Source organism: Salvia hispanica, chromosome 6, assembly GCF_023119035.1.
Source record: "Salvia hispanica cultivar TCC Black 2014 chromosome 6, UniMelb_Shisp_WGS_1.0, whole genome shotgun sequence".
NCBI classification, from domain to species: domain Eukaryota; kingdom Viridiplantae; phylum Streptophyta; class Magnoliopsida; order Lamiales; family Lamiaceae; genus Salvia; species Salvia hispanica.
Window position 1 is genome coordinate 46,301,470 of NC_062970.1, and position 63,544 is coordinate 46,365,013.

The 63,544-nt window shown below is 36.5% G+C and overlaps 10 protein-coding genes, 2 long non-coding RNA genes and 1 pseudogene across 14 annotated transcripts; 10 read left to right on the forward strand and 3 right to left on the reverse strand.

Moving 5' to 3' along the window:
- Positions 1-1,709: 1,709 nt before the first annotated feature.
- On the forward strand, positions 1,710-3,005 carry LOC125195557 (receptor-like protein EIX1). Its single transcript, XM_048093696.1, has one exon. The coding sequence runs from the start codon at positions 1,710-1,712 to the stop codon at positions 3,003-3,005; it is 1,296 nt and encodes a 431-aa protein (XP_047949653.1).
- Positions 3,006-3,989: 984 nt separating this feature from the next.
- Positions 3,990-6,456, forward strand: LOC125195558 (receptor-like protein EIX1). Its single transcript, XM_048093697.1, has 2 exons — positions 3,990-5,134; positions 5,295-6,456. Exons 1-2 carry the CDS (start codon positions 3,990-3,992, stop codon positions 6,454-6,456), a joined length of 2,307 nt encoding a protein of 768 aa, XP_047949654.1.
- Positions 6,457-8,181: 1,725 nt separating this feature from the next.
- Positions 8,182-15,800, forward strand: LOC125195559 (annotated as a pseudogene).
- A 7-nt stretch (positions 15,801-15,807) lies between these two features.
- Positions 15,808-16,387, forward strand: LOC125193793. The gene is made up of 2 exons (XR_007171631.1): positions 15,808-16,023; positions 16,192-16,387. It is a non-coding gene; the product is annotated as an uncharacterized LOC125193793 (long non-coding RNA).
- A 1,527-nt stretch (positions 16,388-17,914) lies between these two features.
- LOC125193521 (receptor-like protein EIX2) lies at positions 17,915-24,255 on the forward strand. 2 transcript variants are annotated; one of them, XM_048091336.1, is made up of 2 exons: positions 17,915-20,271; positions 24,053-24,255. In XM_048091336.1, the coding sequence occupies exon 1, from the start codon at positions 17,938-17,940 to the stop codon at positions 20,254-20,256; it is 2,319 nt and encodes a 772-aa protein (XP_047947293.1). In that variant the 5' UTR covers positions 17,915-17,937; the 3' UTR covers positions 20,257-20,271; positions 24,053-24,255. The 2 variants fall into 2 exon arrangements, with proteins under 2 accessions (XP_047947293.1, XP_047947292.1); XM_048091335.1 differs by lacking the exon at positions 24,053-24,255 and adding an exon at positions 20,468-20,670.
- Positions 20,950-26,986, forward strand: LOC125195560 (receptor-like protein EIX2). The gene is made up of 5 exons (XM_048093698.1): positions 20,950-21,043; positions 21,719-22,685; positions 23,127-23,800; positions 24,956-25,144; positions 25,356-26,986. Exons 1-5 carry the CDS (start codon positions 20,950-20,952, stop codon positions 26,984-26,986), a joined length of 3,555 nt encoding a protein of 1,184 aa, XP_047949655.1.
- Positions 26,987-27,374: 388 nt separating this feature from the next.
- Positions 27,375-29,210, forward strand: LOC125195561 (clathrin coat assembly protein AP180-like). Its single transcript, XM_048093699.1, has 2 exons — positions 27,375-28,974; positions 29,140-29,210. Exons 1-2 carry the CDS (start codon positions 27,375-27,377, stop codon positions 29,208-29,210), a joined length of 1,671 nt encoding a protein of 556 aa, XP_047949656.1.
- Positions 29,211-29,265: 55 nt separating this feature from the next.
- Positions 29,266-33,687, forward strand: LOC125195562. Its single transcript, XM_048093700.1, has 12 exons — positions 29,266-29,362; positions 29,453-29,541; positions 29,664-29,686; positions 30,093-30,234; positions 30,336-30,632; positions 30,725-30,872; positions 31,193-32,158; positions 32,246-32,475; positions 32,579-32,652; positions 33,276-33,357; positions 33,458-33,546; positions 33,621-33,687. The coding sequence occupies exons 1-12, from the start codon at positions 29,266-29,268 to the stop codon at positions 33,685-33,687; spliced, it is 2,304 nt and encodes a 767-aa protein (XP_047949657.1).
- On the reverse strand, positions 33,680-35,956 carry LOC125192664 (probable tyrosine-protein phosphatase DSP4). The gene is made up of 6 exons (XM_048090285.1): positions 35,584-35,956; positions 35,042-35,135; positions 34,818-34,875; positions 34,675-34,718; positions 34,398-34,579; positions 33,680-33,932 (listed from the first exon to the last, which is right to left on the reverse strand). The coding sequence occupies exons 1-6, from the start codon at positions 35,820-35,822 to the stop codon at positions 33,911-33,913; spliced, it is 639 nt and encodes a 212-aa protein (XP_047946242.1). The 5' UTR covers positions 35,823-35,956; the 3' UTR covers positions 33,680-33,910.
- Positions 33,928-34,717, forward strand: LOC125192665. The gene is made up of 2 exons (XR_007171445.1): positions 33,928-33,998; positions 34,383-34,717. It is a non-coding gene; the product is annotated as an uncharacterized LOC125192665 (long non-coding RNA).
- A 3,323-nt stretch (positions 35,957-39,279) lies between the features above and the next one.
- LOC125192975 (centromere/kinetochore protein zw10 homolog) lies at positions 39,280-43,617 on the reverse strand. Of its 2 annotated transcripts, XM_048090662.1 has the most exons (14): positions 43,048-43,617; positions 42,568-42,699; positions 42,299-42,475; positions 42,011-42,172; positions 41,644-41,877; positions 41,428-41,568; positions 41,186-41,278; positions 40,941-41,036; positions 40,596-40,724; positions 40,416-40,493; positions 40,181-40,339; positions 39,941-40,088; positions 39,765-39,847; positions 39,280-39,669 (listed from the first exon to the last, which is right to left on the reverse strand). In XM_048090662.1, exons 1-14 carry the CDS (start codon positions 43,612-43,614, stop codon positions 39,583-39,585), a joined length of 2,286 nt encoding a protein of 761 aa, XP_047946619.1. In that variant the 5' UTR covers positions 43,615-43,617; the 3' UTR covers positions 39,280-39,582. The 2 variants fall into 2 exon arrangements, with proteins under 2 accessions (XP_047946619.1, XP_047946618.1); XM_048090661.1 differs by having other exon boundaries at positions 39,765-40,088.
- A 1,821-nt stretch (positions 43,618-45,438) lies between these two features.
- On the reverse strand, positions 45,439-48,029 carry LOC125192241 (GDSL esterase/lipase At2g04570-like). Its single transcript, XM_048089755.1, has 3 exons — positions 47,636-48,029; positions 46,471-46,966; positions 45,439-45,842 (listed from the first exon to the last, which is right to left on the reverse strand). Exons 1-3 carry the CDS (start codon positions 47,993-47,995, stop codon positions 45,649-45,651), a joined length of 1,050 nt encoding a protein of 349 aa, XP_047945712.1. The 5' UTR covers positions 47,996-48,029; the 3' UTR covers positions 45,439-45,648.
- Positions 48,030-58,094: 10,065 nt separating this feature from the next.
- LOC125195564 (protein FAR1-RELATED SEQUENCE 5-like) lies at positions 58,095-60,730 on the forward strand. Its single transcript, XM_048093701.1, has 3 exons — positions 58,095-58,104; positions 58,415-59,177; positions 59,296-60,730. The coding sequence occupies exons 1-3, from the start codon at positions 58,095-58,097 to the stop codon at positions 60,728-60,730; spliced, it is 2,208 nt and encodes a 735-aa protein (XP_047949658.1).
- The last annotated feature ends 2,814 nt before the right edge of the window (positions 60,731-63,544 follow it).

Sequence of the window (63,544 nt, forward strand, 5' to 3'; positions counted from 1 at the left end):
TCCCATGGAAGTGATGCCAGAATTTACATAGATGGAGCAACTCCCACACTATCTTATAGTGATGATATGAAGGCGTCCTTTTGTGGAGATGCCAAATGGAGCCGAGCATCCCTTCAGTTTGGTGCAAACAACGGCATTCTTATATTTGATCCGGGAGCTTTTGTGCCAAATGATAGTCGTAATCCGGCGTCATCCAATTTCTTAGTGATAATTTGTCATAGCTTGACACAGGAATTAACTCTGGAGGAGGTGGTCGATGTTTCAATATTACCTCGAGCAAGGATTTTCAGTGAGTACGCCAACCGGCCTTTCAACCACAACTCTGCTGACCACCATTTCGGCAGCGCCCCAGCCCGTCGTAGATTCTATGACAACCTACCAGCTGTTCGGCACCATTTCCATGCAGGAATGCGAATCCCCGCACAGCAGATCAGCAAGCTGCCGGTTAGGCCTCAGAAGAGATGGTCTCGCCCCTCTTTTAAGGGGCATACAGAGAAGAAGCAGTTCTCCATCACTCAAGATCTCGAACCCGGCAACGTAGGCAATGAAGATGATTACTCACCGGAGACCACGGATGATAAAGTAGGAACGGAGATGAGAATGGTTGTTGATTTGGCCACCACTCTTGTACGTGTAGAGAACAAAAAGGTTATCACTTCTCTAAGCCTTCTTGGTAATCATATTGTTTTTTATTCTACTAGTTTCCTGGAGTTGACAGAAGATAGTAGAGAAGAGTTCTTGGGTAGAAATTGCAGAGTAATGCAAGGTCCGGCAACTGATCCGTCAAGAGTTCGAATGGCGAGAGAATCCTTTGAGAACAACCATTGGAACTCATTTAATCTACATCCTACGTGTGATCTAATTGGGAGAAATGCTTTGGAAAGTGTGTCTGTTATTGGCTGTCTTGAAGACATAATGTGGACCGGGTACTGCAAATTTTGAAGGAAAGAAAGATCTTCTCCTGCTACATTGAATCTACGAAGGCAGGATACGAGTTTGGTTGTTCTTATTTTGCCTTCCACCTTGAGGGCAAGGTGGTTTTCAACGGTGGGAGAGTTGATAGGGCCCTCGATCTAGCAAATCTCGCTAAAGATCTTCCTCAATATTCCTTTCTTTATTTTAGCATATCTCTTATTTTAGTTATTTATCTTTAGTTATTTTGCATATCTTCTGTAATCTTTTATTTTAATTATCTTGCTTGATTAGCAAGATAGGTTTAGGATTTAGAATTCTATAAATAATAGAATTCTATAGTATTTTGCTCTATTGAGAATTAAGAAATAAAATACTTCTTTTCTCATTCTTGTTCCAAAACCCTAGAACTTCAACTAGGGATTATCTCTTTTGCTCCGTTAAATCTTCGTGTGCTCTACAAATCTCTTGATAGGGAACTTAAACCCTATCACCTTACCAACCTGTGCTCACTTGATCTCTCGTATAACTCTTTGAAAACTGAGAATCTTGATTGGCTTTCAAGTCTCTCTTTGTTGTCTTCACTTGATCTCAGTCAAATCAATTTGAGTCATACCAACTGGTTACACCAAATCCTAAATCTTCAATTCCTGCATGAATTGCATTTGGTATCATGTAACATAAGTGTTGGCAAGCCTTCTCTTAACTCTTCTTCTTCTACATCTCTTTCCATACTTGGTTCTGTATTGGAATCACTCGAAATACTAAACTTGTCTTCTAATCAACTCAATGGATCGATGCCAGACCTGAGAGCATTTTCTTCATTGACACAACTGAACCTTTCGGCTAACAACTTTACAGGTTCCATTCCTGTAAGTGTTGGCCAACTCGCCAAGCTTCAACTTCTAGATCTTTCTCATAATTCTTTGGAAGGTTTAGTCTCAGAATCCCACTTCATCAAGCATGATAAGTTAAACACACTTGACTTATCCTTCAATTCATTGATCTTCGATATTCCCCTTGATTGGAGCCATCTTTACCAGTTGAAAACACTATACTTAGCTAGGTGCAATGTGGGTCCATATTTTCCGAAATGGATCCGGTTTCAAAGGAATTTGTCATTTCTTGATCTTAGTGGTGCCAATATAGCAGATGAAGCCCCAGAGTGGTTTTGGAATTCGTTCTCTTTATTACAGAACTTATATCTCTACGACAATCAAATATGGGGTACAATTCCGAATCTATCGTTCACCTCCATCGAGTTCATGGATCTTAGTGTCAATCATTTTTCAGGTTCCATACTATTATTTCCTGCCAATGCAGATCGTATTTACTTGAGTGGAAATATGGTCAGTGGTTCAATTTCATCTATTTGCAAAACTCACCTCATCTCAGATAATCAGTTGTCAGGATTTCTTCCCAACTGCAGGAGCATATTCCCAACTTGCACACTCCCCATTTGGTTAACAACAGTTTTTTCGGGTGAAATTCCCGCCTCTTTTGGCAATTTACGAAACTTCGTTTCACTGCATATGCATGGCAATAATTTATCTGGTGAGTTGCCTTACAATTTGAGACATTGCCAGGAATTGAGATTCATTGATCTTGGAGGGAACAATTTGAATGGAGAGATCCCGACTTGGATTGGCCGGTTGTATAACATGCAATATCTAATCCTTCGTGGAAATAAATTGCATGGTAGTATTCCTATTGAGATATGTCATCTTACTAATATTCATGTTTTGGATTTATCCCTAAACAACCTGTCTTCGATAATACCTGGTTGCTTCAACAATTTCACTACATTGGCTAGTAAGAATGCTTCAAATCTCGATATACCTTGTTTTGGTTCGATATACTTTGGAAATTTATCCTTTCATTGGAAAGGTCGTGATTTAGAATACAAGGGAAATCTTGGGTTTCTTAAACTCATTGATTTTTCAAGCAATGGATTGATAGGCAACATTCCAAAATCATTTGCCCACTTGAGGGGATTAAAATCCTTGAATCTATCAAGAAATAGTTTGTCTGAATATATAATTCCTAATATTGGTAAAATGGAGATGCTAGATTCTCTTGAACTGTCATCATAAATCCGGGGGTAAACATGAATGAAAAAGAAGGCAACAACTTCTCATTTATAGAGGAAGTTGGTATATCAATGGGCTTTGGTTTTATCTTTGGATTTTGGGGAGTTGTTGGTTTATTCATATTGAAGAAATCATGGAGAATTGCATTCTTCAATTTTTTTTGATGCGGTTGGAGATTGGCTCTACGTTAAGATTGTTGTGTTTGTATCCATATGGAGACGAAGCTAAAATAAAGGTAATTGTAATTACATTTCATGCTTAAATACATATGTACGTTAATTGTTGCAATTGAGATGTTGTTTTTTGAATTATAACATTCCCATTTTCTCTCAGTGGTGAAACTACGCGTTTCAACGTTGAATCAAGATGAAGAAACTCATGGATATGTATATTTATAAGTTATTGTAATTTGGATTGGTTTCTTTTTTCTTTGCTCAATTTGGATTGGTTTCTTTTTCTTTGCTCAATTTTGTGAATAGGGCATATGTATTCCATTTTTATATAATTAAACATATACTATTAGTTAACGTAGAAAAAAATATTTATATTTATATATAGAAGATTTTATCCCTACATATTGGAACCCACAAACCACATGATTGATTACCAACGAAGCTGATTAGTCATATTCAAGCACTAGCTTTTATTATTGAATATCAATTATTCTTCTGCACTTGGAGAAACTTCATTTGATTAGTCATACTCTTTAATCAAACATCAAAATCACACCCCTAAAATAATATACAACATGTAGAAATAAAAGACTTACATATGTGGTCCATAAGGTTCTTCAACTTCTTACTTTATCTTTTCTGTTAATTTATTTTGAAAAATCTTCAAAGAATCTTCCTTTATTTCTTGTTCCATCCTTCAAAGTTGACTAGTAGGTAAATCACCTAAGCATGTTAGGTTTTAAATTTTTCTTTACCTATTTAAACCGTTTCATTTGGAGCATCCCACAAATATAATTCACTTCCATATATCAATATGATTTTTGATAAAAGAATTGCAATCAAATTTGTTCTTGCTGTTCTTTTCTGTGTGTTTGTTTCGGGAGATTCGGAAGTGAGATGCGTAGAGAGGGAGAGAGAAGCTCTTCTAAGCTTCAAGAATGGCCTCATCTACGAGCATGGCCATCTCTCGTCGTGGCAAAGCAACGAGTGCTGCAAATGGTATGGTGTCGAGTGCAGCAACGCCACCGGCCATGTCATCAGCCTCCAGCTTAATGGTGTGAATTTGAGAGGTAAGATTGGCTCTTCGTTGCTTGAGTTGCATCATTTGAATTCTCTTGGCCTCAGTTGGAATGATTTTGGAGGCATTCCGATCCCGGAATTCATTGGTTCCATGAAACAGTTGCAACACTTGTATCTTAGGAGTTCTAACTTTTCCGGGAATGTTCCTCCTCAGATAGGGAACCTTACCAACCTACGCTCACTTGATCTCTCGTATAACTCTCTGAGGATTGAGAATCTCGATTGGCTTTCAAGTCTCTCAGTGTTGTCTTATCTTGATCTAAGTCACATTGACTTAAGCCATGCCAATTTGTTAGAACAAGTCACAAGTCTTCAGTTTCTACATGAATTGCACTTGGCCTTCTGTAACATTAGTGTTGTCAAGCATTCTGTTTCTCACCGGAGCCTTACCAAACTACGCTCACTTGATCTCTCGTTTAACTCTTTAAGTCATACATCTATATTTATATTTGCTTCTGTGTTGGAGTCACTAGAAATATTGAATCTGGAATATAATCAACTCAATGGATCAATACCCGACCTGAGAGCATTTTCTTCATTGAAAGAATTGTACCTTTCCGGGAATAACTTGACCGGCTCCATTCCTCTAAGTATTGGCCAGCTCTCGGAGCTTCAAGTTCTAGACCTTTCTTATAACTCCTTGGAAGGTTTAGTCTCTGAATCCCACTTTATCAACCTTGATAAGTTAAAGACACTAGATTTATCCTTCAATCAACTGATGTTGGATATTGCCCCTGATTGGAGTCCTCCTTTTCAGTTGAAAACTATATCTTTAGCTGGGTGCAGTGTGGGCCCGTATTTTCCAAAATGGATCGGAACACAGAGGAATTTGTCATCCCTTGATGTCCATGGTGCCAATATAACAGATGAAGCCCCAAGGTGGTTGTGGACTACACTTTCCTTTATTACAACACTTATATCTCTCCGACAATCAAATAAGTGGTACAGTTCCGGATCTCTCAACCACCTCCATCTTGCACATTGATCTTAGTAACAATCAATTCTCAAGTCATATACCATTATTTCCTACTAATATTAGTGGTGTTTACTTGGGTGGGAATATGTTCAATGGTTCACTTTCATCTATTTGCGAAACTCACCATGATAACCTTAGAGCCCTTACCCTTTCAAATAATCAGTTGGCAGGAGAGGTTCCGAACTGCTGGGAGAAAATGCCCAACTTGCTCTCCCTCAATTTGGCAAACAATACTTTTTCGGGTGAAATTCCCGCCTCTCTGGGCGCTTTAGGGTACATTGTTGCACTGCAGATGCATGGTAACAATTTATCGGGTGAGTTGCCTTACAGTATGATCCTTTGCCAAGAATTGAGGTTGATTGATGTTGGAGGGAATATGTTAACAGGAGAGATCCCCACTTGGATTGGCCATATGTATAAAATGCTTTTTTTAAACCTCCGTGGAAATAAATTGCATGGCAGTATTCCTTCCCAGATATGCAATCTTATTAGAATTCAAGTTTTGGACTTGTCGATAAACAAGTTGGATTCGATAATACCTGATTGCTTCAACAATTTTACTGCCTTGGCCAGTACGAATATCATATATTATGATCTATATCTTTTTGGTACAAATTTTGATATTATGGACGAAAATAAGCAGGGTGGATATTCATCGTTTCAATGGAAAGGTCAGCAATTGGAATACAAGAAAAATCTCGGGCTTCTCAAACTCATTGATTTTTCAAGCAATAGATTGATCGGCAACATTCCAAAATCATTTTCTGACATGAGGGGATTAAATTCCTTGAATCTATCGGGAAATAGTTTGACCGGGAGTATAATTCCTGACATTGGTCAAATGGATATGTTGAATTCTCTTGATCTATCACACAACCGACTCTCTGGTAACATACCAACGAGTTTGGCAGAAATATACTCTCTTGGCTTTCTTGATTTGTCAAACAACAACTTGTCCGGGAAAATTCCAGCAAGTACTCAACTTCAAAGCTTTAATGCTTTGGCTTATGCCGAAAATGATGGACTCTGTGGCGACCCTCTGCCAAAGTGCCCTGAAGATAGCTTGAAGCCACACGCCACTTCACCCGGGGAAAACATGAATGAGAATAACGACATCGACTTCTCATTTATGCAAGGATTTGGCCTATCAATGGCCTTTGGTTTTGTTTTTGGATTTTGGGGGAGTTGTTGGTTTATTCTTCAACATGCTGGATATTGGTCCTAAGTCAAGACTTCTGTGGTTGTATCTGGATATTTATTTTCTTTTGTTGTGAATTAGGTATATGTACTTATCACTTTGTTTTTTGTAGCATTATGTCTACTTTCATTTGTAGACTTTGTGTTAGGTTTGTAAAGTTTTTTCTTTTCAAAATGGATGTTTGTGTTTTTTGTATACTAAGGCGAATACATTCCAATAAGATATAGTGTGCCCGATTTTTTTCAACTAGATCATATTGGATTCGACCATGTTTGTCTTTATAGCGTGTCGATTCACTGCAAGTTGCATAAGAAAAAAAGAAAGTACTCGCAACAAAAAATATATCAACTTCAAATTATGATTGGACATTCTCTTCCAATATTTTCATGGTAAAGTATCTTAACTCGGTCAGTACGATGATAGTTTCTGGTAAAGTCTTCGCTCCAAAATCTTCCATGTCGAGTATTTTGAGTAGTTCAAAACTCTTCCAATAAGACGAGCTAGCACCGTCTAAATAGCCACCACCTCCATGTAAGATGAGAGATATAAGATTTTCATCCAATTCATGATACAGTTCCAATAACTTCAATGATTCACTTGGCCAGCAATATCCAACACGCTGTACAACAATCTATAAATTGTTGTGTAGCGTTTATAATATTATTGTATAAGTGGTTTCACGGTGTCACTTTAAAAAGGATTGTCATTTTAACACAAAACTACTCCAACTTCCTCTTTCTCTTTATTTAATCTAGTTCAGCTTTAGCAATAAATCTTCAGTCCAATCATAGAATTAATACACCAGCCCAAACCATAATTGAGTCAACCGGCCCAAACTCAAGAAAATTGGCCCAATTCTCTTCTTTTCCGTCCGCCCCCATTTATGTACGTACAGAACGCGTTATATCCAACTCTACCCACAATTCACACGGCCATTAATTTTATCACATGATTGGTGTTTTTAGTGATTTATATGTATGAATTATGATGAGTGGGTAAGAACAATTGCATGTGTGAGCCCAATTTTCCTTCTTCATGTTTTTGGCCTTAAGCGCTATTTTCTTCCTCTTTATATGGAACCCACAAACAAAGACTGATCTGATTCCCTACATAGCTAATTAGAGCATAGCTGGGAAGAGCAGCATCCATGCCCTTTGGCAAGAATATGGATGTGGGCCTTGACCCACTTTTGTTCTTTTTTTACTGTTTGCTCTTCCGTAAGAGCACGACACCCACATCCATACTCTTCCCGCAAGAGCACAAGGATCCCACTATTTTATTGTTCAATTTAAATACTTCAGTTACTAAAAACATTTTCACAATATTAAAATGTATTAAAAATACTCGAAATACTATTACAAATTACTAATAAATTAAATATTACATAATTAAATTCATAATAAAAAAAATTGAAGTACGAATGAAAGATAATTTGATGTAAAGAATGGGTAATGAATGTTAGTATTTATAAATGATTTAGGGATAATTTTAAATAAAATAATAAAAAAAGTTTGAAAAAAGGGTAAAAAAACGGCTATATTTTTGGTAATCTGAAAATATTTTTTTTCTTTTTTCCGTATTGTTTTGTATTTTTTTACTTCATTTTCTTGTTCAGTCCTTCAAAGTTGACTAGTATGTAAATCACCTAAGCAAGTTAGATTTTATTTTAAGGACTGTATCAATTTATCTTTACCTATTTAAACCGTTTCATTTGGAGCATCCCACAAATATAATTCACTTCCATATATCAATATGATTTTTGATAAAAGAATTGCAATCAAATTTGTTCTTGTTGTTCTTTTCTGTGTGTTTGGTTCGGGAGATTCAGAAGTGAGATGCGGAGAGAGGGAGAGAGAGGCTCTTCTAAGCTTCAAGAATGGCCTCATCTACAAGCATGGCCATCTCTCGTCGTGGCAAAGCGACGAATGCTGCAAATGGTATGGCGTCGAGTGCAGCAACGCCACCGGCCACGTCATCAGCCTCCAGCTTAATGGTGTGAGTTTGAGAGGTAAGATTGCCTCCTCATTGCTTGAGTTGCATGAATTAAACTCTCTTGGCCTCAGTTGGAATGATTTTGGAGGCATTCCGATCCCGGAATTCATTGGTTCCATGAAACAGTTGCAACACTTGTGTCTTAGGAGTTCTAACTTTTCCGGGACTGTTCCTCCTCAGATAGGAAAACTTACCAACCTACGCTCACTTGATCTCTCGTATAACTCTTTGAGGATTGAGAATCCCAATTGGCTTGCAAGTCTCTCTTTGTTGTCTTATCTTGATCTGAGTCACATCGACTTAAGCCGTACCAACTTTTTAGAACAAATCACAAGTCTTCAGTTTCTACATGAATTGCACTTGGCATTCTGTAACATTAGTGTTGTCAATGTCAAGCCTTTCTGTTTCTCCTCGGAGCCTTACCAACCTACGCTCACTTGATCTCTCGTTTAACTCTTTAAGTCATACATCTATATTTATATTTGCTTCTGTGTTGGAATCACTAGAAATATTGAACCTGGAATATAATCAACTCAATGGATCGATACCCGACCTGAGAGCATTTTCTTCATTGAAAGAATTGTACCTTTCCGGGAATAACTTGACCGGCTCCATTCCTCTAAGTATTGGCCATCTCTCGGAGCTCCAAGTTCTAGACCTTTCCTATAATTCTTTGGAAGGTTTAGTCTCCGAATCCCACTTTCTCAAGCTTGATAAGTTAAAGAAACTTGATTTATCCTTCAATCCATTGTTGTTGAATATTTCCCCTGGTTGGAGTCCTCCTTTTCAGTTGCAAACTATATCTTTAGCCGGGTGCAATGTGGGCCCATATTTTCCAAATTGGATCCGAACACAGAGGAATTTGTCATCCCTTGATGTCCATGGTGCCAATATAACAGATGAAGCCCCAAGGTGGTTGTGGACTACACTTTCTCTATTACAACACTTACACCTCTCCGACAATCAAATAAGTGGTATAGTTCCGGATCTCTCAACCACCTCCATCTTGCACATTGATCTTAGTAACAATCAATTCTCAAGTCATATACCATTATTTCCAACCAATATTCGTGGTGTTTACTTGGGTGGAAATATGTTCACCGGTTCACTTTCATCTATTTGCGAAACTCGCCATGATAAACTTAGAGTCCTTATCCTTTCAAATAATCAGTTGGCAGGAGAGGTTCCCGACTGCTGGGAGAAAATGCCCACGTTGCTCTCCCTCAATTTGGCCAACAATAGTTTTTCTGGTGAAATTCCTGTCTCTCTGGGCTCATTAGAGTACATTGTTGCACTGCAGTTGCATGGTAATAATTTATCGGGTGAGTTTCCTTACAGTAGTATGATCCTTTGCCAAGAATTGAGATTGATAGATGTTGGAGGGAACATGTTAACAGGAGAGTTCCCCACTTGGATTGGCCAGATGTATAAATTGCAATTTTTAAACCTCCGTGGAAATAAATTGCATGGCAGTATTCCCCTCGAGATATGCAATCTTACTCAAATTCAAGTTTTGGACTTGTCGATAAACGAGTTGGATTCGATAATACCTGATTGCTTCAACAATTTTACTGTCTTGGCCAGTAAGAATACCACATATTATGATCTATATCTTTTTGGTACAAATTTCGATACCATGGACGAAAATAAGCAGGATGGGTATTCATCGTTTCAATGGAAAGGTCAGCAATTGGAATACAAGAAAAATCTCGGGCTTCTCAAACTCATTGATTTCTCAAGCAATAGATTGATCGGCAACATTCCAAAATCATTTTCCGATATGAGGGGATTAAATTCCTTGAATCTATCAGGAAATAGTTTGACCGGAATTATAATTCCGGATGTTGGTAAAATGGAGATGCTGAATTCTCTTGATCTATCACACAACCGACTCTCTGGCAACATACCAACGAGTTTGGCAGAAATATACTCTCTTGGCGTTCTTGATTTGTCGAATAATAATTTGTCCGGGAAAATTCCAGCAAGTACTCAACTTCAAAGCTTCAATGCTTCGGCTTATGCTGGGAATGATGGACTCTGTGGCGACCCTCTGCCAAAGTGCCCGGAAGATAGCTTGAGGCCACATGCCACTGCACCCGGGGAAGACATGAATGAGAATAACGACATCAACTTCTCGTTTATGCAACGATTTGGCCTATCAATGGCCTTTGGTTTTGTTTTTGGATTTTGGGGGATTTGCTGGTTTATTCTTCAACCTGTTGGATATTGGTTCTAAGTCAAGACTTGTGTGGTTGTATCCAAATGGAGATGAATTAGAAAATTAGGTAATAATAGGTATATGTACCTACCACTTTGTTTTTGTAGTATGATGTTTGCTTTCATTTGCAAACTTTGTGTTGGTTTGTATGATTTTTTCTTCGAAAAATGGATGCTTAATACTTTGCAATAAGCAACAATGTGCACGCCACGATTTTTTCAACTAGATCATATTGGATTCGACCATATTTGTCTTTATTGCGTGTCGATTCACTGCAAACTACGTAAGAAATACATCATTTTAGATTGGCACGGATTTTAAGGCGTAATTAGTAAAGGAATAGAGAGAAAAAACAGTTGAACTATTGTAGGAGAGATGATGGGTCCATAAATGATAAAGAAATAGAGAAAAGGAAAAGATTTTCATAAATGAATATCAGACTATTTCTATTCGATAGTAAAAAGTAAATTCAATCTATTTTTTCGTAGGGTGAAAGGAATACTCTTCTGGGACAAACGAAATATGTAAGTAAAATAGTTTCACAGAAAAAGTCTTCGCTCCATGGAATAATAGAAAAAGCCAGTTATGATGGGCTTTCGCCCTTCCAAATCGGCCCATGTCGCTTTAGTGTATGCCTTAGAGGCCCTTGACTATGGGTACCGAGCATGATTCTAATTGTTACCAAAATTATTTCAATAAAGACAAAAGGGTCGAATGTATCATACTCCATCTCTGTTAATTGTTCCACTTTTTTAATCAATCTCAGTTTTAAAAAATTATTTAACTTTATTAAAAAAATAAAAAAAAATTAGTGAAATAGTACAAATTTTTAAAGACGAGCGAAAAAGGAAATATGTAATGAATTTTCAGAGACGGAGGGAGTACCATTTTGATCTTACTCGCCAACGGCAACATATAGTAAATTCTTCATTCCATTGATGAGTAAATATCCATGTAGCATCACGAATTATCATTCAATTAATTTTGTAATTTTGGGTAGTTATAATTTAGTCAACCATCGCTTTTCAGTTTTGTATTTTTTTTCATTGATTAAATTTTTTTCTTTTAGTTCGTCCTGTAAAATTATACACTTCTAAATTAATCTAACTAAACACAATTTACAATTAATAATATAGACCCCCACTATCTATTAATACTATTTACACTATTTATTCTTTATCCTCTCTTACTTACTTTACCCTTTGTTCATCAAAACTCGCGGCCCTTTTAAAGTTTATATTTTTGAACGAATGGTATAACTTACGCGTCATTTTTTTATTTTGTCTTTTCAGTTGACTTCCAAGTCGTCTAAACATGTTGGATTATACTTTAGGAAATGTATCATTATGTATTCCCTATTTAAACGTTACAATTATAACAAATTCAATGGAGTATCCAACAAATACACTTCTAAGCTTCCATACATGAATATTATTTTTGATAAAAGAATAGCAATCAAATTTCATGCAATCAAACGTTACAATTGAAGTTGATTGATGTTGGAGGGAACAAGTTGATAGGAGAAATCCCTACTTGGATAGGCCAGATGTATAACATGCAGTTTCTAAACCTTCGTGGAAATAAATTGCATGGTAGTATTCCTCCCCGGATATGCCATCTTACTAATATTCAAGTTTTGGATATATCGATAAACAACTTGTCTTGGATAATACCTGATTGCTTCAATAATTTTACTCTCTTGGCTAATAAGAAGACTACCTGATTGCTTCAATAATTTTACTCTCTTGGATAATACCTTCGTGGAAATAAATTGCATGTCTTGAAAATATGGAACTGAACATGATACTAAAATTATTAACTGAAAGATCCTGTCAAAAAATCATAAAGTTTGGTCAAATCATGTCAATCTTGTAATTTTATAAGAATCTCATGAAAATTGTAAACTCGGATAAGTGTTAGTATATTGTTTTCAACTATTAATTCTAAATTTTTTTTTTAAAAAAAAAAAAACAATTCACTTTCACAAGGATATGAAGCGCACTTAATTGGTAAAAACCTTTCATTTCATTATAGATGAGATTATCTATGTATATTATCATCAAGAGCTATCATTCGACTAAAAAAATATATAAAAAAAAAACTCGTTAGAGATGTTTTTCAATGCATTTATGGATGCTAATTTATGATTTTAAATATACCACCACCGCTTTTAAAAAAATATCCTTATTATTGGTGTCCCAACTAAAATTAAAGGACGCAAATCAAAATTGTCCTTAAAAATCAAAAAATTAGATTAATTTATCAATAATTTCAGGACACTTTCTTTTGCCAAGTAATTGCATCTCGATTTTTTATCCCTGAAAAATTCAGTTATAGTAAATTCAGTTATGAGAAAATCATGTACAATATGTAAAATTACATTCGTCTCCATTTAATTGATGACAAATGTCTAAGTTTATAATCATCTCGAATTATCTTTAAATTTCTTTTATTGATTTTTAGTGATCATAATTGAGTCAAGTCAGTCAACCGTCGCTTTACTTTTTTTTTGTCATTTTTTCATTGATTTTCGACGCAATTCTTACGTTGATTTTTTTATATGTGGGAAATTCTTGTCATTTTAAACAGTCACCAATAATTCTCTGTTATCATAACTTTTATTATCTTCAAGGAAAATTTATATTTGCGATTATAACTTAGTCATGCGTTACTTTCTTAGTTTAGCTTTTTCCACGTGTACGCAATTTAAATTTCATTATAGGATTTGTTTCATTCGATCTTTACCTATTTAAACCGTTACGCTTTGGACAATGTAGTATCACACAAATACACATCACACACATAATATCAATGAAAGAGAGTATGATTTCTTTCAAAATAAGATCAATCAAATTTTCTCTTGTTGTTCTTTTTTGTGTGTTTGTTTCTGGAGATGCAGAAGTGAGATGCATAGAGAGGGAGAGGGAAGCTCTTCTAAGCTTCAAGAATGGCCTCATCGATGAAGTATGGCTATCTCTCGTCGTGGGGAAGCGAAGAATGTTGCAAATGGCATGGCGTTGAGTGCAGCAACACCACTCGCCATGTCATCTCCATCAAACTTAATGAATGTTGGTGGATTGCAAGGTGAGGTTCGTTCTTCACTGCTTGACTTGCATCATTTAAATCATCTTGACCTGAGTGATATTGATTTTGGAGGCATTCCAATTCCAAAATTCATTGGTTCCATGAATCAACTACGAGATTTGTATCTTAGTAGGTGTAACTTTTCTGGGAGCATTCCTCCTCAGTTAGGGAACCTTACCAACCTACACTCACTTGACCTCAGTTGGAGGCATTAATGATTTTGGAGGCAGTGGTAATGATTGGAGGCATTCAAATCCCAGAATTCATTGGTTCCATGAAACAATTACAATACCTATTTCTTATGAGTTCAAACTTTTCTGGAACCCTTCCTCCTCGGTTAGGCAACCTTACCAACTTGCGTTCTCTTGATCTCTCCATGAATCCTTTGAAGAGTGAGAATCTCGATTGGCTTTCTAATCTCTCTTTGTTGACTTATCTTGATCTGAGTTTCATAGACTTAAATCATACCAATTGGTTACACCAGATCCAAAGTCTCCGGTCCCTAAGTGAATTGTGGTTGAATAATTGTAACATCGGTGGATCAATCCCAGACCTGCAAGCATTTTCTTCATTGACGGAACTATCTCTTCAGGGAAATAGCTTTACAGGCTCCATTCCTCTAAGTATTGGCCAACTCTCCAACCTTGAAGTTCTAGATCTTTCTTCTAATTCTTTGGAAGGTTTAGTCTCTGAATCCCACTTCATCAAGCTTCATAAGTTAAAGTCACTTATTTTAGACTCCAATAGATTGACATGGAATACTGCTTCTGATTGGAACCCTCCTTTTCAGTTGAGTTATGTGTATTTAGGCGGGTTAAATGTGGGACCATATTTTCCAAAATGGATTCAAACTCAGAGGAATTTGGATACCCTTGAGCTCAGTAATGCCAATATAACAGGTGAAGTTCCGAGGTGGTTATGGAATATATCTTCTTTAAGATTCTTATATCTCTAAGATAATCAATTAAGTGGTACAATTCCAAATCTCTCTTCGACCTCCCTCACGTATATGGATCTGAGTAACAATCAATTCTCGGGTTCTATACCAATACTTCATCCCAATGTTGGTCACATTTACTTGAGTGGAAATATGTTCTCGGGTTCAATTTCATCTATTTGCAAAACTCACCACAATCAGCTTGATTTCCTTAACCTGTCAGATAATCAGTTGGAAGGAGAGGTTCCCAACTGTTGGGAAAAAATGCCAAACTTATACTCCCTCAATTTGGCTAACAACAAATTTTCGGGTGAAATTCCAGACTCTCTGGGCACTTTACAATACCTCGCTGCACTGCTGATGCATGGTAATAATTTATCTGGTGAGTTGCCTTACAGTTTGAGACTTTGCCAAAGATTGATATTTATTGATGTTGGAGGCAACAAGTTAACAGGAGAGATCCCCACTTGGATTGGCCATTTGTATAATATGCAATTTCTAAACCTTCGTGGAAATAGATTGCATGGTAGTATTCCTCCCCAAATATGCAATCTCACGGATATTCAAGTTCTGGATTTGTCGATAAACAATCTGCATTCGACAATACCTGATTGCTTTAACAATTTTATTGTCTTGGCTAATAAGAAGACTGCCCCAAGTCCTGAATTATTGTTTTATGCTAATTTCAATGAAAATAAGCTCAATGGATATTCCACATTTCTATGGAAAGGTCAGGAATCCAAATATTGGGATAATCTCGAGCTTCTGAAACTCATTGATTTTTCAAGCAATGGATTAACAGGGGGCATTCCCCAATCATTTTCCGATATGAGGGGATTAAAATCCTTGAACCTATCAAAAAATAGTTTGACAGGATATATAATCCCAGATATTGGTAAACTGAATATGCTAGATTCGCTTGATCTATCGCATAACCAACTCTCTGGCAAGATACCCACGAGTTTGGCAGAAATATACTCTCTCGGTGTTCTTGATTTATCCAACAACAATTTGTCCGGAAAAATTCCAACAAGTACTCAACTTCAAAGCTTCAATGCTTCGTCTTATGCCTGGAATGATGGACTTTGTGGCGACCCAATGCCAAAGTGCCCAGAAGATAGCTTGAGGCCATTCCTCACTAAAAACAAGAATGAGAAAGATGGCCACAACTTCTCATTTATGCAAGAAGTTGGCATATCAATGGGCTTTGGTTTTATCTTTGGATTTTGGGGAGTTATTGGTTCATTCATACTGAAGAAATCATGGAGAATTGCATTCTTCAACTTGTTCGATGTTGTTGGAGATTGGTTCTACGTCAAGATTGCTGTGTTTGTATCCAAATTGAGACGAAACTGAAATACAGGTAACATTAAATACTTCAATTTTTTTTCATCATTCTCAATTTTCTTGAATAGCTAAAGAGTTTCAATATTGCATTAAACACATGTTTAGTCATTATGATTTGGTAATTGAATGCATAATCTATCATTTATTATTCTCAAGATATTATCGAATCTCTCTTTGTGAATAGAGGTGGACAAGCTCGTGGATAGTAGAAGGAGGAAGAACTATATATTGCTTATAAATAGTTTGGGTACCTGAGTTATAGTCTAAGGATTAAGTGTTTTTTCTACTTTTATCAATGTTTGTCATGTATTTTAATTAATGATGATGTAATAATGTAAATGCACTTATTATTGTCAAATTAAGTATTTTACCTTATATCACATATATGTAGATGTTTTTAAATAATATAATGTCACACTTTCCTCCTTTTCATTTGAGTAAGTAAACAATTTTTACAAAATATTGGTGCGACATTTAAACACACAAATTAGCGTTCTTAATAGCATTTAAAAATGTCCATAGCCGTTCTTTTTTTCATGTGGTGTGAGGCGGAAATCAAAATTACATTTAATAAGTATATGATTTTATTCAAATAATATCTTGTATAAAAATTTCTATATTAATGTTTCTAATAATAAAAAAATCTATTTCGGATATTCAGAATTTTTATATTTTTTGAATAAATTTACATTCAATAAAAAATTGTTCTGAAAGCGAAGTCCATAATTGTGATATGCCTTCCTCCATTTCTATAATAGAAGAAGCCCACAGTTATGATGGGCCTAATCTCTTCAAAAGCGGCCCGGACAGCTTTAGGCCCGGCTCGACAGTTTTACAGCTCTACTACCACAAATATTTTAGTGCATATCTTTAATAGTAACTGAACATGGTATTTTTTTTATCATTATCAAAATTATTTTAATAATGTAAAAGGCAAGTCATAAAAAAAAGTTTAATCAAATTATATTTTGTTTTTAATTTTGAAAATTATTTAAATAATCTTTAATAAAATACGTAACATGACTACCAAAAATTCCGATGTTAAGTCACCACCAATAGGTTAAAGTTAAATTATGTTGACTATTCAAAAAAAAATATATGACAACACAAAAAATATGAAGTATATTACAACTTCATTGACTTTATTGAGACCACTTCAACATAATTAGTAAATTCGTTATTTCGTTAATTTGGGCTTCATTCATACTCCAAACTCACCATTTGCATGGAGAGTTCTTATTCGTGGGCCTTTTCAAATTTCATTTTTATAAACTTGCCTTTGAGGTTAATTATCTTAAGCATTATTCAAGAATTAAATAATATTTCAAAAGATTTATATTGAACATTTATTTTAACCTCAAACTTTTGGATCGAAGGCATTAGTAAATTCTTTAATATTTCATCGATGAGAAAAAAATGAAATCTAAACTTTTGGATTGGAAGGTTTTTGTAAATTCAATGTACATTATATCTTCATGCATGTAAAATTAAATTTGTCATTTGATTGATAGAAATATCAAGTATATTATCATCACGAATTATCTTTAAATTTCTTTTGTAGGGTTTTAGTGATTGTGAATTAGTCAACCATCGTCTACTCTTTTGTCTTTTCGTAATTGATTTTCGACGCAATTCTTATTGAATTTTGTTTTATATATGTTGCCATGTTGGAAAGTTCTTTGGTCACTTAAATCCTTGATTTATGTGATATCATAAATTAGCTTCAAAGATATTTGTATTATTTGCGAATATGACTTAGTCAAGCGTTACTTTCTTGTTTTGTTTTTTTCTAATTGATTTGCAAGACGTCACGCAAGTTATATTCCATTTGAGGAATTGAATCATTCTATCTTTATCTATTTAAACCGTTACACTTGAGAAAGGATCATCCCAAAAATACACTTCTCTTCAATACAATAATAAAGAGAGTATGCTTTCTCATAAAACAATATCAATCAAATTTATCCTCATTGTTCTTTTATGTATGTTTGTTTCAGGAGATGCAGAAGTGAGATGCATAGAGAGCGAGAGAGAAGCTCTTCTAAGCTTCAAAAATGGCCTCATCGACGAAGATGGTATTCTCTCGTCGTGGAAAAGCAACGAATGCTGCGAATGGCATGGTGTTGGGTGCAGCACCACCACAAGCCATGTCACCACCCTCAAACTTAGTGGTCTTGATAATGGTGGTGTATTGAAAGGTGATGTTCATTCTTCATTGCTCGAGTTGCATCATTTAAATCGTCTTGACCTCAGTCATAATGATTTTGGAGGCATTCCGATCCCAGAATTCATTGGTTCCATGAAACAATTACATCACTTGTTTCTTAAACATTCTAACTTTTCCGGGAACATTCCTCCTCAGTTAGGGAACCTTACCAACTTACGCTCACTAGATCTCTCATATAACTCTTTGAGTTCTACATCTCATTCCATACTTGGTTCTGTATTCGAATCACTCGAAATACTAGACTTGTCGTATAATCAACTCATTGGATCCATCCCTGACCTAAGTGCATTTTCTTCATTGACACAACTGAACCTTTCGGCGAATAACTTTATAGGTTCCATTCCTCTAAGTATAAGCCAACTCTCAGAGCTTCAAGTTCTAGATCTTTCTCATAATTCTTTGGAAGGTTTAGTCTCTGCATCCCACTTCATCAAGCTTTATAAGTTAAAGACACTTGACTTATCCATCAATTCATTGACCTTTGACATTCCCCTTGATTGGAGTCCTCCTTTTCAGTTGGAAAGTTTATCTTTAGGCGGGTGCAACGCGGGCCTGTATTTCCCAAAATGGATTCGAACTCAGAGGAATTTGGTTTCCCTTGATCTCAGTCGTGCCAATATAACAGATGAAGCCCCGTGGTGGTTGTGGAGTACGTTTTCCTCATTAGGAAACTTGGATCTCTCCGACAATCAAATAAGTGGTGCAATTCCGAATCTCTCATCCACCTCCATCCGTTACATGGATCTTCGTAACAATCAATTCTCAGGCCCTATTCCGTTATTTTCTAGAGTTGCTTCCGATATTTTTTTGTCTGGAAATATGTTATCCGGTTCAATTTCATCGATTTGCAAAACTAGCAATGATAAGCTTCAAACCCTTGTCCTCTCTAATAATCAGTTGTCAGGAGAGGTTCCCGACTGCTGGGAGAATATGCCCAACTTGGAGTCCCTCGACTTGGCTAACAACAATTTTTCAGGTGAAATCCCTCGCTCTTTTGGCAACTTAGACCACCTCGTTGTACTGCAGATCCGCGATAATCACTTATCCGGTGAGTTGCCTTACAGTTTGAGATTTTGCCAGGAATTGTATTTAATTGATATTGAAGGGAACAAGTTAACCGGAGAGATCCCCACTTGGATTGGTGAGTTATACAACTTGCGTTATCTAAACTTTCGTGGAAATAAATTGCATGGCATTATTCCTCCCCAGATATGCCACCTTACTAATATTCAAGCTCTGGATTTGTCGATAAACAATCTGTCTTCGAAAATACCTGATTGCTTCAATAATTATACTCTCTTGAAAACTACCGATCCATATCTTTCTGCTCCAACATATCCAAATAGTACGACGGTAAATAAGCTCTATGGATATTCATCGTTTCAATGGAAAGGTAAGGAATTCGAATGCAAGGAAAATCTCAATCTTCTCAAGCTCATTGATTTTTCAAGCAATAGATTGACTGGGAACATTCCCAAATCAATTTCCAGTATGAGGGGATTAAAATCATTGAATCTATCAAGAAATAGTTTAACGGGATATATAACTCCAGATATTGGTAAACTAGAGATGTTAAATTCTCTTGATCTATCACACAACCAACTGTCGGGCAAGATACCTACAAGTTTGGGAGAAGTATACTCTCTAGGTGTTCTTGATTTGTCAAGCAACAATTTTTGTGGAAAAATTCCAACGAGTACCCAACTTCAGAGCTTCAATGCTTCGGCTTATGCCAGGAATGTTGGACTCTGTGGTGACCCTCTCCCAAAGTGCCTCGAAGATAGCTTGAGGCCATCCACCACAAATCTAGGGGTACACATGAATGAGAGAGACGGCAACAACTTCTCGTTTATGGAAGAAGTTGGCATATCAATGGCCTTTGGTTTTATCTTTGGATTTTGGGGAATTGTTGGTTCATTCATAGTGAAGAAATCATGGAGAATTGCATTCTTCAACTTATTAGATGATGCTGCAAATTGGCTCTATGTCAAGATTGTTGTGTTTGTATCCAAATGGAGATGAAGCTAAAATACTCAGGTAATTTTAACTACTACTCCGTTTTACTTCAATAAATTTTTCCTCATTTTCAATTTTCTCCCATTTAGTGTGAAAAGTTAAAGAATTTTCATATTTCATTAAACATGCTTAGTTATTAATATGATTTTGTAATTGAATGCATAATATGTTGTATTTATTATTCTCACGATATTATCCCATCTTTGTTTCTGAATAGGGGTGGACAAGCTTGTGGATAGTAGAAGAAAGGAGGAAGAACTATGTATTGCTTATGAATAGTTTGGTTCGAGTACTATAGTGTTACAGACTCAATGTCCCACATCGGTTGTAAGAACAACCGGTCATGTTTGGTGTGTAACATATAGTCCATGCATTAAATGTTTTTTCCTACTTTATCAATGTTTGTAATGTATTTTAATTGGTGATAATAGTGTATGTTGTCAAATTTAGTGTGTTTTTTTACTTTTATCAATGTTTGGTGATAACAGTTATGTTGTCAAATTAAGTGTTTTTCCTAAGCCCATTTAGACCTTTTTCCCAAAGCCCATTTCTTTGGACTACAATCATATTTGTTATGTTTGGGCCTGCAAGCCCAATAGTCTTCATAAATTTTCAGCCAACCTTCATATCAATCTACTCCATGTTTTAAGCCCAATTCCAAAAACTGCTCTCACGGCCCAAATCGAGAAAGAATAACAGATGCCCAATCTGAATCTACAAGAGTCTGAATCTGCAAGAGTGAACCAATTATTTGTGCTACTTTGTAAGAATCACGTGAAAATTGTAAACTCAGGTGAAGTTATATTGTTTTCAACAATTAATTCTAAAGAAAAAATTATTTACTTTAACGAGGATAATGAGGCGCACTTAATTGGTAAGACGCTTTCGTTTCATTTCATTGATGAGAAAATCATTACAATTTCCATGCATATACAGTTACATTTATCATTTAATAATAGATGGGGAATATCTATGTGTATCATCATCAAGAATTATCTTTTAATTATTGTGTTGATTTTTAGTGATTATAATTAGGTAAACTTCAATTTACTATATTGTCATTTTCTTCATTGATTTTATTTTTTCTAATTAATTTTCTACGCAATTCTTATATTGAATTTTTTTTATTTGTTGGAAAGTTGTTTTGTCAATTAAAACCCTAGCTATTTTCAGTGATATCATAAATTAACTTCAAAGAATATTTCTATTATTTGCGGTTATAACTTAGTCAAGTGTTACTTTCTTGTTTTGTTTTTTTCTACTTGATTTGCAAGACGTTTACGCTAAGTTATATTTCATTTTAGGAATAGTATCATTCGATCTTTATCTATTTAAACCGTTACATTTGAGAAAGGATTATCTCACAAATACACTTCACTTCCATACAATAATAAAGAAAGTATGATTTCTGATAAAAATATATCAACCGAATTTATCCTTATTGTTCTTTTCTGTGTGTTTGTTTCAGGAGATGCAGAAGTGAGATGCATAGAGAGCGAGAGAGAAGCTCTTCTAAGCTTCAAGAATGGCCTCATCGACGAGGATGGTATTCTCTCGTCGTGGAAAAGCAACGAATGCTGCGAATGGCATGGTGTTGGGTGCAGTACCTCCACTAGCCATGTCACCACTCTCAAACTTAGTAGTCTTGAAAATAAAGGTCGTGTATTGAAAGGTGATGTTCGCCCTTCATTGCTCGAATTGCATCATTTAAATCATCTCGACCTTAGTTTCAACGATTTTGGAGGCATTCCGATCCCAGAATTCATTGGTTCCATGAAACAATTACAACACTTGTTCCTTAAATATTCTAACTTTTCTGGGAGCATTCCTCCTCAGTTAGAGAACCTTACCAACCTACACTCACTTGATCTTTCGTCTAACTCTTTGAGTTCTACATCTCTTTCTATACTTGGTTCTGTATTCGAATCACTCGAAATACTAGACTTGTCTGATAATAAACTCAATGGATCCATCCCAGACCTTAGCGCATTTTCTTCATTGAAAGAACTTCATCTTCTGGGAAATAACTTTACCGGCTCCATTCCTCTAAGTGTTGGCCAACTCTCCGAGCTTCAAGTTCTAGATCTTTCTTATAACTCTTTAGAAGGTCTAGTCTCGGGATCCCACTTCACCAAGCTTGATAAGTTAAAGACACTTGATTTATCCTACAATTCATTGATCTTTGATATTCCCCTTGATTGGAGTCCTCCTTTTCAATTGGAAAGTATAGCTTTAGGCGGGTGCAACGTGGGCCCGTATTTCCCGAAATGGATTCAAACTCAGAGGAATTTGCATTCCCTTGATCTCGGCCGTGCCAATATAACACATGAAGCCCCGTGGTGGTTGTGGAGTACGTTTTCATCATTCGGAAACTTGGATCTCTCCGACAATCAAATAAGTGGTGCAATTCCTAATCTCTCATCAACCTCCATACGGTATATGGATCTTCGTAACAATCAATTCTTAGGTCCTATACAGTCCTTTTCTACCATGGCTTCCGATATTATGTTGTCTGGAAATATGTTATCCGGTTCAATATCATCGATTTGCAAAACTAGCAATGATAAGCTTCATACCCTTGTCCTCTGAGGTTCCCGACTGCTGGGAGAATATGCCCAACTTGCAGTCCCTCGACTTGGCTAAAAACAATTTTTCGGGTGAAATTCCTCGCTCTTTTGGCAACTTAGACCACCTCGTTATACTGCAGATCCGCGATAATTACTTATCCGTAAGCTGCCTGACAGTTTGAGATTTTGCCAAGAATTGTATTTAATCGATGTTGAAGGGAACAAGTTAACTGGAGAGATCCCACCTTGGATTCGTGAGAAATATAACATGCATTATCTAAACTTTCGTGGAAATAAATTTCATGGCAGTATTCCTCGGGGGATATGCAACTTGTCTTCGATAATACCTGATTGCTTCACCAATTCAACTGTCATGGCTAGAAAGAATAGCCAGTTTCCGAATCCTGGTCCATCTATGTTTATTGTAATAATCTCCCAAAATACAGAGGAAAATAAGCGCTATGGATATTCATCATTTCAATGGAAAGGTCATGAATGGGAATACAAGCAAAATCTCGAGTTTCTCAAACTCATTGATTTTTCAAGCAATAGATTGACTGGGAGCATTCCCAAATCATTTTCCTACATGAGCGGATTAAGTTCCTTGAATTTATCAAGAAATGGTTTGACAGGATATATAATCGAAGATATTGGTAAACTGGAGATGCTAAATTTTCTTGATCCGTCATATAACCAACTCTCGGGCAAGATACCTACGAGTTTGACAGAAATATACTCTCTTGGTGTTCTTGATTTGTCGAACAACAATTTGTCCGGAAAAATTCCAACAAGTACTCAACTCCAGAGCTTCAATGCATCGGTTTATGCTGGGAATGATGGACTCCGTGGCGACCCTCTGCCAAGGTGCCCCGGAGATAGACTAAGGCCACCAACCACTAATCATCCGAGGGAAAACACGAACGAAAAAGACGACAATATTGGTCTCTCGTTTATGCAAGAAGTTGGCATATCAATAGCCTTTGGTTTTATTTTTGGATTTTGGGGAGTTATTGGTTCATTCATCATGAAAAAATCATGGAGAATTGCATTCTTTAACTCGTTTGATGCTGTTGGAGATTGGTTCTACGTCAGGATTGCTGTGTTTTTATCCAAATGGAGAAACATGTGAATTATAGGTAATATATTAACTACTACATTTTACTGTAATTTATTAAAATTTTGTAATTGAATATATATTATTGTCAAGATTTTATTTAATTCTTCTTTCTGAATAGAGGTGGACAAGCTCGTGGATAGTAGAAGAAAGGATGAAGAGTTATGTTGCTTATAGATGGTTTTGGTACTTGAATTATAGTACATGGCCTAAGTGTTTTTCCTAAGTTCATCAATATTTGTCATGTATTTTAATTAATGACCATGTAATAGTGCATGTAGTTTGCTACTATTTCCTAATTAAGTGTTTTCCCAATTTTATCAATTTTCGTTATGTATATTAATAAGAGATGATGTAGTAGTCTAATTATTTATGAAATAATTTTTCAATCACATGCTAATCCGAAACTAATTTTGATCATAGTACTTCATCTCTTACGTACATAGTATATCGTTTTTACGTCTGAGATCATTTGCGTTTTGTTCTACATTTCTTCTTAATACATTGTAGTATCACAACTTTGTGACTGGAATTTATTAGTAATTTCTTCATTTCATGCATTGATTAAAAAATCATGCAAAATCTTCATGCTTTTAGGATTAAATTCGCCATTTAACTTAATAAGAAATATCTATGTATAAATGTATATGATCATCACTATCTTATTATCTTCAAAGAATTCAATACTACCCATCAAAAATTAAGAAGAAAATTTCCAACATAATATTAAATGAATCCATGCAATGTTGAACTGACAAATTGATATCATCAAAGATTAAAGCCACAAAGTTTGAACAGAAAATGCCACTAGGAAAAGTCTCACATTAGGTTAGGCCTGCAATAGAATAAATGTCAAATATCTTGACTTTGCATATTTAAACCGTTACACATTTACACATGAGATGACAAAGTATCCCACAAATACACTTCACTTCCATCATCAACAAAGAGAGTATGATTTCATATAAAAGAATTGCAATCAAATTTGTTCTTCTTGTTCTTCTTTTGTGTGTGGTTGTTTCAGGAGATGTGCAAGTGAGATGCATAGAGAGGGAGAGAGAAGCTCTTCTAAGCTTCAAGAATGGCCTCATTGATGAGTATGGCCATCTCTCGTCGTGGCAAAGCGACGAATGCTGCGAATGGTATGGCGTTGAGTGCAGCAACGCAACTCGCCACGTCATCGCCCTCCGACTTATTGGTGTAGCCTCGAGAGGTAAGGTTGGTTATTCGTTGCTCAAGTTGCATCATTTGACTTATCTTGACCTCAGTTGGAATGATTTTGGAGGCCTTCCGATCCCGGAATTCATTAGTTCCATGAAACAAGTGCAACACTAGTATCTCAGGAGTTCTAACTTTTCCGGGACCATTCCTCCTCAGTTAGGGAACCTTACAAACCTACGATCTTTCTCATAATTCGTTGGAAGGTATAGTCTCTGAATCATACTTCATCAAGCTTGATAAGTTAAAGACACTATATTTATCCTCCAATCCATCATTGATCTTGGATATTGCATCTGACTGGATCCCTCCTTTTCAATTGAGTGAAATATCTTTAGCCAGGTGCAATGTGGGTCCATATTTTCCAAACTGGATTCGAACACAGTTGAATTTGTCATCTCTTGATCTTAGTGTTGCCAATATAACAGACGAAGCCCCGAGATGGTTGTGGAGTGCGTCTTCTTCATTAGTGGTCTTATATCTCTCCAACAATCAAATAAGTGGCACAATTTCAAATCTCACATCCACCTCCATTGAGTATATGGATCTTAGTTACAATCGATTCTCAGGTCCTATACCATTATTTCCTGCCCTTGCTATCGAGATTCATTTAAGCGGAAATATGTTCTCGGGTTCAATTTCATCCCTTTGCAAGATTCCTTTCTCTCCCATTTCAGTCCTTTCCCTCGCCCATAATCAGTTTGCAGGAGAGATTTCCAACTGTTGGGATCAAATGCCAATGTTGTACGCCATCAATTTGGCTAACAACCATTTTTCGGGGGAAATTCCTCACTCTCTCGGGACTTTACTTTTCCTCAGAGGACTACAATTGCATGCTAATAATTTATCTGGTGAGTTCCCTTACCATTTGAGACATTGCCAACATTTGCTTATCCTTGACGTCGGAGGGAACAAGTTAATAGGAGAGATCCCCACTTGGATTTGGCAGATGACTGATATAAAAATTCTAAACCTTCGTGGAAATAAATTGCATGGAAATATTCCTCTTGGGATATGCAATCTTACTTTTATTCATGTTTTGGATTTGTCGTTAAACAACTTGTCTTGGATAATACCTGATTGCTTCGAGAATTTTTCTTACTTGACTGATAAGGATAACTTGATGTATGAATCTCTTTTTGATTCATTTTACGGTTTCTATGCAAATAAGCTCTATGGATATTCATCATTTCAATGGAAAGGTAAGGAATCCGAGTATTGGGAAAATCTCAGTCTTCTCAAACTCATTGATTTTTCTAGCAATAGATTAACCGGAAACATTCCCAAATCATTTTCCACTATGAGGGGATTAATATCCTTGAATCTATCAAGAAATAGTTTGACAGGACATATAATTCCAGATATTGGTAAAATGGAGATGCTAGATTCTCTTGATCTATCTCACAACCATCTCTCTGGCCATATACCAAAAAGTTTGGCAGAAATAAGCACCATTGGTGTTCTTGATCTGTCGAACAACCATTTGTCTGGAAAAATTCCAACCGGTACTCAACTTCAGAGCTTCGGTGCATCTGCTTATGCGGGTAATGATGGGCTCTGCGGGGACCCTTTGCAAAAATGCCCTGAAGATCGCTTGAGGCCATCCACCACTAATCCGGAGGAAAACATGAATGAGAAAGATGGCAACATCTTCTCATTTATGCAAGAAGTTGGCATATCAATGGGCTTTGGTTTTATCTTTGGATTTTGGGGAGTTGTTGGCTCATTCATACTGAAGAAATCATGGAGAATTGCATTCTTCAACTGGTTGGATATTGCCGGAGATTGGTTCTTTGTCCGGATTGCTTTGTTTGTATCCAAATGGATTCCAAGGTGATACAATACATGTAATTTTAACTACATTAGTATAAGTACTTTCACTCTGTTTTCTTAGTCTTTTTACTTTTATTGTAAACCTTATATTGGTATATGTGTTTCTATATAGTAAGACAAATGATAAAAGAAACTTACTGAATCATATCACCACTGTCTGCCCAAAGCCCACCTATTTTCAAGGAAACATAAAATGTTAATATGATGCACATTACTATTGAAACGACATAGTTTTGTTCCTAAAAGATGGATTACCTCAAGGCCGAAACATATGACAGGATGCAACACTTGTCCGTACAATCGAAACTCAAGGAAATAACACAACTTTCTCTCTTCTCATATTCACCAAAACAACAATCTTCTTTCTTCTCTCTCTCTCTCTTGAATCCACAATGCCAAGCAAGCTCAAGAAGGCCATTGCTGCCGTGAAAGACCAAACAAGCATCAGCCTCGCCAAGGTCTCGAGCAAGGACTCCTCCAGCCTCGAGGTAGCCGTGCTGAAGGCCACGAGCCACGATGATGTCCCCGTCGACGAGAAATACGTCTACGAGGTCCTCCGGCTCGTGTCCTGCAGCAAGATCCATGCGGAGGCCTGCGCTCGGGCCATCGGAAAGCGCATTGGCCGCACGCGCAACTGGATCGTCGCCCTGAAGTCCCTGATGCTCGTCCTCAGGATCTTCCAGGACGGCGACCCCTACTTCCCGCGCGAGGTCCTCCACGCGATGAAGCGTGGGGCCAAGATCCTCAACCTCTCGAGCTTCCGCGACGAGTCCAACTCGAGCCCGTGGGACTTCACCTCCTTCGTCCGTGCCTTCGCCCTCTACCTCGACGAGCGCCTCGAGTGCTACCTCACCGGGAACCTCCAGCGCCGCAAGGCGCTGGAGGAGTCCGAAGGGGCTTCCTCTGTCTTCCAACGGAGCCGGAGCAAGATCATCACCGCCACCGAGCCCATCCAGGACATGAAGCCAACGATGCTCCTCGACAAGTTGTCGTACTGGCAACGCCTTCTCGATCGGGCCATCGTCTTGCGGCCGACCGGGTCCGCGAAAACGAACCGGCTCGTCCACATTGCGATCTACGCCGTGCTCAAGGAAAGCTTCGATCTTTACAGAGATATATCTGAAGGGCTTTCCCTCATTCTTGATAGCTTCTTCCATATGCAATACCAAAATTGTGTCTTTGCATTTCAAACTTGCATCAAAGCTGTGAAGCAATCTGATGAAGTCTCTGCTTTCTTCAGCCTCTGCAAAAGCTCGGGCATCGGAAGAAACTCCGAATATCCGACCGTGCAAACGATATCCGAGGAATTGATCGAATCTCTTCAAGAATTCTTGAAAGATCAATCATCCTTAGTCGGCAAGCCGGCAGCGACGAGCCAGATCCCTGCCCCGGCGCCAGCGGCAGTGAAACAGGAAGCTGCACTGGCGCCGGTGCGGACGAGGTCCGTCGTGCCAGAGAGCTATGGCGCGACGGACGGCGTCTCCGACGAGGGGTCCGAGGACTGGTCCCAGTCCCCGGGCGCCCCCTCGTTGGAGGAGCTGATCCAGGCGGCCGGGACGTTGAAGAGCCGCGGCATTTCCATCGATCTCGAGGCTTATTCGACGTTCAAGCCCGAGGACGCGTTCGGGTTGAGCGACACCGGGTCCAGCCGATCGCTGCCGGTAGCGGATAGCGCCGACCTGATGTCGCTCGACGATTGGTCGGTGGAGGAGGACAACGACGAAGACGACGATCTGGAACCCCGGCGGAGGGAGAATTTGGGGACGTTGCTATCGAAAAATTGGGAAACTGTGCTGGCTGAAACAATGCCGAAGAGATCTACGCCAATGCCTCGCATAGACATTAACGCAAACACCTTCTCTGCGTTCCCGGAAACCCTGAATGTCGACGACGGAGGCGAGCAGGAGCTCTTCCTGTTTGAGGTGGCGGAGGCGGCGCCGGTTGATCAGAATTTTAATCCTTTTGTAGAGGATTCGACGAAAATAACTACCGGTTTAATTCATCAACGCCTTCTCTCTCTCATGATACGTGTCGCTGAATTTCCGACGATCCACAGACAAATTCACTTCTCTCTCTACAAAATCCACGCAATCTTCAGCTCCTATATTTTCTCTCTCCACACACATTAATGGCAGACCTTCATTACCTCTGCTGAAGCTAAGAAGCTGCGATTCTCGGCATCTGATTCACCTCACACCGTAAAAACAGATAATTGCTCGATCGCGTAGCTGAACATCCGATCAATTTCCCCCAATTTTTTCCTGGATCCTCGATTCAAGGTTGATGAAGCTTGTAATCGGTGTTTGCTGTTCCGATTGTTCGTGCGAAGCAGTATTCTTATGGAAATCCCCTGAAATCGAGCTGCATTTCGTTTATTCAGGTAATTTTTTTTTGTTGCTTTTTAGGTTTTTTTTCCCCCAATTGATTTTGCAATCCTGTCAATTGAATGCTGTTGAACTTGTGGTGGTAGGAGGAACTTTGAAGAAGGAGCGAGGTTTGAGTAATGGCGCAAGGGGAAGTGGGGCGCTGCATCTTTCCATTGACGAGTTTGCAGATTGGGTAATTAATTTCTTTTATTGGATTCATTGTGGCTGAATTTAGATTTTGGAAGTTGTTTTTATTGATTTTTCCATGAATGGCATTCAATTTGTGAGTAAATATGGTTTCTGGTCTTATTAAAGAAATACTATGAAGAGAGGAAAAGGTTATGGAAATAGATTGGAGAGCTCTGAATATCTAGAAATCATTTTCCTTGTAAAGAGTATATGATGGATTTCCGAGGTCTCTCTATTGGAATGTAAAGCTTTTGTAGTTGCCTAAAGCATTATTTAACTTAGTGTGTAGGATGCTAAGGAGGAGAATTTTGTTTATACTAATCTCTAGTGTATAATCTAATATATTCAACAATGATCATGGCAGCCTATTTCTCAAAATTCCTGATTATTGAATATGCAAAAGAGGAAAATCTCACAGTGACTTCCTTTTCTTGGATACATCGTGTGTGTGTGTGGGTGGATGGGTGTGCGTTCATCCTAACTCAATGTTCTGAAAGATTTTCTCTAGACATTGCTGTAATCTGTTTAATATAGAGGTTCATATGCTTTGTGCAGGGATTTGCAGTCCTACCTTTCAGATCTCCACTTATTTCTACCTTCTGAGAGTGGGAATTTCTATATCTTGGTGGACAATAGGCCATGGCTGAAAGATCTTGCGCCTCTGCCTACTCATTGGTGGCAATTGATGGTTACTAAGGTTGCTAAAAAGATTATGTTCCATTATAGTTAGCACTATCAAGTTAACATAAGCTCTGTCAAAAACTGTTTCGCTCAGAAGTACTTCTCATATTTCTACAGTCCAGGTTGTCCCCATTCGCGAACACAAGGGGCAAGAAGGAAAAAATGACAACTGAAGAACTTCCAGAATCACAGACTTCTTCCCCACCACCTACCAGAAAATTAAGAGTTCTCCGAGAGTGGTTCCGTGTCATCGATGATGTGGTTGGATCTAGGGAGGATGCTTTGCTTCCAGTAAAGAAGCTCACAACCTCATTGATTGCAAATGGCTTGATACACAGCACTCTGTATGGGTTCATTGTATTTGAGGTTGTGTGGAGCAATGTTCGTGGAATCAATTATTATAATGATCTTCAGGTTGGTAGTGACCGCAGAGAAAACTTTAGTTACTGCATTTAGAAACCAGGTGCCTGAAATCTGCTTTCTCGTTTCTTGTTTGTCGTTTTCAGACAGATACATCACTTGCAATAGAGGCTAAGATTATGCGAAGATGGGAATTCGACAGTATAGCACAAGCTGTGTGGAGCATAGCCTCATGGTTTCCTGGGACGATGGAAGAACATATTCTGCTGAAGGAGCATTTGGAAATCACATTAGGTATTTGTCATAGCCAGAACTGCATTCTAGATTCTTGCATCATTTCAATATTATTTTTTAGGTGGCTAAAACGTTCATAGGTATATGGAAAATCCTGTCCAATTCTCATTGCCTCATTTGTTTTCAATCCTCCATTTCTAACAGAACTACAAAGTTCAAATTTGTATAATACTACTATAAACATGTTTATTGATTGTCCAAGGCCTTGATCCATTTTCTACTACTTTCTAGCATATCTAGAATCAGAATAACAAAACACATGAATGTGATAATGCTTCATAAGTTAATTTGTTGCGGCACTAAGTTTGAGGTTATTTCAGGAGAGGATTACTATGATGCTGAAGAAAGTTTCGTGACGACTATTAATGAGGATGGGGACGAAACTACTAGTGATGTTACACCTGCAGGAAGTGAAACTCCCTGCTCTATGGAGCATACTCCTAGTGTGTGTCCAGATACAACTGACAGTATTAAGAGAACACACCGTGTGTCTCCTACCCTCAATGAGCCTCCCAGAAGATGGAATTTTTTTCGCTCTAGTCACTATGAAGCTGAGCACGCTTCTAGCTCTGGAGAAGCAAACAATGAACCAAATGGAATCTGTTCGAAGACCTCTGATGTAAGTGACAGTGAAGAAAAAATCGAGGTCACAGTCTATCGTGATGTTTTGATTCTATTCAAGTTCAGTGATCCCTATCTCCCTTTCAAGCTAAAGGAAATAATAATGCCAAAACTAAGGCTACTCACTCTACTTGAAGCTGGACTTCCATCGTGGGTCATTTTCCTGCAGTCTTACCCAGGATTTTGCCGGCTCTACCGACCATGGATGTGCCCTCTAGCACGAGGCCTATATGTCCTTATCTCAGTCATTACTGTCCTCATTGGCTTCTATGACTTATACAAGAATGTACCTCTGCTTAAGGCAACAGTTTCTAGAATGTTCGGACCCCTCTGCGACTGGATAGATGCGTGGGAAATGACTTCAAGGATTCAGTATTTAGGAACTATGCTGTTTCTTCATAACTTCCAAAAGGCCATGAAATGGTTCCTCACTGCAACAAGGACCGTTCTCTCCTTCCTCTCATTCTGTGTTATGCCATTGGCTCGGCCCTTTGCTGAGGTCGTGGAATTCTTCTTGCCCCTTTGGAATCTGTTCGAACCAGTAGCAGAGGATTTCTTCTCAGTGATTTCGGCAGTGGTGGAATCTTCCTTCACGATGATAGGTGATATTTTGGAGATCTTCCTGCTGCCGGTGTGGTACTTGTTCAATGTAGCTTGGAATGTTTGTAAGGACACATACTTTCATCAATCACTTTAACCTTTTCTACATAACGGCTACACATTCTTGAATCTTTTTTATCTGTTTCTTCCAGCAACAAAATTGGTATACTCTGTAGCATGGATACTTTTTTACGCTCCGTTCAGGCTGCTCTTCGGGTTCTGCCGTATTCTCGCGTCCTCAAGTTCGGTCTTATTCGCCTTGTTTAGAGATGTGTGGATGTCTTCAAGTAGCATCTTTAGGGTGACAAGGAGTGTTCAGTCAACGGTGAGCACAGTTGAGATTTCAATGTGGCGTTCCCTTTGGAATGACCTTTTCTCTCAGGTAGTTTGCTGCACAACTGAAATCTGCTTAGTTACTAGTGTTTTGCATATTTGATCTGCTTGCAATTTTTGATTTATACATATGTTATGTTTCTTTTGATCAGATTTTTCGTGCTCTCCGAAGTATTCTCCACGGTTTAGTGGCTTTCCTTGCTGCCTGCAATAGGCATCGGCTCAGGTATGACATAGATGTAATTATATTAGTCGATATAGGGCTGGAAACGAACCAAGCCTACCCAAACACTAGCAAGCCCGAGCTTAACACATTTGCATTTTACTTAGGCTCCACCTTGATACATATTTGAGTTTGGCTCAAATCAAAATAGTTAGGCTCGTGCACAGCTCGAGCTGGGTTTGTCATTAATCAAGGTACATAAAATTAGGGGGGAGGGGGATCGAATTCGAGCTTGTGAACAGGGTTGAAAGCATAATATTGGGCCGAACTTCACTTGGTATAGGTTCACAGGCATGCAAACAAACAAGTTCGTGAGCTAACAAAAGGGACTAAATGATTGAATCTCGATGCATTTTAATTAATTGAGATCCAAGTAGCTAGCTCCTTTACAGGTTCAATTAGCAAATGTTGCCCGGAAACAGTTCAATGCAGAGGGGTGCTTCAGCACCCTCAACCATTTTTTAAAAACTTGAACCTCATATTTATTATTTTGGGGGAGCAGTTGATTTTAGCATAACATGAAATATTCAAGCAGAAATCCTAACCCAGACTAACGGAATGCAGCACCATTTTTATCTTTGGACGAAGGCTAGCTCGTCGGTCTGACTAATTTTTTTTCAATGCAGTATCTATAATCATGTGCGTGAGTTCATTCAAAGATCGTTAAGAGCCATGAGGACGTGGCCTCAAGAAAAAGTTGGGATTAGTGTAAGTCAAAAGAACTGTTCTCCCCCTTAATGTGCAGAAGTGATATTCAATTTGATTTATGCATCCGCTGGCAGTTTTTGACCCAAGATTCATATGACAGTGCTCCTCCCTGGAAAGAGTCCTTTTATCGAGTGAAGAAGTCCAAGAAGGAGATGTAACATCTCAATCAGAGGTAACCACAGAAAGCAATCTTCGGTTGCTAACTGTGGCTAAACTAGCAGTAAATTGTTTTCAGTGGTGCAATTAGTGTAGCATAACTCTTGTCTTCAGAGAGAGAGAGGAGAGGGAGGGAGGGAGAAATTTCAGCTTGGCTTGCAGAGACTTAACTAGTACACAAACTTTTATGATTCCATAAACAACTAGGAGTTGTTACATTGAATTTGAAATAGCTGCTCTAAGTAGACCCCTATGCACGATAAAATAAGCACGATTTCTACTTTACTTTCGACACTTGAGGCAAGTGTATTGTGAAAAGATACAAAAAAGAATGCTCATGGAAAGATGAGTGAGCTCATACTGAAAATTAACCTGCCATTTTCACCTCCTTTGCCTGTCATCCACTAACCAGTTGTGTTCTGCAGGAGACATAAAGCTTCATCAAAGACGAATACCCATCCAGAAGAATTATCAGAATAAGGAATGTATGTGCATTGCTGATTATTCATTACTGAGAAAGGTATCATTCTGAACTAGAAGCGGTATATATTAGATCATTCAAATATTCTCGCTCTCAACAATACTCTTGTGTGAAGGCCATAGCACGAGTCATCATTATGCTTCAGAATATATTGATTCAAGCTTTTACTTTCAATGGAGTGACTATGATAGCTGCATAAGAATTAGGCTCATTTACACTCATATAAGAAAAAGAGAAGCCTTCTTGATCTGATAGATTGTGTTTTACTGATCCTAAACAATCATTCTACTTTATAGTTCAGAGGCTTTGGAAATGTCGTTGCTCCATAAATTTTGATACTGATGTTTATTCACTAGTTGAACTGATGAAACAAAAAATATTCTATCAGGCACACTCCTTATACCTCTTGGAGACTGAGAATGATATAGGCAAGTTCTTGAAGGATGAAGCGTCGAACATCTCCATAAACCTCTGATCCGAAACTCTTGCTTTGGCTGCTGCAAACCGCTGGTACTCATCGAAAACAGAAGTCAGGCACCATCTCTGTGATTTTCTCAAGCACCCAACGAGGCAACCAGTTCGGTGCTGAATGAAGTGACCACATCCAATAACAAGTTAGTACTTACATCTGCAACTTTGTAGCTACCTAGTTTAGTCTATAGAGAATGTACATATATTACCTTTCCTCGTTTGCAATGAATCAGTAGAGGATGATTCTTGACATCTAACATTAAGAAAAAAAAGTGAATAAAACCGAAGTTATCTTACTGAACTCAAGCATGCATTTTCTGAAATGGGAATTTGAAAGTTGAAACCAACATACCTATAGCTACCTTCAGTGCTTCGCGAATTTTGTCTTCGGGTATATTCACAAAGGGTTCCTGTTAAGCACGAGTTCGTGTTATAGGTATCAGGAACATGTTCCCCCTAGAATCGTCCGTCGCTAATTAATTCTTAGGAAGTCAGTACTCTCCTTTCATAACTAAAGGAGCCATGTTCATTTTTGAGCATTATTCAAGAACATTATGATACCAACATTATACTTACCTTACATCCCTCAATCCCAAACTGAAATAACTGAATCCCATTTGCTTTGAGAAACTCCACGTTGGCGTCGGGGTACGGCTCCGGGCACAAATATCTACACAAAGAAAACACAAATTAACCTATCTCTCCACACACACACACACACTACTTTGATGTGTGATATAAGGAAAGAGTTATAGCCATGTTCAATCATATGCTTATTGCATAAAAATCTTATGAAACTGTACAGTAACTGAAATAACTGTAATAACTGTATTGTAATCAAAATAGCTAAAGAAACACCCAAAATGACTCCTTTATATTTAATCTTTCTTCCCACACAATGACAAAGCATTAAATGCCATTTCCCAAATCTTCAATAATCTAACAACTAATATAAAAAAAATGTCAAAAAAACCTTAATATCCACGTCTATGTTTTCACACACCACACACACTCAATCAGCACCATATCCTCAGACCTCAATTTTCAAACTATGCCACACCTCTCTATTTATAGTCTATAGATACATATGTATGTATATATAGAGGAGAGAGACTCACATGATAGATCGGAGGTTGAGGGTTTCGAGGAAGGAGAAGTTGCCGGAGTCGGGAAATCCAGACCGGTAAATCCCGCACTCCACCATTGCGAAATTGAGCGGCGGCGTGAACACCGCGCCGCCAGCCTCCACGTAGCTCTCCCCCCGGAACGACACCCTCAGCTGCCGCGGCACCGCCGCCTCTGCAGCTCTGCACTGATTTCTATTGCTGCCGTTTTCGGCGTTGAACTTCATCATCATTTTTATTTTTCTGATTTAATCTAACACAAAAAATGAATTGCTGCAACAGTGATCTCTCGCTTTCTTGCTTTTCTAGTTGATTCAGATGAAAAGGAGTGTTGAAGAAATGCCTTTTTGTGATGATTTTTAGTTGGCGGGTTTATTTATAGGCGATGTTTGGGGCATGTAATTTTGACTACCACAAGCAAATGGTATATGCGTGCACTCATCATCCATTTATTCGAATTTATCTATTTTCTCTATTTAATAATACTCCCTCCGTCCACGAGCCATTTCCGGTCACTAGGAGCGGACGTAGAATTTGTTTTGGTATAGGATATTATATAAAATATCGAGAATTCGACGATATTATATGGATAAATAAAATATCAATTTGGTAGGGCTTCGGCCCATTCTCTGTCCCTTTTGGCGCGGACTTTAATAAATTTCTCGGGCCTGAGTACGCTGTTAGTGAAATGAGAGTCTCGATTATTAATTTTAAAATGATTAATTAAATACGAAAATTGGATAACAAAATTTTGGATGAGCCAAATTAATAAAATGAATTTTTAGTTTATGGTATGAGTAAATATTTTATATTTCAATAGAAAGAAAATGTGGTTTTGACTTTGTATTGCATTTAGGTTTTGAAACAAGTATGCAGAATGTATAGTCAACTAAATTGTGTTATTTTTTCTCCTCAAAGAAAAAAAATCTCTTCCAATAAGGATTATTAGGGCGACTTTTTGTGTTCATAGGGATGCTAACCATCTAGATGATTATGTAAGTATTTTTGAATTAATTGTGCATATAGTAAATAATTTCTCGAGCTAAATGAAATTTTATTATGGGAATATAGAAATCAAATTTTGTTATAATGTTATTTAAAATAGATAAACAAAGTACTAGTATAAATATGAAGTTTTCAACTTGAAAACTTTAGTTTTTTTTTTTTTTTAAGATTTCAAGATGAGAACTATAGTTGTAGGGTAGCATAATCTAAAGTAGTAGAATATTGTCAATTCAACTATTTGACTTTACGATCTCTAATTAACTTGTTCCATACGAAAATAAATGAACACAATTATTTTCATACATGAATTTTAAATCGTGACTAACTGAAAATATTGGAACCAATAATTGACCATTAATTATAGAGTGTATTATAATTATATGCGTACATACACACACACATGCAATTGGTAGAAGATAAAGCATGAAAATGAGGGAAAGGCAATCCTTTTCTACTTAACTTTTTGTTATAAGAAGTATATTCCCTTATATCTTCTTTGACAAATAAAAATCGGTGGATATTCTTTGAATCAATAAATAAAAGAATAAAAATAAAAAGTGGAAGAGTAAATATACTTTAAATTAAAATCACAAAAAAAACAGTTTTACACGTATGCTAGAATTTTTTTATAATTAATTTTGTCCAAAGCTAATGTTTCTATTTGTAGCAATAATTGTATGTATTAAAACCTTACGTTTGCAACTCTAGCACTACTATTATATTACTACAAGTTACAATAAACGAAACCTCGAAATTATGTGTGGTTTGGAAATGTTAAAAAGTTGAACTATAAATATAAAATTTTATTCAACACCTTCCTAAAATGGCTGGAACAAATTATGTTGACATAGTCAATATTATAATAGATGCACCTTTAATTATTTTTGTTTTATTTTTTTCAAAAGAGAAAGATCGGTAGAAAGAGCATAATAGTATTATTCCAACGAATATGCTACTTTATATTATGAGTGTGCTGATTTTGGAGAGCTGCGCGCCACGTTTACATAATTTGTCCTTTGTTTTGACCTTTGTCCTATATCTTGCATGTTCAAATTAGTTCTAATCGTGCAACGACGGATCCAGAAAACAGAACTCGTAGGATTGTGCGTAATCAAAGATATCGTCTATAGCATTGAAGGCATAAGCGATGCGGTGATTGTTGCTTGCAGTGGATGGCAGATGAAAAATAGAAGTGAACTCCAGTCTCGAAAGGATGGTGCGGAGCCGTCTCAGTCTCACAGTGGGATCGGCGACAACTCCAAAGACCGAATTTAATAGAGTTTTTTCTATTTTCGGGTCATCTCCAAGTATACATAGATATGTAATTGTTGTGATATGTCTCTTTTCAATATATGTCTCGGAATTTTGGGACAAATTTTCTTATTTTTCATTAATAATAGTATAGTTATTTTGCAAATATTAATAAGTCGACATGTTATAAGAAGATGGAAAGTTCTCAAATTAAACCTTTTTAAATTCTATTTGTATCCCCCAATGATTTTAAGTGGATATATACATGTAATAAAATCATTTAAAAATCAAATCATACACCAGTTCTGAAATTACCATAATTAATATAAATAATTAAAAAACACTTCAAACAAATAGAATAGTTTTGAATGCATCCAAGCACTAAATTTTATGCATTGAACCAACCATGCAAAAACTATTGTAATTAAATATATATATGCACTCTAAAATATGTTTCAATTACTATATAAATGGAAGACTGCATGAATCAATCCACACTAAATTTAATTAATCATAATTATAATCAATATAAATAATCAAAAAGGATTTTAAATGACATAAAATAGAAACATGCATGATCCATGAAACACCCCCACACTAAATTTAACTATATCTAAAATTTTTAATGAAGTTGGAGCATGCAAAACCACAATAAAAATTTAGTAGTTTAGCTAACCACCGGAGTTGCTATTATCAAGTGTTAGCTGAATTAATTAGTCACGCAATGTCAGAATGTCACTTCTTTATAATCATAAACCAACCACAAAGAATGGTTATCTTTAAGAGCCGTATAATTTACATTTTAAAATTCAATAATTGGAACTTGGTCCACTTTTAACGGTTTCTATTTGCTCACGCAATTTGTCTTTCTTTACTAACTATGGGTTTTAACTTTTACTATTTTTTATTTCATCGATGTCAATTAGAAAGTCAAAAAAATACAAAAGTTTATTCATGTAATGGATCCTTTTTTTTAATTGATTTCCAAGGGGTCAGTTTATTTTCGGTGATGTGATTTGAACATACAAAACAATTTAGGTCAATTCTCTATACTATGCTAATATGATTAAATATAATTGTATTGAATGTGACAAGGCCATCTTACAAGATAATTACATCAAGAAACATCATATGTTATATTATCATACACGTTTTGCCTTAGTGAGAATAATACTTGTGTGGACGATAGCATTGATCAGTGTCACTCTATTTTAAAAACATGAGATTTGTAAATTTGTTTAATTATGATGCACATAGTCTATTATGGTAAATTAAACAATGATACTATAAATTTAACTATGACAAAAAAAAATGATAATCTAGTAATCTTAACTATCACAAAAATAAGTTATTAAAATTTCAATAATAAAATATTTATCCTTTCCCTCCATTTTCTCTCTTTCATAGGGAATGAAAGCTTTAAGAAAGTTCTCAAAAATGTTTTCTAAGTATAAATTTTCATAGATGTATCACTGAATATACTAAAAAAATGTTATCTTTAAATAACCTAAAGCTATGGGCTAAAAGTAATAATCTCAAAATGAGTAAACTGAGAAATGAACACCATTAGCAGAGGTTAATGGCAGTAGTAAACTAACTCTTGAACAAGCCTCTGCTCTCACATTTTCCGTCGTTTTTGTAGTGCTCGTTTCACCTCCGACTCCCACAGGTTCTGAGGTCATTCCATCGATTCTTCAAATCTTCGGTGGTTCCATTAATCACGCCGCTTTTCTTCTTTCATCCGAAGTATGTGTTTTCTATTCTAAACAAGCATTCTCTTCTCAGAGGTGAGTCTGTGAATATGGCTCGGATAAAATCCTGGACCTGCAACGCACGAGGCAGTGATTGATAGTAGATTTTCGAACAATCATCTGAAAAGCTTTGGATTTTTTTGTTCAAGGTGTATGAAATTTTCGTACCTCTGATGCTTCGAAGTTGCAATCAGCGAGTTCACCGCTCTCCCAGGCATCGGTGATAGACTTCAAAGGCATGTCCAAGAGTTCTAAGGGAATGTGCAGGAAATAGAGTAAGATAAAGTTGCTGAGAAATGCAGTTATAATGGAAATATGGTACAGTAATCGAAAAAAAATTTCACCGGCCAACTTTCTCAGCTTCCGGATGGATGATATAAGATTATCCATGTCCTTTTGAGCCTCTTGTGACTTCTCTCTCTCGTCCACGGCCAACATGGGCTCGAGTAAAGAGGAGAGATGCTCGAACAGAAGCTGGATCAGTCTTTGAAGCTGTATTTAGAAAGCCGGTGAGAAAGATACTTCGACTTAATAGTTATACAAATTTTTTAAATCAAGTATATTGATCAATTCTTGCACTGCACCTGCAATGTTTCTTCAGCAGCCATGTCATCTATAAGAAGTATCTCTTTCGCAAGTCTAGTAAAGACTGACTCGAGAATCATGGTCATGCTCTTCTCATATACGGAAGGAAGTAACAAAGGTTCCCAGATTATGTGCACTTTCTCGATCACAAACACGATCTAGCAGAAAACTGAATCAACATCTCAAACCGGGGGAGGCATTGAAGCTGCTTCATTTCAAGAAGGTGCTGAATACCTGATCGATGCAAAATTTGGCAGATTCAAACTGTTTCACTTTGTGGGTGTTTTGAAATCCATTGGCTCCATCGATAGCCTAGTCAACAACATATCACAGCACAATCAGATCGGAAAAGATTTGGCTTGTAAAAATGCACGCACAGAAGATACCACAAAAAGGCCTGTTTCCAGAGAGTACCTGTTTTAAGTTGGACTTAACAAGCTGAACTTGACGCTGCAAAACTTCTTCAGCCAGGAGTAGAAATTTGGGAGCCAAATCAATAAATACAGCAAGCTCCTTAACAGAACTAGGAAAGTACGGGCGATACTGCAAAATTATTGCGATGGGATGCATTATTAAAAATTACTAGTTCAGAGCTGAAAGACAGTCAATAACTCTAAATTAGCTACGTTCTAGCTTCAGAAATCAGAGATCAATTCCTTCAGTTCGATGGCATCAGCATATTGTCCGAAAGGAATACAATATTTTTTTCTGATGATGCCAAAGATATGGAAAGGAAAACTAATCAATATGCAGACCTACCTGAAATGCAAGCCCAAGAATCTCCTGAGATAGGTAAAGACAGTCATTGTGCATGAGAACAGCCGCCTGGGTAATGGAATCGAGCTGGCTTTGAAGCTTTAGAAATCAAGTAGACGTGTCATAACATTAAATATATTATCATATTTGTTGAACTTTTATGAATATGAACGTAAGCAAAATCTTCACCACAATGCAAAAGAACTTGACTAGATATAGCTCAAAGCAAAGTAATTTAATCTACACACCTTCACAGGGATGATCGCTTCGTAAAGAACTAGAGCATTTCTAGCCGCATGGTAGAATTCCAATGCCACTTTTGGAGGTGATAAGCACACGTCCTGCAATAACCAGTGGAATAAAAACACATTCTCAATATGTGTGGGGGTACAAAGACATAGAAAGTAATCAAGTATATAAGTCGACAAATTGGTACACAAGTCGACAAATTGGCGAGAGTGTATAGTGAAATGAAAAACAAAAACATAACCTTTAGGGTTTGATGCACAAGCTCCATGAGTTCTTTAGCTGATACAGACACCACGCATTCCTCAGATGAAAACAGCAAAATAACGCGGTTGGAGTCAGCACTCTCTTCTTTTCTGGCGCCCAATGTTCTCGTATTATAGTCCTGTAGGAAAATACACCACAGCTGAATCAGGCAGACCAGCCGAAAACACTTACAAGATCACAAATATGTACTCACTTGAGGAAGACTGAAATCAGATTGCAGAAGCATATTTCTGGCCCTAGCCAAAATTTGAGCTTTCTTTCTCGATGCAAAGTGCACTTCAACATTGTCAGCAAAATTACTCAGCTTATGATCTTTATCATTCGATGAAGATATGAACTTAAGTTCCTTCAACGCTGTCTCAAAATCAATTGTGAGTTTCCTGATCTGCTGAAACTCAGGTAGCTTCGAAGCATCATCGGGAACAACCTGAAACCCGATGGAGGGATTTCATGACTAACATCTCACCATGGGAAACAGAATTTTATGAAATCACATATCTTCTCAACAAAATTCTTTATATATGAACCGATATTTAATACTACGAGAATTAAACACAAACCTTGACAAGGAAATTTGAAATAATCATATCTGACATCCTTGGCCAAGTCAATCGTCCAAAACAGCGCATCCAAGATCCATCGTTGAAGCATAAATATTTGCTGAAAAAATCTATGATCTGAACGATGTTGGAGTACATAAGTTTACCATCCACCTTATTGCCCTGTGAATATGAGGACGATTAAATGGGCCACGAGCATGGGTAAATTAATTCACACAAAGGAATGAGTACATGATAGTTATATAAACGCATTAAAGCTAATTCTGCTTCCAGATTCCTAATCTGTACCTCAGACTCAACAGATAGAGACATCTTAAGAACTGCTTCTTTGACATGGCCCGGATCCTGGTTGTTTTCTCCTTCTTCAACTATAGGAATCGCTTTGCAACTCACCACGGGAGTGAAAACATATTTAGTGATCAAATCTGCAATTTTAGCAAGCCCATAATCAAGAACCCCAGCAACCTACATAAACACCATGGGTGATGTGATTACGCATTGCAGAGAAAGTCGCCACTGAAAAATGAATACGGGAATATTTTCCAATTTTTACTCACATCCATAGCATTCATTAGAGTGGACAGCTCTAGACCATTAACTCCATCAATCTGATACTTCACATAAACCGCATTGGCATCCTGATCGAACCGCACGGCATTCTCCATAAACCTCAAAAGTAGCTCTTGAATCTACATCCAAATTGAACGGCTCTAAAAACAAATCATTAAATTGGATAAAATCACCATTTTGTTACTCATCACCAATAAAAAAATGTAAGTTTCAATCGTCAATTGTGCCACAAGCAATGAAAAGAGCAAAAAATTCAACCTTTTCTAAGTATGAGAAAAGCCTAACTCCTCCAAGTCCAGAAAAGCTTCTTATTGCAGAAGCTTAATAACTTTAAAAATTGCACAAAATTCAACCTTCAATCCAACTAAGGCAGAGCAAAATTAAGAGGAAATATATTGAAAAAAATACATTTGATGTTCAATCCAATTCCTCTGATCACACAAAATCAAAGCAAAATTCCAATTCACCTCCTCGAAGCAATCCACCCACTGTTTTCTGAAAATCGCATAAACCGCCGGCTCACCTTCCTCCGCCGTGTGAGAATCGCCACCGCCCTTCACTCCAAGAGCTGCTTTCAGCTCCCTAAGCCCCTCCGCCGCCTCCACCACTCTCCCGCTCTTCACATCCTCCCTAACCACCCCCAATTTCCGATCCAATTCCAAAATTACCCCCAAAAACTCCACAATCTCCCTCTTCCCCCGCGCCTCCCGCCTCTTTTCCACAATCTCCTTCACGATCCTCCCCACATCCGCCTCCACCGGCTGATCGCACAGCGCGGCGACGTCTCCGGCGAGATTCTCGGATTTCGAAACGACGTCGGAGCAGCGCGAGAAGAGGGCGGAGAAGTCGGAATGGTGGGAAAGGAGGTAGGATTGGACGGTGGATTTGATCCGGAGGGAGTGGGAATCGAGGCGGGAGATGAGGAGGCGGAGGTCCGGCGCCGAGAGCGGCGAGGAGGGGGATTCCGGCGAGATGAGAAGATCTCGGACGTTGATTGTGTTGATCATGACGTCGATCGTGAGAGTCCACCGCATTAACTGTGGGGATGTCTGCAGCAGATAGTTTGGCGTTGCAGAAAATTAATGTTTTCGGTGAATTTCACTTTAACCCCCAAATAATTTGTAATTATCAGTTTTCACCGTTTATTCAAGAAAATAGCAAATAGAGATAGGATAATCACCAAGCTGATGTGGGATAAGATAATAGAATTTTAACACGCCCTTTCATGTGTGGACCGGAATGACATATCGGACTTTCATTACGTGGGTAGGCAAGAGAAGAGATAAAGAGATATAATCCATCATCGACTTGGGCCACTCACCTCTTAAAAGGCCTCATAAGGGGGAGGGTTATCCACACTTATATAGATTAGATTGAGAAAGAACGCCATTTGATTACATGCTGAGAAGGTTGAATCACGTCCGAAGAAGCCAGGTGACAGAAACTCTTACATCCGACTCTGTATGGAGATTCAGTAAACAAAAATGAGCCGGAATGAATGAAATATCTTATCAATGTAATAATATTTGTTTCAGTAAATATACTCTTCAAACACTTAGATCCACTAGTCGCATCGTACCAAAATAAGGTCGATCATACTCTCTACGACAACAAAAGAATAATACTTCATAAAACTATCTCTATTGGTTTTCTCTATTTTAAAATAAGTATCTACTATAATTTAACTCTAAATAAGCGTATTATTTTTAAATTTTAGAAAAATGAGATCGAATTTCGTCTAATGTTAACCTTGTGTCCAATGCAATCCTTCAATTGCATGTCAATTTTTCATGCAACAGTAATTTTGCAAAAATAATAAATATACATTATTTAATGTCAAGAAAGATGTAAGTTAGACAGGGAGAGGCAATATAAAATACTCTTCTAATAAAATATTGAATCGACATAATTAATACGATCAAATGCAGCCAAAGATTTCGATAGTACCAATTAGCAACCACCCACCGAATGCTATTAATTGCAACTATTATCGCATTTGCAGGCATTGTACGTATATACCATGCATGTTTGCTAGATTTCTTTGGTACTTACAATAATATCACACCAAATATGTATGAGAATAAAGTTGACAAATTAATACATGCCAATGCATTTAAATCCCCAACTATAAAATTAGAGGTGCATCTTCTCACTAGCGATTGATGTGAGATTTCTTGACCTTTTCGATTCGACACGTGTCTCGTTTTTATACACAACGATTATTGACTAATAAGTCAATATTATTAAAGCAATGAATTGTGAGTTCATTCACATTAAGGGGTTAGTTTGCAAAATTGTATCCCGATATTAAATATGTAGTGTGTTTAGTTCATGAGATTGAATCCCACAACTCAATCTTAGATGGATAATCATGGGATAATTAGTCATAGCTAAGCCTCTATGATTAAAATAATCTCACAACTCAAAATCCTAGATTATATCTTGATATTATTTTATCTAGGAAATCGAATATATACCACATAAGTGTTAAGATGTTTTTATCTTAGGCGTTGCTCAATTATATCGGCTAAATCCTTTAAAAATTAAATTATCGGGTTGTTGATGACTGTTTTTACGTTTATAGGACGGTGCCTGATTGTTTTAGTTTGTGATATTATGTTCGGGTTGTAAATTCTCTGTTTTTCACTTTTTTTTATGAGTTTGTATTTTTGCTTTGTGTGGTTCACTTGTATATGCGGTATTGTGCTGCTAGATTGATACATCTACGGTCTTGATATTGTTGTATGTTGTTTGCAGCGTGGTAGTTGATTTTTTTTTTACTTTTTAAAACTTTGCTCGTCAACTTCTGACTTTGAGTAATTTTCGTTCATAAAAAAATAGTGATACGCGGAAACAAATATTGAAAACTAGATATAATAGTTGACATAACATATATATTGACATACAACACGAACATCGTCAAACATAAATCACGCTATCTCGCTATCTAAGTCGAGATATTATGAGCACTAGTTGGGGGCATCGGTCACAAAAACCACAACGTACTCAAGACCTAGTTAGATATGCGCTAGTAACACGAAATCGGGGTCGAACAAGTTTTATATTTTTCATAAGAATTCACGCAGACTATGCTTGAGCAAGTAGGTAGCCACAATTTGGCTGGCTTTCTGAGTTGGATGGAAAGAATCCCAGAACACATATTTATTTGCATCTGTACATGTGAAGGGATTGAGCTGGTCGCACATATACCCCATTTCGAACATTCCTGTCGCACAACATGCGACTGATGCTACTTCAAATCCTGTCAATATATTTCACAACATAATATGTTAAATAAAAAAAACATTTAATTCATAATAATTAAAGAATGTTAGTTGGTTAGCTAGTAACAAATTATTTACCTACCTTCAATTTAATTAACAACCTCTAAAATATGGTACTCACATGCATAATTCATAACAACATGGTACTATTTTGTACTATCACATAATAATATTACCCTCTTTTCTTAATTTACCAGCTACTATATTTGTAGACATAAACACACACAATTATTGAAATTTATTGTTGCATGTTGACATATATATCAATGCCCAACCACCTTCATGCTTAATTGTATCCTAATTTATAACCCCAAATTGATGTGTAATTAAACTATTCACAAAATATCTGATCATTTAGAAGTAGTATCAAACTAAAAATCCCATCAAAATTTAAATTCAAACCCCAATTTTTCCCAAAATGAGTGATTTAATTTTTTTTCCATTTCATGATAAAACCATTAAGGATATTTTTTAATACAATTAAAGACGCTATCTGAAAATTTGACACGTCAGACTATCTAACATGAGACTGGTCCCTCAAAACACGAAAACGTAATACTGTAAGAAACTTCATGAAAATAACAAAAAAAAAAAAAAAAAACTTACCAAATTGAGAAGGCTTCTTGATCATTTGCATGAAAATCCCATAAGGATTAGAGAAAACAACCTTAATCCCACTCAACTTCCCATTCACCTTCCCAACCAAACCATTCAACTTCTCATTAAAATGCAAGGCCACAAGATTGTACCCTTCCATGCACTCATTCCCATTCCCATTCACATAGTTTGTGGACCTCTCCAACGGCAAGCACCCCATCGGCGGGAGCCCGGTCAACGAGATCTTCCGGGCTCCCAGGCCGTAGATGCTCGTGATGAACTCCTCCACTAGCCCGATAAGGAAGTCCTGATACTGGTCGACCGTGTATCTGGACCTCGTGTTCGGGATAGTGTAGTAGTTCTCTAGGAAGTCATTTGTGCCTAAGCTTACCAAGTAGAGAGCATCGTTGATTATGGAATTGGCCTTTGTTTCGCCGGCGTAGGCTTTGAGTTTGTTTTGATATTCCTTGTAGTATTCCACCTCTTTCCATAGAGGAATCACATTCTACATAGATATCACAAAATTCAAAATAAATATACACAAATTGATCAAAATTGAGTATATGTTGTCTATTTTAATACTGAAATAAAATACTACCGTCCCTCTGTAGTAGAGGCGTTTCATTTTGAGCACTAGTTTTGAAAAAATGATACTACTAATAAATAGTTAAAGTGGAGAGAGAGTAAAGTAAGAAAGAAAATAATAAAAGAAGAATTTCTCTCTATTATTCTCTTTTTCTTTTTACGTTTCTCTACTTTAATTATTTATTATTATTTTTTTAAAATGAGTGCTGAAAATTAAACGCGGAACGGAAGGTGTATCAAAATATGATAATATTAACTTCATTTCATTAATTATTTATTATATGCATAATAAATGCTGCTTATTTTCAGTCTGATATTTTTCGATCCAAGTGAAGCACAGAATTATCTACTTCAGAAAAAAAAAACACACATACACACACACAAAACCAACAAAAAAAGTGTGATTATGCAAATGAGAATCTAGCTAATTTCTGAATTTGTTTCAGAAACAAGCTTGAAATTAAGCCCATGCAAATTTCAATTTGTATGTATATCAATTTCCTCAAAAAATAAATAAATTAATAAACAATTAAAACCGCAACAACGAAACACGAGAAAAGCGTGTGGCTAAAACCGATCTCGAACTTACGAGCACATTCGAAGTCGCGTTGTCAAATCCGGTGCCGGCGGAGGCGAAGCAGACGCCGGCGGCGAAATCGGAGATGTTGTACTGCGGATCGAGGTACGCCGGCACGAACGGCCGGAGACCGAACGCCTCCGAGATGAAATCCGGCGGAATGCGGCCGTTCGAGAATCTCCCCGTCGGTTTCCCGCCGTAGAAATCGCGGCCGTAGGGGCGGAAATTGCTCCGCAGCACCGTCGATATCTGGTTGTTGTTGCCGGCGTCGACCGAGGAGTCTCCGAACACGATCACCGCCGGGACCGCGGCGGCGCCGCCGCGGCCGAGGAGGCAGAGGAGGAGGCAAGCTAAGAGAGGAAAATTCAGCATTTTGGGAAATATTAATGTGTTTTTTGGTTGAAGTGATAAATGGAAGGGTTTTAAATAGAAAATTGGGGGAAAGTTTGTTGGTTGATTTATTTAATGGATTTGGGAGTTGAGGAAAAGGAAGAAGCTTTTAATGGTGCATTGAATTATAGTGCATTGGTGTGAGGTGGTTAAATGGGTTGGCAAATGCACCCATGCATTGATGCTTTTGTTTTTTGAGTGACTTCCAATCTCGTATTTTATCCCGTTGTCATCGAACATCTGTCGATATTTGGCTCGATGAGTATGTGTACATAGTAGCGTTCGAATAGACTGGTAAATTTATGCGTTTTGAAGTGATTTGGAGTAGTAATTTTGTTATTGAACACTTATTGAAGTGTTTATTGTTAAAGTTGGTTGCTTGTGTGATCAACTAGTGTTATCACCCTGCTATGCATGAGACAAAATATTTTCAAAAAATATATTAACCGTTAAAAATATTAAAATAAAAAAATTGAGTAAAAAATGAATATAATAAAACAAATGGTAAAGTGGAAACAACGAAGTTTCCATTTCAGAAACTGTAATAATTAGAATAAGAAATTAAAAAAAATATGCACTATTGATGAATAAAGAGAGTATAGACTTCCTCTGTCCCATAAAAATATGTGCACTTTCCACTTTCGTTCATCCCATGAAAAAAGAGTATATACTCTCTCCGTCTCATAAAAATTTGTGCTCTTTCCATTTTTCCGTCCAACAAAAATACGTGCATTCCATATTTTGGAAAATTATCCCAAATTATAACCTCCATACATCAACGTAAACCCTAAGAAAAGAACATATATTGAAGTGATTTGGAGTAGTAATTTTGTTATTGAACACTTATCGAAGTGTTTATTGTTAAATTTGGTTGCTTGTGTGTGATCAAGATTTATTAGAATTTAGAAGGATGGACCATTACAAAAGAGAAGAAATTAATGAAATGCTTTTGTTACTCTAGATGTATAGGCATACACATTTATTAATTTTGTGCCCTAATTTTTCTTTCTTCTATTACTGAAAGATATTCAAATTGCTGTAGCAAAAAAGAGTTATGCATGGTACAAAATATGATGATGTAAAATATTGTCAGATAAATAAATGATTAGTTGAGCTTTCCCAATTAGAGGTGCCTTTTATTGCACCTATAACAAATGAACCCTGGACCAATCTAGCTACATGGCATATGCAATAAATAGTAATTAATTGAATTGTATATTTCCGTAAGTAATTTATTGGGCGATAGCTGTGAGGCAGAATAATAATTAATTTATTAATAATTTTTTGTAAATAATGTACATAAATAATGATGCAAAATATTGTGATGTGGTGAAAGCACTATGTTCGAAAAAATGTGCATTTAAATCCCCACCTGAAATGGAGGCCATTCAGTAACCGTATTTTTTTATTTTCTTTTCATGATACATTGTTATCATCGACTGTCCCTCTCAAACTAATATTTCATTGAATTCTTTTAATTTTTACTCCAACTTCGTTTTGATTTTTGCAAAATTGAGAATATTAAATAAATACCGAAATAATTTTATAAATAAAGTGAAAGTGAAATGTAATATTATGAATAATGAAATAAAGGAATCCCCATTTTAAAATTCGACATGGGACTTTATAAGTAAGAATAAAATGAGATAATTAAGTAATTGAAAACGGTTGTTAAATTGCATTCTTGTTGTGTCGTAGTTTATATATTACTCCAAAAAATATGTAATTTAATTTGCTTAGATTTTATTCTTATTGATCGAGTATTATATAATATTTGAAGTCTAGAAATATCGATGATTTATTGAGCTGAATCTGATGCATCATTAATAGCAGCACATTTTGGTTACAATCAGATCGTTCTTTTAAAATTCTAATAATATTTATTTTGGTTTATTGTATTGATTTTCAAGTGGCATTCCCTAACTAATATGTAGGGTTACATTTTGGGGCTCATAATTAATTGAGCTTTTTAAGTTGTAGTATCTCTTAAGTCTATTCCCTAAGGAAAAATGTGCCATAAATGATGGAATATGTAGCCATAAATCTAATTCGGATTTTATTTTATTTTGGTGTAATAACGAGTTTTAATAAAAATTAGATAGTGTGTTATGTGAATCAGTGAATGTAGATATAATCCGACTTATAATGATATATTGGCCATATTCTTGGTAAATAAGTATGGAAAATTAGATATTAAAAAATGTCCTAAAAAGGGAAGTTAGAAAATATCCAAAATTTTCGAGACATATTCAAAATGACAAAATATAACTACTCCGTATTATTCATGTATTGAGGATAATATTACTCCCTTCGTCCAAAAAAAATAGGATAATTGGTGTATGACACGAGTTTTAATATTGAATTGGTAAAGTAAGAGATAAGAAAAAAAAGTAGGAGATAAGAGAAAAAGTAAGACAGAAGTATATGTAAGAGAGAAGTTTTAATTCTAATGGCATAAGTGGTAAATAAAATTATGTGTAAGATTATTATTTTGTTGAAAATTTTCTATAAATGAATGTGCTCTATTTTTTTTGTGGACGACCAAAAATGATAAATATGTTCTATTTTGTGGACGGAGGGAGTATTATTCGACAAGTGCACCAGAGTGTGTCTCATTATTAAATTAAACTTGAAAATAGCTATTTTAATACATAAAAAATCACAATATCGAAAAAACCTGAAATAATATTTATTCAAGGGCATTTAATGTCTGGCATACAAAAATTGAAATATGAAACATTTAATGACTGATAAAGGGAGTAGAAAATAAACGAGCTCCCATGAGATGAAAGATTTATAAACATACGTGTGCACACGTACACATCTTACTGTCCCAAAATGATAACTTTCGGTATATCGTCATCCAGTGGCGGATCCATGTGAGAACAAAGGGGTACGAGTCCACCCAAAACATATCCTAGCAAGTGGTCCAGTGGTAGAAGGGTCTACTATATTAAGTGGGAGACGCGGGTTCGAATCTCATTATTATTTTAAAATTTTAATCTCATTATTATTTTAGAACAATAGAACGTGCTTTCAATTCCTAATACATTTAAGTTTATGTAAGAAAATCTATTTTAAATAGTGAAAGTTAATAATACCAACAAGTAACTCTTTTTTACATACGATAAATATTTTTAATAAAAAATGATATAGATTATGGTTGCAATAAATCTATTAGAAAGAAGATAAAAGGTTCGTCGAATTTTGAAACTTTAAATCATTAGGATTATTTATCATACCCCCTCATTATAAATTCTGTGTCCTTCACTGTCGTCAACGTAATCTTCATTAGGAACGCCATATATTTTCTTCACGGTGCCTATAACAGGCTCATCGCGAGTATCATCGGCTTCTTCGTTAGCAAGCTCGCGGAAAGTGTGTATGCTGTGTCCGGCTTGGTCCATGGCACGGACTTGGTTTACTAGGACCAAACATGCCAACATTCCCACCAAAAAAATAATTGAAACTTTTGGCCTAAATGCAGCCATTGCTAAACTTTGTGGTTTCCTAAAAATTTTGCTTGATTTAGTTGTTGTGATCAAGAAATGAAGATGGAGTTAGATTTTGAGAAGAGGTGGAATTTATATATACGAAATATTTTAGGTGAAGTTGGTTTAGTTAGTTGGAAATATAAGTGGTTGAGTTTTTCCCAATTCTAATTTTGTGTAGGGTAGTTAATTTTAGTATGTGGAGGATTTCCCAAAAAATTGTAGTACTACAACCAACTAATCAATGGACCATAACCATCTTAATTTCTTTCATTATATATATATCGAAATGAATTTATATATTTTGCGTTTATTTATATAAAGTACCAATTAAACCAATTTCAAATTATATTATACAAATTTTGCAATTTTTCATATATGTAGATAAAGAACCGATTAAGTTGTTTATATTGGTTTTTTCACACAAGATTACAATTTCTAAACACAAATTAAATAAAAACGCATCAACAAGAATGCATTGGAAAGATAAGTTCGAGTTTCATCTGCATTTTTTCACAGAGTAAATCAATACATTGAGGCTCTTCTTGGTATGGTCGAATGGAATGACATTCCCTTTTATTGTAAATTTTTTTCTTAGGAATCACCTAGACATGGCCACGGTTCAAAAACCGCCGGTTCCGGTTCGGAACCGCCGGTTCCGGTTCGTCGAATGCTTGAACCGTAACCGGCCTGGATACCGGTTATCCGGTTTCGGTTTAACTGACGGTTACCGCCGGTTCCGGTTCCGGTTACTAACCGCCGGTTTTTCAGCAGTTCCGGTTCGGTTCCGGTTCTTATTTTTTTTATTTAAATCTTATAGTTATAACTTTTAAATTCTTTAGTAAAATCCAAAGAGACTTTGAAAACAGTCGAAAACCGCCGGTTTTCTGATCGAACCGCCGGTTTCTGACCGAAAACCGGCGGTTTCCGACACCTTTTCAGACCCTACGCTGCAACCCTACGCCTACGCCTGCAACCCTAGCCCTGAACCGTCGGAAACCGGCGGTTTTGTGTCAGAAACCGGTGGTTTTCCGACCTTTTTCAGCCCTACGCCTGCAACCCTAGGAACCTACCGGCGACGGCTACATTTTCCCGATTAACCGGCGGTTAACCGCCGGTTCCGGTTTCATATTTTTTGAACCGTAACCGGCCCGTTATAAACCCTAAACCGGATTTCGAACCGTCCGGTTCCGGTTCCGACCCGCCGGTTGGGAACCGGCGGTTAACCGCCGGTCCGGTTGGGTTTGGCCACCTCTAAATCACCATTTCATTTGGAATGGTCATTCCATTCCACATGAGAATTTTCATTCCATCCATTTAGCTAAGGAATGACCATTTCATTCTTATTCTCCTTTTTTCTGAATTTAAATTTTAACAAAATTCTACTACATATTATATTATATTATATTTAAATTCAATATCACCTCTAAATCACCATTTCATTTGGAATGGTCATTCCATTCCACATGAGAATTTTCATTCCATCCATTTAGCTAAGGAATGACCATTTCATTCTTATTCTCCTTTTTTCTGAATTTAAATTTTAACAAAATTCTACTACATATTATATTATATTATATTTAAATTCAATATCACTTCACTTAATAATTTTTAAATTTTATAATAAAATTAAAAAAATTTAATTTTTAATTATTAAAAAAAAATAACACTACACACACATTGCGCACACACACTTCACACACTATGCACACACTACATACACCACACATTGTGCACACACACTTCACACAGTGGCGAAGCTACTGTGTGTGAAGCTAGAAGTTTTACAATGGGGGGCCCAAATTAATTTTGATAGTCAAAGGATTTTTTTGATGTTCATGATGTCGGAAGCTTGATTATTTGATATTTTCAATTTTAACGTAAATTTAATGAATGGAAACAATTTTTTTATGATGTTTAAATATTTCCAAAAAAATATCAGCGAAAATACAAACTATAACAAATAGAATACAATAATTATTTTTAAGCCTTGTTTATTATGAGTGTAATATGGAAGAAAGCAATTATGAAATGACAAAGATCTAAAAGTGACATAATTAGTTGTGCAAAAGAGAACAAATAGAAATTATGTTATAAAGAATTGAAAGCAAAGAAAAATAAAATATACATATGCATAAACAAAAAAAGAATTAACAAAAGAAAAAGAATTAAAAAAAGTTGCATATATAGCAGAGAAACAAAAGCAAGAAAAATGTTGTTAGTGGGGTTTCGTACACATGACAATTAAACATGAGGCACTGATTCACACCAACTGCGCTACTACCTTCATATATAAACCATTTATTACATATACAAGATATAGAAGGAAAATTGATGGGGGGACTAGTTTCCCCTTGGCCTCAACGTGGCTTCGCCATTATACCACACTACAAAATTCCATTACATTTGTATTCCTTACATTCACCAAGCACAAGAATGGAATGAAATCTCCTTCCATTTCTATCTCCATTCTATTCCCTCCTTATTCCATCCATCATACTAAGAAGGGCCAAAAAATTTAGTCATAAGTCATAAATTTATTTATTGTATCTTTCATTGCAACAGCTGTATTGCAGGAACAAGATTCCAACGACCGATCAAATAGTCTAAAAGCCTTTTGTCAAAAACCAGTAAAGTTCCTATTCTTTTTCGTCCATGAATGATTGAAAAAGTAATGTATTTTTCGTGTTAAAAGATGCTATTGAATGTATGGTTGAAAATGCAAAAATGGCCGTGAACTATCGACGTGGCTTGCCGAATATCGATATAAAATCACAATTGACTTTATAAAATTATTCAATGGTTGAATAAATAGTGATACTAAGACAAACAATTGATCTCCAAAAAGAATATAATTATACTTTGGGCTACATAACCTGAAATGTTTTTGGTAAATTATCGGTAGTAGATATTCATGGTATTTCAGTCATTAAATATATTTACGATAAAATAAAATTTATTGTAATTCAAAGTGTCATTGTTCCTTAAGAATTAGTAAAGCTCGTGTTGTTTTAATTTACAAAAGACCATACATAAAAGAAAAGTACTGTTGCGTGAGGTTTTGCAGTATCAAATAATAAGACCATCTCCAATCGTACGCCAAAACTCATTTTTGGTGTAGATAATTTCTCCAACCATACACCAAACTCAAACTCATTTTTGAGTTTTTTAATGAAATAACACCAAATATGGTGTTTACTCCAAAATTTTGTTAGAGAAATACTCAAAAATGGTGTAAACTTAAAGATGGTGTAAATGGTTGGAGTAAAACTACTTTTTGATGTGACATATACTTAAAAATGGGTTTGAGTTTGGCGTAAATGGTTGGAGATGGTTGGAGATGGCAAAATATCACCACATAACTTAGTTATTGCAAAGATACAATGGCTCGAATAAATAGGGAGATAAATACAAACAATTACATGACGAAAAACTGATTGCTTACACAAATAAAATATATAAGCATGAAAAAGGTACTACTCCGTAATAAATAGACGCGACTTAGTAAATGACAAATCAAAATTAAATATATCCGGAGGTTGAGTGTATATAGAATTAAGTAGACATGCCCAAGGTTTATCGAACCGGCGGTTAAAACCGAAATCGAAACCATAACCGCCGGTTACGGTTCCGAACCAAAACCGTGGATTTTTGAACTGTGGTTTGGTTCAGGTTAAAAAATTTTCAAACCGAAACCGTGCCGGAACCGCGAAAAACCGCCGAAAAACCGTGAAATCAAGCCGGAACTGCAAAAAGCCGACAATTTGGAAACGAAACCGAAACCGAAACCATAAACATAAGTTTCCTAGCTTGTTTGTCCATTATTCTAGGTGGGTTCGATAGACCACAAGGAATTCATGATATTAGATAAAAATAATAAATTCATGGGCTGCCTAATAAACATAAATTTCCTAGTCTGTTTGTCCATACTATATTTTTTCGTAAGTAATATTTAGTTATATTATAATTCAAAATTGTCAAAGTATTAGATGCAAGCGATACCATAATAAGGATTTGAATCGATTAGTTATATATGCAACACATCAATAAGGAGTAAGGACAAATTAATCTGACCTAACTTCACATTCCTCCACCTACCCAACTAATTTTCCTCACACTGAATTTAGAGTAAATAAAGTAAATCAATTATTAGTATAATTCTTATAATCTCTACACAAATATAGGGAGTAATTAAATTGAATTAACTGTTTTCGGTATTAAATGATCATTTAAAGGACATGAAAAACAAAGTTAGGTATATCAGTTATTTTTTACTTTTCACCTGTCCAAAACCGTTTGCGACATGTGGCTGAACAAAGCCTCTTCCAGCTCTTTCCTCAGCGACGCCGCCCCTGATGAAACCATCCTAATCGAGCTCAGGTCGAAGTTATCCACCAGCGGAACTATTATTGACATAGATGTTTCAGGGATATTTAAGATTGAAATAGTGTTACACATATTATTATCACTAAATTTTTCATGATAACAAATCAGTCATTTAAAGCCTTAATTCAACAGGCCCTTGCTCATTAAACAAGTCACACAGAAAATTTAACCAACGAATCAAACACTACGTTGGGCCATTAAATGCTTTATGAATGCCCATATTTACCAATTCAAACACACCCTTATTATAAATAATAACCCTCTCAATCACAACTCCTCTTTGTAGTGAAGGGACTAGCAGCGGAAGCGTGCGCTAATTTTTCATTCAAATAAATCAGATGATCAAGATCTATTTAGTCGATTATTTAGATAAATTCTATTCGTACAATAATCACATATATCATGCTCATAACTCAAATAAATCATGCTTTAAATTTATTAAAACCTAAAACATGCTTTTCTACGGTTTAGCTATTTTAACTTGATGACGCTCCTTCTCCACGTGAAGATCTTTAGTACTAAATCACAGATCTTCTGTCTGGTTCCCAGACTGTAAACTGATATCAGGGTGGGCTGATCTCACCAAGTATACTAGGACTTAAATAAAGAAGACGGAAAACCTTTCCTACAGAGGAGAGAAAAATCGTCCCTCTTGAATATAGAGAGGGGGACGAAAATTTTGAAGTAAACAAGTGTGTTTTCTGTCTCCTTTATTCTCCTATTTATATTAAGTCACATATTGGGCCCAGACAGGGATATATGAAAGGTTTTGGATATGGGCTCCTCCAATTAGCTTTTTACTAATTAAATTGAACCTCAATTTAATATAAGCTTTTAATTGGAATATTACGAGCAGCCACTACAAAATAATATTGCACTCCCCGTCCAAATCCAAAATTATAAGTAATCCGGGTTTCCATTGCTTGATATATATTTCCCGCGCTTAAGATAGAAACATCCATTAATTAATTAATGTCTGCTATGGACTTAATTAATTAATATCTTATTAACTCCAAGAGTGGACTTAGCAAGAAATTCTTATTTATTATTCATAGAGTAATCAAACTCCAACTAGCTAGGTTCGGAATAATAAAACCTTATTTCAAGCTCCTCTTGAGGAGTTATCAAATGAGACTCACCACGCGCACGATTCAATATAAGGAAGTGTCATGATATGATTGAGGGACGGTTCCCGCCAGAGTGGAAGTGTCATGATATGATTGTATTTTGACCTTTATATTTATACATTATGATTTAATTAATATATATATATACCACATGCGTTTCACAAGAATATGCACTTTTGGTTAGACACAAGTTTTAATGCATAATTGGTAAAGTAATAAGGAAAAAAGTTTTTTTCAAATTTAGAAAGTGCATATTCTTGTGGTATAGACTAAAAAGGAAAAAGTGCTTTTTTTGTGGGAAGGAGGAAATATTTTTTAATTTTATTTTTAGACTCCCCACCATTAAAATCCTGCATCCGCCACTTGTTATAATATTATAGGGGTGCGTTAGGCTCCTTTGCACCCTAAGTGTCCTATTTCCTTCGTAACCTCAGCCCTTGGATCCTTGAATTGGATGGTTGTGATCAATGCATTATTAGTCTATAATGTTGCATTATTAGAATGAAAATGTGCATTATTAAATGACACGTGACATTAATCTAACCGTCAGATGACAAAATCGTGGGGCTAGGATTAAGAAGGAAAAAGGACAAAAGATATGAAGAGGATTTGAATACATCCCTATATATATATATATATATATATTAGGGATGTATTCAGGTCATTATGCTAAGTATTTGTAAAACATAAAACAATTTCCAAACCATTGATTTTTTCCATCTGATGGCCGAATTGTTTGCCATGTGTAATTAGTAATATTACTTATAAATAAAGAAAAGGTTAGTTTAGGTATAATCCTAAATGCAGCTGTTATTAACATCCCATGATTATCTCCATCCAATATACACGTTCATTTTATCATTGATTTTGTTTTATTTTGTTTTGTTTTTCTACCATTATTCTACACGTATATTTCATCCTTTTTTTTTCTTTGATTTTATTTTGATTTTCTATCATTATTTTTCCTGTTATTATTATTCTTCGGAAATGTCACGCAATCTCATATTATAATTTATCTTCATAAACTCTTCATAAACCCAGCGTGATAGGAGTTGCAACCTTTTTTATATCACGTCGATGGAAGAAGGTATGTCGCTGTTTAATTTTAATGATCATCTGTATGAATTTGGTTTCAACGATGATGGTAATTTTCAAGTGTTTTAAGCATGAAAAAATAGTGGCTTTCTCTGAGGGTTTTTTTTTCGAAGGGGATAGGTTGTAGTAGTACATTCGGTGACACAACGTTCCAAAACTGGTTTGAGTTAGAGGATTTTCATACTTTTATAAACTTTTTAATTTTTTGTTGAAGGTATGTTAAAATGTTTTTGTAATGTATGCCAACATATGTTTAATGTAGTCTATTACTCGACTGATCAATTCCATTTTTTATTATACAGTTAATGTTGTGCCTGAATGTTCAGAAGAACTAAAACCTGTTGTTGGTCAGTGTTTCCAATCACTTGATTTTGCAATCGCTTTTTACGATGTGTATGCTCGAGCAGTTGGTTTTGAGACGCGCAAACAAGGAGTCAAAAAAGTAGAAGGTGTTACTATTTGGCAGTATATTGTATGTACTCGTCAAGGTAAGAAGAGGACAGAGGAGGAGGATATGGTGAACGCCAGACATGGTTTCACGTTGAAAAGAAGACGTTTATCCAACCGGTGTGCCTGCCAAGCGAAGATATCATTTCGTTATTTCTCCGAAGGCGGACGTCCCGGATATAAGATTCATGAGTTTGTAGAGGCACATAACCATACAATGGTGGAGATGCAACATAAGCCATTCATGTCTATAAATCGAAATCTGACTGAAGTGCATGAGAAATTCATTCTAGACTGTTCAAGGGCTAATATCGACCCCACTTTGACTTTTAAATTTCTGAAAGAGGTATTGGGAGGCTACCAGATGGTGGGGTGCACCGTTGGGGATATACGTAATGCATCTCGAGACATTAAAGCGTATGCTCAAGGTTATGATGTTCAGATGGTATTGGACGAGATGCGTAGGAAGAAGGAACTGTCTGATGCATTTACATATCACTATGAAGTTAATAGTGAGAATCAGTTGGTAGCCTTATTTTGGTGTGATGGTGTCTCGAAAAGGAATTACCACATGTTTGGTGACATTGTTGCTTTCGACTCAACTTATAACACCAACAGGTACTACTTTCTGTTGATTTCGAAATATTACATTATATTCATTATAAGTTACATCATTATGGTAGTACATTATGCATAGTTTATTTTTACATTATTAAGTTCTGGTTGGACATATCAGGTACTGTATGATATTTTGTCCATTTACTGGTAAGGACAATCACGGGAGACCTGTTACATTCGCTGCTGGTCTAGTTTCGAATGAGAAGACAGGTGCATTTGCTTGGTTGTTTAAACATTTTATTGAGTGCATGGGTGTTGCTCCCAAAATGATGGTCACGGACCAAGATTTGGGAATGCGGTCGGCTATTGAGGAAATTCTAGTTGGCACTAGACATCGGTGGTGCATGTGGCATATAATGCACAAGCTTGCGATCAAAGCTCCAAAGAAGCTCCTCATAGATGAAAATTTCAAGAAGGATTTCCATGCTTGTGTTTGGTCCGAATTACACGAACCGGAGGAGTTTGAAGAAATGTGGGATGCTATTATTGTAGAATATGGTCTAGAAAATGTGGATTGGTTCAGAACCATGTATCGGCATAGGAAGTATTGGATACCTGCTTATTTTTGTGATTTTCCGCTGGGATCGACGATTCGGACCACATCTGTGTCTGAGTCTGAAAACAGTTTTTACAAAATCTTTCTGAAGCCTCGGCTAAATCTTGCTGAATTCTATTTGAGTTTCAATAATGCCTTGGAATCTCAACGTAATTCTAATGCAAAGTTGGACTATGCAGATTCAACTCTTGTGCCAATTTTGGCCACTGACCAGCCTTTCGAAAAGCATGCATCCACATTATTTACCGACTCTATGTTCAGAACAGTGCAGGAAGAAATTGTGGAGGGTTGCATCAGATGTAGGATTGTTGGTATGTCATCCGAAGGGATGATTGATTGCTATAAAGTAGGTGACAGCCACCGAAACACATTTGTGGCGACACATGACAAGACGGACCAGTCGTACGTGTGCGAATGCAAGTTGTTTGGCAGACAAGGGTTTCTGTGCTGCCACATATTTTACTTATTCAAGAACAACGAAGTAAAGGTCATTCCTGATAAGTACTCTGAAAGCAGGTGGATGAAGACGCCTTTGGTAAAGGCTGTACATGGATACACGGCTGATGTGTTTCAAAACAATGATGCCCAAGATGAGAAGTTGATTTTATCAAATGAATTGACGTCTATTTTCTTCAGTTGCCTTGCTAGTTACCAGTCAAATATGGATACATTACGCGCTTTTGCAGGTGGCATGAGAGATCTGAAGACTAGTATAGATGGTAATTCTCCTCCTATATCTGCAGTTGAAAAAAGAAGGATGGTTGAAGAGTTTTATGGAATGGTCAGACCAGAAGTTGTTGAAGTTCACCCTCCTGACGTTGTCCAAACAAAAGGGTGTTGTAGTACGAAAGGCAAGCGCATAATTTCAAAGAGGGAGAAGGCTATAAAGGAGCACAATAGACCTTTGAGGAGATGTATGAATTGCTTAGAGATGGGCCATCACGATTCCCGGAATTGCCCTGAAAATGCGAATGGTAAAGGCAAGGAGAAATGCTGAATGTATGTTCATGTCGCCGTTCCAGAATGTTTTTTTAATTGAACTGTCGTACTTACGTTTTGCAATAAACTTTTTTTCCGTATTACATTATTGTAAGGTAAATGCTACATTTCCCACATCTTTTTTTGGACGTATTACATTATTTCCGATTATGCTACAGTAATCATGTTATTATTAACTAGTTAGCTAGTACATCCTATAACATAGTGTAATTTGTTATAGGACTCAATGATACATCCGTTATGTACATATGTTAGTTAAATGATGTAACTATATTATATATCTTGAACTTCTTTCAGCCTTATATGTTGAGTTGAATTTCTCAAATAATGTAATCGTAGTTGCCTTCTAATGTACATTTTCATCCCAGATTCAATTGGTTATTTTCTTAATGTATAACTTCACAAATTTCAAATCCTACGCGCTATTACCAGGGATGGAATAAGAACAACTACAAGTGCTTCAGTGCATTGCAACATTGGTCAATGATGTAGTATAAACCACAAATCAACAATAATAATATAACAGATTAGTGCTGAACAAAATATGTTTAACATAGTTAATAAATAACGTATGTCCTTAACAGAGTTTCGAAATACCAAATGTGCAAAAGGCAAAACCGTTTTTAATCTGTTTCCCAACCAAAAAAAATCTGCATAACAAACTACATTTCCCATAAAATAATTCAGACCGGCACATCAATCACTCCAAACCATAATTTTGAACAAACTTTCCGAAACTGAACTTTGCAGGCTTCTCTTTCCAGTGCTGATCTGCTGCAATTTTATTCAACTTTTGTCTGATATTATGCTCAAACATGAGTAAGGCCGTGTTGAACTTAATCCTTAGCATTTCCACGCTTTTGTTTCCCCGTGCTGTGAACCCACAGTCCCAATCTTTGTTCTTATCTCCAAAAAAGGTTTCCATATGGCGCATCAGGTACACACCACAGTCCACCCTGTTGAAAAGGCCTCTCCATGGCATACTTAGTAGATGCAGTGAACATTTGCGAATCATACCAGCTAGCTTGGGTCTTCTGAATTTCGCGAGTGCATCAGCAAGGTACTTCCTCTGCATAAATTAAAATAAAATTAAAATATAGTAAACCATACAAACTATACAATTCAACAACTACCGTAAGCAACAACAGTATCATACTCTGTATACATGTACCAAATATACTAACACGGCTGATCCAGATAATGTACCTAGTCAGAGAGTTAATGTACGTACCAACAGAGAAGGTGTTTTCCCGTATTTTGCGTTGAAAGATTCATGTGAATCAGCAAGTGTGTTGTCAATCAAATTCAGCTTCCCAGCAGCAACATCGAAGCACAACAGATACATATGCTCAGGTCCTTGAATCGGGAAGAAAATCTAAAATACGCAAAACATTAAATACTTAAAATTTGAATATTAACTTGCAGCTTAGTTGGAACAGTAGACCTCACCAGTTCATAGTTATTCCATTCAAAATCTTTCACAGCTAATACTTCACCCAGAACCCTTGTGTGGAAAAGATCAAACAACCTTTTATCTTCCCAATCAGCAGGTGGATTCACAATGGTATTAATCTGCATTATATTGTGTCAATACTCCATCAATGTCATGAAATTTATGCAAACTAAATGCTAGTATTTTACTCACACATGGTCCGGTAGAGAAAAACAGCCTTGAAGCAGTTTCTGGCGCCTTTACTAACTCCATGTGGTTTAAGTATGAGCTCCATGCATCAACCACCGCAACAGAGACTTCCTTAAATGGTGCAAGAGAAACAAACTCTTTTTTGGCCGTCTTAGCATAGGTGTCTTGATAAATTATTGCTTTCCTGTAAAGTTACGTACATTGTTTTGGTAAGAAGTAATATTCTTCAATTCATATAATGATTGTAAAAATACACTGCGTATGACATACTCATGGTCGTTCTTTGTGTTCAGCACCCAGTAGTACATTTCCTTGTCAACTTGATTCGCCCTTGCTGTTATTTTCACAGCCCTGTCATTGAACGGAGATCTAAGCACAAGGCTCGGTTTTTTTGTTCTCTGAATTGTATTCGGATTTTCAACCTACATAAAGGAAAAATGTGCACAGATTGAAATCAATCCAGTAATGTAGATTTCACCTTGCAATAATGTACACCAAAACTAAATTTGGTCCCAAAACCGTATTGGTGAGAACCAAATATTTGAAATTCGCAAAAGCAAAGTGACATGTTTATATCTGATGGCCCACCTCAACATGTGGATCTTTCAAAACTCCTTTCTCCTTCGTAGCATCCTCTACTGCCTTCCCCTTAGACTTACCACCTCCACCAACATTATGGTCAGCAATGTACCGCTAAACAACCAACAATGTGCAATGAAATGAAAATCAATAAACAGTACTCCATCGTCAGAGTTAATGTTGCAGAAGTATGTAACGGATGTAAAGTTAACACAAGTAATGTCCCACCTCAACTTCTTCCCTAATCACTACTCCTTTCGCCTTTGTAGCTCCTTTGCCAGTCTTACCACAAACTTTTTTCCCAGCATTTGCGGCTTCGGTAATGGATTTTGGTTGAGCCTGTTTTGCACTAATTCCCTCTTGATTTTCAGCTACTACAGTATTGGGGATAGTCTCAACACTTGCCTGTAGATTTTTAATAAAATAGTATTCATAAGGTAGTACGTAGATGTACTTAACATGTACAAACCTAATCTAAGCAAAGTAGATTAAATAACTATGATATGAATTGACTTCTTGATGTTTACCGTTGCAATCTTGACACTTGGTATGGTATCCACATCCATGCCTTTACTTCCTCCGTCACCATCT

Excerpts from the sequence above, each read along its gene's own strand:
- LOC125195557 (XM_048093696.1), top strand. The coding sequence starts at position 1,710 with ATGCCAGACCTGAGAGCATTTTCTTCATTGACACAACTGAACCTTTCG.
- LOC125195558 (XM_048093697.1), top strand. The coding sequence starts at position 3,990 with ATGATTTTTGATAAAAGAATTGCAATCAAATTTGTTCTTGCTGTTCTT. Across the intron at positions 5,135-5,294 it reads ATAACAGATGAAGCCCCAAG|TGGTGTTTACTTGGGTGGGA; the intron begins GTGGTTGTGGAC and ends TACTAATATTAG.
- LOC125193521 (XM_048091336.1), top strand. The coding sequence starts at position 17,938 with ATGCTTTCTCATAAAACAATATCAATCAAATTTATCCTCATTGTTCTT.
- LOC125195560 (XM_048093698.1), top strand. The coding sequence starts at position 20,950 with ATGCCCAATCTGAATCTACAAGAGTCTGAATCTGCAAGAGTGAACCAA. Across the intron at positions 21,044-21,718 it reads CGTGAAAATTGTAAACTCAG|GAGATGCAGAAGTGAGATGC; the intron begins GTGAAGTTATAT and ends TGTTTGTTTCAG. Across the intron at positions 23,801-24,955 it reads TGGCATATCAATAGCCTTTG|GAGATGTGCAAGTGAGATGC; the intron begins GTTTTATTTTTG and ends TGGTTGTTTCAG.
- LOC125195561 (XM_048093699.1), top strand. The coding sequence starts at position 27,375 with ATGCCAAGCAAGCTCAAGAAGGCCATTGCTGCCGTGAAAGACCAAACA. Across the intron at positions 28,975-29,139 it reads TTCGACGAAAATAACTACCG|CTAAGAAGCTGCGATTCTCG; the intron begins GTTTAATTCATC and ends CCTCTGCTGAAG.
- LOC125195562 (XM_048093700.1), top strand. The coding sequence starts at position 29,266 with ATGAAGCTTGTAATCGGTGTTTGCTGTTCCGATTGTTCGTGCGAAGCA. Across the intron at positions 29,363-29,452 it reads GCTGCATTTCGTTTATTCAG|GAGGAACTTTGAAGAAGGAG; the intron begins GTAATTTTTTTT and ends TTGTGGTGGTAG. Across the intron at positions 29,542-29,663 it reads TTGACGAGTTTGCAGATTGG|AAATACTATGAAGAGAGGAA; the intron begins GTAATTAATTTC and ends GTCTTATTAAAG.
- LOC125192664 (XM_048090285.1), bottom strand. The coding sequence starts at position 35,822 with ATGATGATGAAGTTCAACGCCGAAAACGGCAGCAATAGAAATCAGTGC. Across the intron at positions 35,136-35,583 it reads CTCAACCTCCGATCTATCAT|ATATTTGTGCCCGGAGCCGT; the intron begins GTGAGTCTCTCT and ends TTCTTTGTGTAG. Across the intron at positions 34,876-35,041 it reads TTGGGATTGAGGGATGTAAG|GAACCCTTTGTGAATATACC; the intron begins GTAAGTATAATG and ends CGTGCTTAACAG.
- LOC125192975 (XM_048090661.1), bottom strand. The coding sequence starts at position 43,614 with ATGCGGTGGACTCTCACGATCGACGTCATGATCAACACAATCAACGTC. Across the intron at positions 42,700-43,047 it reads GGGTGGATTGCTTCGAGGAG|ATTCAAGAGCTACTTTTGAG; the intron begins GTGAATTGGAAT and ends ATTTGGATGTAG. Across the intron at positions 41,037-41,185 it reads AAGCGATCATCCCTGTGAAG|CTTCAAAGCCAGCTCGATTC; the intron begins GTGTGTAGATTA and ends TGATTTCTAAAG.
- LOC125192241 (XM_048089755.1), bottom strand. The coding sequence starts at position 47,995 with ATGCTGAATTTTCCTCTCTTAGCTTGCCTCCTCCTCTGCCTCCTCGGC. Across the intron at positions 46,967-47,635 it reads ACGCGACTTCGAATGTGCTC|AATGTGATTCCTCTATGGAA; the intron begins GTAAGTTCGAGA and ends ATATCTATGTAG. Across the intron at positions 45,843-46,470 it reads CAAGAAGCCTTCTCAATTTG|GATTTGAAGTAGCATCAGTC; the intron begins GTAAGTTTTTTT and ends ATATATTGACAG.
- LOC125195564 (XM_048093701.1), top strand. Across the intron at positions 59,178-59,295 it reads TCAACTTATAACACCAACAG|GTACTGTATGATATTTTGTC; the intron begins GTACTACTTTCT and ends TGGACATATCAG.